The sequence below is a fragment of the Camellia sinensis genome, chromosome 3 (assembly GCF_055761805.1).
Source record: "Camellia sinensis isolate YWXY chromosome 3, ASM5576180v1, whole genome shotgun sequence".
In the NCBI taxonomy this organism is placed as follows: domain Eukaryota; kingdom Viridiplantae; phylum Streptophyta; class Magnoliopsida; order Ericales; family Theaceae; genus Camellia; species Camellia sinensis.
The window spans coordinates 151,222,598-151,294,686 of NC_138963.1; the positions used below are offsets into that span (position 1 = coordinate 151,222,598).

Here is a 72,089-nt window from a genome sequence, read left to right on the forward strand (position 1 = left end):
AATTTGTTTTCTTCATAAATTTATTTATTTAATTTCACAATTTTGAACAACAGGTTTAAGTTATAACCTGACCCTATCTTCACTCAAAATATAATAACAAACAACAAGTGGCTCAAGATTAATAGGGATAAGACTAAGGATTGGCTTGGTGAATGAGGCTTCCTAACTAGGCATGATGTTTGGGTTTGAGACTTATTGTTGTGCTAGGCAATTTCCCTTCCATAGAGTTGTAAACTTAGTAATTCAAAAGTCATACTTCAGAGATGGTGATGGTGATATAATGCAACAACTGATCTTTTATTAGATAAAAAATTAAAAAATGAAAATAAAAAAATAAGAGGGTTGATCAATGTGTAATAACTTTTCTAAGCCTTGACTATAGAAGTCTGAAAAGAAAGGTCTAGACAAGCTCGGCAACATAAGTTATAAAAACAAGGGGGATGCACAAGCAATTTTTTAAGACAGGTTTGAGTTATAACTTGACCCTATCCTCGCTAAAACATAATAACAAACAACTACTAGCTTAAGGCATAAGACCAAGTTGGTCTGGTAAATAGGGTTTCCTTACTAGGCATGATGTTTGGGTTCGAGACTTATTGTTGTATTATATAATTTCCCTTCAATACTGTTGTAAAATCAATAATGCAAAAGTCATACTTCAAAGATGGTGATGGTGATTTTTTTTTTTTTTTTTTATCAGCAAAAAGAAAGAAAACTTTATTGATAAGGAGAAGTTACATTAATAGGGAGAAAGAAAGAGAGAGAGGGTAAGTGCAAAGAGTATCATAAAAAAAAACAAGGCAATCTCAACTAGTTTTGGCAGTGAAATACAACAATTGATCTTCTGTTAGATAAAATGTTCAAAAACAATTTTTAAAAAAAAAATAAAAGATAAGAGGGTTGATCAATGTGTATCAACTTCTCTAAGCCTTGATTACAGGAGCCAGAGAAGAGAGGTGGACAAGCTCAACAACACAATTTACACACAAGCGGGATGCATCAATTTGAGTTATAACCTGACCCTATCCTCATTAAAATATAATAACAAAAAGCTAGTGGCTCAAGATTAATGGGGATAAGATTAACTCTGTTTGGATGGAAGGATTTTGTGAGAAAAGAAAAGAAATTATGAAAATAAGAAACCCTTTCACTTGTTTGAATAGTTAAGTAAGTGATAAATAATAAGAAATTGTGAGAGATTGTGAGAAAATGATTCTCACCAAACTTATATTTTGTTTCTCACCAAAAATGGCGAGATTTGGTAAGAAATGACTTGCATTTAATGAAAATTTTCTAAAATATCGAAATTAACCTTATGAAAAAACATAACTTACTAATATGAAAGGTTATTTTGATAAAATAAAATACAACTTTTTCCTTTCTTTTCTCACATTTTACTCTATTCAAACAAGATAAATGAGAAACTATATTATCTTTTCTTTTAAGAAACCATAATCATTTCTTTTCTTATCTCATCTATGTGAGAAATCACAATTATTTATTTTCTCATCTCCTCTCTCAATCCAAATGTATGTAAGGGTTGACATAGCAAATGAGGCTTCCTTATTAGGCATAATATCTGGGTTCGAGACTGGCCATTGTGCTATACACGGTTTCGCTTCCTAGTGATGTAAAATGAAATTATTCGAACTCGACTTGTTAAAATTTAATTGAAATTGGCTTGTTCAAACATAAACAAATCAAACTTGAACAATATATTATTTAGATCGCTTATAGTCCTACCTGTCACCTATTCCCCTCTTACCGCTTGAAAAATAAAATAAAAAAATAAAATTTGACGGGCTTAAGTTTTGGAATCTTATAAGGTTTAAGCTACCATATATTTTTTTTTTAAAGGATGCACCAAATAAGCTTTAACTAAGGGGTTGCTTGAAAAGACTTACCGTAGTATATTTTTTTTTATCTTTTTTATATTTTTAGGGCACGTCACATCTCTATTTTTTACATATATTTTCGTAAAAAATCAAAAAGTATACTTATTTAGCACTTCTCAAACAACCTCTTAATATATTTTAGCAGAAAACAACAACTGAAAATTATGTTCCAAATCTACCAATGCCCTAAAATGTGTGGAAAACAAGTTCATTATTGTTATTATTATTATAAATATTTTGGTTTTTGGTAAGTCTCAATTTTATTTTTTTACACATTTTTTTGTAAAAAATAAAAAAAATTAAAAAAATCATTGAAAAATTAATTTCCAAACGAGCTCTAAATTTCGACATGATAATCACTATGGAAAAGCAGTTTCGAGTATAATGCAATAAGTACTTAAAAATAGAACTATATTTGTTTTTTTTTTCTACACTTTAATTTGCAAAATTGCCCTTGAAATTTTCAACTTTAAAAATTAAGTATTTATCGATTTTAGCACTGAAAGTTATTTTAATACTTTCCAATTTTATCAAACAGTACTTAAGAGTACATTTAACAAGTCTATTTAAATCTCTGAATTAAAAATTAGAACCTTTTTAAAAATTCATTTCAATTTTAAAATATGATTGCTTGCTTACCTATTATCAAACGTATGCAACGTTCCGAAATTTTCTCAAAGTATTTATAGTCAAGCAATCTGTGGGTTATCAAACTACCCATCCTTTTTACAGCCCACCAAACATGATCAACCATTTCATGCATTAGTTTTCTCTTCAATTTTTTTTATTTTTCATTTATACAATACCAAAAAAAAAAAAAAAAAGAAGAAGAAGAAGATGAAGATAATCTATGAATACTTCTCTACCTAAAACCTTAATTTATGGAATTAGTTTACACAAAAAGAATCCAAAATCATCCTCATCGGATCTAGCTAGTCAAGGATCAACTAAACTAATATTTTCCCAAATTTTATAAATACATATTTTCTTTATTTTTTTTTATCAGTAAAAGTCAGTTGTTAGTAGGAAGATTTGAACTCATGACCTCCCCTTAGGACTAAGCTTGTAGGAGAATTATGGTAGCTAACTCGGTTAGGCCTAGTTGGTTTATTTTCTTTAATTTCTTGCGAGACATGATCTTTAACCTCATGTATATCTATGTTAATACTTTCTTACATAATTAATTGCCCAGATTAATATAATTATCATGATATTTGTAAATAATATCCTACTGATCAAAAAAAACCTAGTAAGTCAACAAATCTTTTAGAGCAACCCCTTTTGTATCCATTTATATAAAATTGTCAATTAATCTATGTGGTTTGGCAAGGTTCAATGTTCCAGCATTGCTAATTTGTCTTATTCTTGTGCTAAAAAAATTGATGCACTATCTTCTTGACATCATTAGTTTCCTTTTTGTATTACATTAGGATCTAATTAGGCGTTAAACATCGGTCATTTTGTTACATAAATGCCTACATGCATGTATAGATATCATAAATTATGGTTTGATGGCTGCTTGGTTAAATTGTGTAGTACAAGTTACATAATATTTAATTAACATTGTTAATTTGGCAAAAATTAAGATTTTTAATTAATCTTTTTTTTCCAAGGTCAAACATCTGAGATGGTGATAGCGGTATTAGGTAACTTTTAATCCTTAAATTATAGATCCATAACCACTATGCTCTTTGCTTTTGTGCATATTAGATTGCATTCATTTTGCATTTAAAAATAATTAAATAATAAAAAATATGTATGCTAGAACTTGAAGAAAACTTGTCTCATTGGTAGCATAGAACAAAAAATTCATTTGAATTATTGATCAAAGAAGGGGTAGATGTTTTCTAAGGTTACCTATTTCATGCAGTAAACAAGCTATTTTGTAACTTTGTTCATAGATTAAAAATAAAAAAAGAAAACCAAAGAAAGAGGAAATGAATTGAGATGGAATGAAAAAATGGAATGTCTAATATAGATGGCCTAATTAAAAAATGGATAAATTACACTGGCTTCCAGTGAGATTTGAAAAAAATACAACATGACTTATAGTTTTGATATAATTACACTAACTTTTATTTTAGTAAAGTTAGCATGACCAAAACTAACGTAAATAGTATAAAAACACAAAGATAAATAAGATAAAATACATATTTTAATATAAAAGAGACGATGATGGCATTTTTTCATCCATATGACTAACGAATTTATGATAAAAATAGGGTCAAGTGTTATATAAATTAAAATTTTATGGGAGCCTAATGTAATTTTATCAAACTTATAGAACAAACTATATTTTCTCCAAACCCTAATGGATGTCAGGGCAATTTATCCTTAAAAGGGTAATTATTTCAATTAGAAAAGTTAAAGAAATTGTTACATCTTTTACTTCTATCAAGAAAACGGAATTATTGAAAAATCAAAATAACATATATGTCAGTGTTTCACTTTATTTTATTTTATTTTTTCCCCATCATCATGCGCATGTACATGCATTTATCTATCTTTTGATTAAATAATTTAATTATAAATTTAAATAAATTTGTATATACATATTCATCCAAAGGTTTAATTTTGCACCTCATCTCCCCTTTTAGTTTCCTTCTCAAGACTCATTTTGTTTCTTTTTTTCCTTGTTTTTTGTGTTTTACTTAGAATTTAATATGTTCATCCATCTTCTATATATTAGGTTGGTTTTCCCAAGTCAAGTAATTTCCTCCAAATGGGTTTTTTATGATGGGTTCTTTCAACAAAAACAAAAACAAATATGAAGCATGCAGTTAAACTGTTTAATAATTGAGTCATTGCTGTCAATTTCTATGATAAATTATATATATTCATCAAAATTATAAGAAAAAAAAGGTCAAATGATGATTTATTTAAAGTTTATTGTATATATCTTTTACGTATTAAGATAGGGACATGGATTTACGATCACTTTCGCATCAACATTATGAATGATCCTACAATTGTCCATTTGCCATAAACTTGTTTCTTCTCAAGCAGCCTTGACCTTGTCAGTTTATGGGTGACATAGTTGATGATGCATGGAGTCTTGATTTATAAGTTGGGAAAGTTCACTGTCACTATTAAACAAAACACCACATTAGTAGACTTTGAAATAGTTTAAATTAATTTCTTTTGCATCTATATTTGGAACAAACACACCACATTAGTAGACTTTGAAATAGTTCAAATTAGTTTCTTTTGCATCTACATTTGGGCTTTTACAGCCCCCACATATGTCAACCATTCTTTTGAAGCATGGGCCCTCTCTCCCTAGGGCGTTTGGGAACAGCTACATACACCACCTATTTTTCTTTTTCTTTTTTTGTCTTAGTAAATTTTTTTTAAATTATGTTAAAAAAATTTACTTTTCTAATTTGTCTTCTTATGTAGTTAGATTTAAAAAGAAAAAATATATATTTAAAAAAAATCAAATAAGGCAAAAAAATCCACTATTTTTAACTTCTTTTTGTTTTTGTTTTCTTTTTTTGAATTTTTTTAAGAAAAAATTCACTATGTTTCCATTTTTTTGAATTTTTTTTTTCCAAAAAGTGATTTGAAAACTCTATTTTGAAAAAAAATCTTTGTTTGGTTTTTAAAAAAATACATCATTGCAATTTCAAGTTTCTCTCCAATTTAAGGAGAGAGACAATTTAAAAAAAAAATTATCACATCAAAAAATATTATCATCTTAGTTTTATATATATATATATATATATATGTGTTATATATGTATGAAAACATAATTTGGTATGTACTCATTTATGGGTACATATCCTATCATTAACTATGTGAGTTTATTATAAAATTTTCACTCATTTCAACTACAGAAAACGTAAAAAATTTCCAAATTGGCAATAAAAAATTTCTTTCGTAGAATTAAATTTTCATAAATGTTATGCAGGAAATTTATTGACAAATTCACATTAAAAACAAATCATAATTTTTGGAAATTTATTTACAAATTTGCGGAAAACGTAATTTGTTTACAAATTTATTTACAAAGTCGTAAATTTATGTTTAAATTTACTTATAAAATTGTAGATTTATGTTTAAATTTACGATTTACAAAATTTTATGCATAACATTTACGAAAATTTAATTTTATGAAAGAAATTTTTAATGCCAATTTGAAAAAAAAAAAAAATTACGTTTCCTTTAGTTGAAATGAATGGAAATTTTATGATAAAATCACACATTTAATTATAGGATATGTACCCATAAATAACTACATACCAAATTATGTTTTCATACATATATAGCATGTACATATATATATATATATATATAAGATGAGAGTATTTTTTCATGTGAATTTTTTTTTTAAATTGTCTCTCTTTAAATTGGAGGGAAACTTCAATTTAAAAAGTCCTCAACATATATATATATATATATATATATTCAAAATTGTCTCTCTTCTTAAAATCCTCAACATATCATTTTGAAAAGTAAACTCATTTCGGAATAACCAAACAAATACTCTAAAATTTTCAAAAAATTGGGTTTGAAAAACAGTGTGCTTGGTTTGAGTTTTCTGGATTGAGTTTTTTGAAAACTGAATTTTTTGGTTTTCGTATTTTTTTGTTTTTAGTGAATATTTTTTAAATTTTAAATATTTCTTTTACTTTTTTAGATGCACATTACTTAGATGTATCTAAAAAGTAAAAAATTTGTGAAAAAAATATTTTAAAAAATTAACAAATACATAAAAATATAAAAAAATGTACTGAATTCTTGTATTTTTGGTATTTAGTGAATTTTTAAAAGATTTTTTTTACATTTTAGTTGTATTTATGTTAGAGCATCTCCAACGGTTCATCAAACTTTTCACCAAATCTGAGTAAAAAAATCACCATTTTTCCCAATTTGGTACCAGATGCTCCAACGGTTCACCTTTCACCAAATCTGTTCCGGGACAACCGGTTGGTCGACCGGCTGGTCGACCGGTGAGCGGAATTTTTTTTTTTTTTTTTTTTTGAATTGTTTGAACCAGAAATGTTGAACTGTTTGAACTCTTTCCGAGACAACCGGTTGGTCGACCGACCGGTCGACCGGTAAGCCAAAAAAAATTTTTTTTTTTTTTTTTTGAATTGTTTGAACCAGGAATGTTGAACTATTTGAACTTTTTCATGGACAACCGGTTGGTCAACCGGCTTGTCGATCGGTTCGTCTCCCCCAACGGTCATGTACAGTGTTTTGGTGAAATGCGAAGCCTGTTCTCAGTTTGATGAATCGTTTGGTGAAATCTCATTTTGATATCGATTTGGTGCAACCGTTGGAGCACCAAACAGTAACTTTTTCATCAAAATTTAAATTTGATATCAAGTTTGGTGAACCGTTGGAGATGGTCTTAGATGTGTCTAAAAAGTAAAAAAAATTACTTAAAATATTAAAAAAATTCAGTAAAAACAAAAAAATACGAAAAATAAGAAAGTAGAATTTTCTGAAAAGTGTTTTTTGAAAAGTGGAAACAAGCAAGATAGTATTTTGGAGAATTGGTAAAAAATTGGCTTTTTTACTTTTTTTAACTTATTTTGTCTTTTTGTGGATAAGTTATGTGAGAGGTGATGTGACCCAAAATTGGTAACTTTTTGCCAGCTTCCCAAAAGATAGTGATTATTTTTCGATTCATCTCATCAAGCTATATTAAGAAATCTACAAATTTATGCAAATTTAAAAAAAAAAAAAAATCACTAAAAACGAAAATAAAAACACATAAATAAAAAATCACTAAATAAACAAATCCCAAACACCCACGACTACATCCATTTACCATCTGAGAAGCCTAGGTAATGAAGTCAAGTGATGCTAAATACACTCAAAAAAAAAAAAAAAAAATCACTTTGTAGTTTTCAGTACATAAAAAGGTGAATATGGAGAGAATTTTTGTCAAAGTGTATTTTAGAAGCACTCGTATATCTCTCCTTCCATTAAGATGGTATTTAGATTATCGACTTTGGTAAAGATTTAAAAAACAAAAAACAAAAACAAAACAAAATTTAAATGAAATATAACTACATTTCACACTCATTTTTCTTTTCCTTTTCCATTTTCGAACCTCTACCCAAATTTATAATCCAAATATAACCTAAATACACTCTCAAAAACTATCCTTTCACACTCCACTAAATTCTTCAAAAACACTTTTACGTTTAGAGTCTTGCTTTTCAAAGGCTCAGAATACCAGATTTCACATGTCTACCAAGAAATCAAAGAGAATGTTCTGATCAATTATTCATTCAAACTTGCGAGTCCATTCAAGTCTGTGATACAAACCTATTGAATAAATACATTTTCATAATTTGAAGCTCACCCACCTTGGGGCACTGTTACAAACACAACATAATACTCGCCACATCTACAATTCATTTTTTTTTTTTTTTTTGCTGATATTCACAGTTTCAAATCCTCAAAATTGTGCTCTCTTGCATTACATGCACAACTGTCTATCCCATTTCACCGAGTAAAAAACTAACAAAAAAATCACCAATTTGGCAAAAGAATTCAAGGTCCCAACAGATGCTGTGTGTTTCTGTGCAGTCATCTACATTTTTAGTTTTTTTTTTTTTTTCCAGCATCAACAGTCATCTCTGCCCATCTTGAAAATCAATGTGACCTTTTACCAACATCATTTCCACAAGTACAATAGGGGTGGGTTGGCTGCTACAACGTCCCAATTATGGAGTAAAGTAAGATGGATTTCGCAGCCCTATTGTGTGGATATGATATATCTGCCTGGCCTTCCGATTGCCAACTCTACCCTATTAGATGGAACACCTTCAACTATGCACCAATAGGTCTTGGTGTAGCTTTGACACTGATACTGCTTTGGTGGGTTTTGGATGCCACGGATTATTCAAGTGACCTGTAAGGAACACCAATACACAACGGAAATATTTAGCAACATTATTGGATTAGAAAATGAAAGTGGTCATATGGGATAGTTTCTATGTCATGCTGGTAACTGATTGACAGCTTTCTCTTATACTATGCGATGGTAACCGAGTATCAGCTCAGATCCAAACAAAATAAATGGGCTCAGATGCAAATGATAATAATAATAAAGATCTAGCTCGATATTCATAAATCATTACCCACCTGTATGTATATGAGAATTTTGATTTCAACATCTACAGTGATTTTTATCAAATCAAAAAGACTTTAATTTCAAAACGGCATCATGACTCATGATTTGATCAAAAAACAAGGAAAAATTCTATATGGGAACAGGGTAAACAAGATAAAAAAAGTTTCAAAATGGCATCCAATTGATAAAAATGGTTGCAAGTTTGACAAAATTCATCAAAAAAATTAAAATACCCTTGTGGGGGGAAGAGTAGAGATAGTGTAGGACAACTATCCATTGGATCGAAGAAACAACAATTGCTCCATTTGATGAATTGATACATAAACTAACATCTAGTACATAAGCCACTTAGTTAAATAAATTATTCAGAGGTCCTACACAAACAGCATCAGCTTATGACTTCTTTATTATTTTACAAGTCTGAGCCAGAATGTTTAGTATAACTTCTGCTTACGTCTTATGAGACAAAAATAACTTCACATGTGGTTTGAGATTGGCCTTTTTTTTTTCTAGTAAAAAAAATTCCTAAATTTTTTTAAAAAGCTTTACATTGATAGACAGACCAAAATAGTTAAAAATAAATAAACATTAGTCACTCTAAAAAAACAAAACCTAGCTGAGAGTCCATTTCTCACTTATTTTTCAGCACTGGATATAATATTTCTTTTTTTGGGTTTTTGTTGAAGTGGTTCTTTCTTGAATTTTGATCAATTCTATCTGTTTGTTGGTTTTCCAAGTCGAAAGTACCAGATGGATGCCTCTGTTTTAGCTATGTTTGTATGAATTTTATGCCCTATTGCAAGCTGATCTTTGCTGTGCATATAGAAGTTCTTGATGTTATTGGAACAATTTATCGTGTGAAAATTGATTTTGACAGGTTGTATATAACTGAAAATCTTACATTGATGATAACTTGTTGAATGATCCCACTGAATAAAATTCTTGACTATGCCCCTCAGACCAATGGACTGCATCAAATAAAAGACCAGATCAACCTGGACTAGAAAAAAGCCAAATTAATGCATGTATTTGAGATTCTTTAGTATCAATCAATAGCTTACCATGCAAGTTAGAAATTTCAATCTGAAACAAATAAGATGATTAGAAACAAACAAAAAAGATAATACATACCTCTAGCAAAGACAACGATTCTACTTCTATGATACATAAAGTTCTTGGGACTCCATGGGAGATGACCAATACCGCAAGAGTGATTCTACAGTTAGCCTTCGAGTTGCACTGAGCATAGAAATGAAGAATCGACAACCATCAATTTTGTATTCTTCAAGTGGATTCCTGTGCCCGAAACTTCTGACATTTACCTACATAAACACATTCCAAATAAGCCTTTTCCCACACACACACACACAAAATAAAAATAAAATAAAATAACTTAAAAGAGTTGAATCCACAAAATTATGAACTATACCGCCGAACTGAGCCTGTTCATGTTGACAAGATGATCCCTCCAGAAACAATCTAGAGTTTTCACAAGAACTGCCCTCTGCATTCCACAAGAAACACAAAAAGTGAAAAATAATTTTTTTAAGTCAGTAAAATGATCACGAGTCAATTTTGGAGACCGAAAGTGTCTGTGAAAGATATTCATGTGCAAGAAGAGTTGGGGAATAAAAGAATTGATTTAAAATTCTCATCTTCAAAGATAACAATGCTATTCACTTAGATGAGAGAGGCCCCAAGTGGTGATGTAAATTCACCAAATACATATATATTATATCAATGGTTTTTAGGTCTAACAATTACAATAATTGAAATTTTATTATTTTCAGGTAGACCTAGAGGTATCCTGCGTGTGTTCACGGATGGTTAGGTCATACTAACAAGCAATGCCCAATCTGATCCCTATTTATCAAAAAAAGAAAAAGTAAAGAATCTGATCCATCACCTAGAGAATGCATAGGAAGGATGTTACCTCTATTTCCTTCATATATGCATCATCATACCCAGATTCTTGTACAACATCCAAATATGAAGCAATTATAAAATCTCCAAGGTACTTGCGGAGAAGAATAACAGTTGGTCGGTACTTTCCATCTCTGCATTAATTGGTCCCAAAATTATAAGTTGCCGCATAAAAATTAAAAGCCAAATGAATTTCTTCATTATATCCTAATATACAACACCAAGGAATTAAGAATGCACTCACTTAGCTGAATCATCTGAGCATACGGCAAGCCAACGTTTCAATGAGGAGCTCTTCCTACGTATTCCTCTGAAGGCATTTGGAGGTGAGGGCAAGTTTGGAAGGTGAAAATCGTTAATACTTACAGAACTTAACTCATGAAGCTGTGTGAGGGATTCCCGTAAAGCTACCTCTGTAATCGCCACAAATGATTCTGTAGAAGATCCATTCCTTGATGATTTATATAGATCATCTAACTCAAACAATATGCAAGATTACAGAACAAAATGACAATTTACAAGCTCACCATTCAATATCTTCCCTGAAATTCCATTGAACTCCTTCAAGAGCTTTCCCAAATTCCACTTGCTTGGATGCTATAAGACAAATAAAGTGATTCATAATCAGAAAAACGTAGACATCCATATACCATACTCTAGGCGGAAATTTCTACCTACCTTCAGTGGATCAACATTTCCAAAAATGATTTCATCTACAACAGCTTGCATGTACCTATAATTAATCTGTTAGTACATTCAAGATAATGACAGTGCTCATAATGATGTACAACAATGATTATGCCATCCAATTGAAATATGACATGGAAAATGGAACGTAGCTGTCAAAAAATGAAACGACTTGAATGTATGTATGACTATAGGGGAAAAGAAGAAGAGTACAGACATAAACTTAGTCCTGTAGTTCGAATGAAGTCACACCTTGTTTCCTGCAATTTTAATATCAACAATTTTAACCTCACTTTTAGGCGATTTTAAATGTGGTCCTTCCATCTGGACTCTGGATCCGGTAGGAATCCTGACAGAAAATGACCATGTACATGGCATGCCCCTTTTTTAGAAGAGCAAAATTGTCATTTTTACCCTATTCCTCCATTTAAGCCTGTTTCTCTCACCTTATTCATCAGTTCCTATAACATCCTAGGTGTCACCATTGCATGAAGAAATATGAAATTTTTAAAAGCATGCTTTGTTAATTCTTTGAGACATGTTATAGAAACACTTGCTTCTTTGAATAATTTATATTTCATGCTCACTTGACATGCATTATACAAAGACTTAGAAACATGAGACAGCAAGTTTTCTTTTATGCAATGCTATGTATGTATGTATCGCTTCTATTGAAGTAAAATATTGAAGCTTGGGTAACCAGCTTAAGGAATGATAGAATATCACCCCCTATTTATAAATGAAGATTTAGAGTTTACAAGAAATGCAATTACAAGATGATCCCTGAGTGCATAAAATGATTACAGACAGACCCTAGTGAACCTTTCAGCTAATATAATATGCTAACACTTAATATAATATGCTAACACTCCCCCTCAAGCTGGTGCGAAGATATCTCTCATGCCCAGCTTGCCTAATATGTCATGAAATGGTTTATTCCCAATCCCCTTGGTGAGAATGTCAGCAAGTTGTTCACCAGACTGGACAAATGGAATACAAATGATACCACTAGTGAGTTTCTCCTTAATGAAGTGGCGATCAATCTCAACATGTTTTGTCCTGTCATGTTGAACTGGATTGTGAGCGATGTTGATGGCGGCCTTATTATCACAGTATAACCGCATGGAGTCCGTCTGATCAATACCTAGATCACGCAACAATAATTTGATCCATAAAAGTTCACACACACCTTGTGCCATAGCTCCAAACTCAGCTTCTGCGCTTGACCTGGCAACCACATTCTGTTTCTTACTCCTCCAAGTAACTAGGTTGCCGCCAACAAATGTGCAATACCCTGAAGTTGATCTCCTATCAGTTACTGACCCAGCCCAGTCAGCATCTGTATAGGCTTCTACACGAAGATGATCATACTTTGAAAAATACAGACCCTTATCAGGAGCAGACTTCAAATACCTCAAGATTCTCATGACAGCCTCAAGGTGAATCTGATGAGGAGCATGCATAAACTGACTAACTATACTGACAGCAACAGCAATATCAGGACGGGAGTGAGATAGGTAAATGAGCTTACCCACTAATCGTTGATAGCTCCCCTTATCCACAACTTCTCCTCCTTCATCATCCCCTAATTTCTGATTGGGTTCCAGGGGGGTGGCACATGCCTTGCAGCCAAGCATCCCAGTTTCCTTCAACAGGTCAAGCACATATTTTCTCTGTGAGATAAATATCCCATCCTTAGAGCGAGCAACTTCAATTCCCAGAAAATACTTCAAGCTGCCCAAGTCTTTGATTTCAAACTCTTTAGCTAAATATTTCTTCAACAGAGGTATTTCCCCACTATCATTGCCTGTAAGAACTATGTCATCTACATAAACAATAAGTGCTGTAGTCTTACCGTGTGAGGAATGTTTCACAAACAATGTGTGATCTGCCTGACTTTGTTTGAATCCATATTTAAACATAGCCTGAGTGAATCTCTCAAACCAAGCCCTTGGAGACTGTTTGAGACCATATAATGACTTCCGAAGTTTGCATACTTTGCCTTCTGTTTGATGATCCTCAAAACCCGGAGGAATGTCCATATATACTTCTTCTTCGAGGTCACCATGGAGAAAAGCATTCTTGGCATCAAACTGATAAAGCGGCCAATCTAGATTAGCTGCTAGAGAGAGAAGTATTCTGACTGAATTCATTTTAGCCACGGGTGCGAAGGTCTCCTGATAATCAATGCCATATGTCTGAGTAAACCCTTTTGCCACAAGTCTTGCCTTGTAACGCTCAATAGACCCATCTGCTTTGTGTTTCACAGTATATACCCATTTACATCCCACAGGTCGTTTGCCCGGAGGTAACTCAGTCAATTCCCAAGTGCCATTCTTCCTAAGTGCTTTCATTTCCTCAATCATGGCTAGTTTCCATTCAGAGGTAGCAAGAGCATCCTGAAAATGGTTAGGAATGCTAACAGAGGAAATATTGGACACAAACGCTCTATATGAGGATGACAAATGAGAGTATGATACAAACTGTGAGATAGGATGTTGAGTACAAGATCTCACACCCTTCCTCTTGGCAATAGGAACATCAAGATCAATGGACTCGAGAAATTCAAAATTACCTCGACTCTCATCAGAAGCAGGAGATGGCAGTGGGGTAGAAGAAACGGTCCCGTGTATCCAGTTAACTTGTTTTCTGTCTATGTCCCGGACATAAACATGCCCGTCCGTATTCTTGGTGACAGTGGGTTCTATAGTTCCAGTAGAAGAGAACGGTTCAAGAACAACTGGTTCCACCATAGGAAGCACAGTAGTAGAGGGTGGTGCAAGAACAACTCGTTCCACCATAGGAGGCACAGGACTCACTTCACACCAAGGCTCCCCCGGAAATGAGGACGGTGACACCGGAGAGGACAAGAAATAGGACTGGGATTCAAAGAAAGTGACATCCATGGACAAAAACCACTTACAAGAAGAAGGGTGGTAACATTTATACCCCTTTTGAGTAGGAGAGTAACCAAGGAAAACACACTTGAGTGAGCGAGGGTCCAACTTACCACAAGAGGGAGAGTGATTATGGACAAAACAGACACAACCAAATATTTTGGGAGGAATAGAAAACAAGGACGGAGAACCGAGAAGGACGTGAAGCGGAGCCTGTTTGTCCAAGACCTGGGTAGGGAGACGATTAATAAGATGGGCAGCGGTGAGAACAGCGTCGCCCCAATAGAGCCGAGGTACATTCATAGAAAAACACATGCACCGAGCCATGTCAAGAAGGTGCCGATTCTTGCGTTCGGCCACCCCATTTTGTTGAGGGGTATTGGTGCAAGAGGTCTGATGGATAATGCCATGAGTAGAGAAATATTGTCCTAACCCAGAATCTATGTATTCCCCGCCATTATCAGAACGAAATATTTTGATAGTGGCCCCAAACTGAGTACAAATCATCTTATGAAAAGTGCGAAACACAGAGAAAACCTCACTCTTATCTTTCATGAGATACACCCAAGTAGCACGAGAAAAATCATCAATAAAGGTAACAAACCAGCGATAACCTTTCACAGACAGAACACGAGAGGGACTCCAAACATCAGAATGTATTAATGAAAAAGGAACGAAGCTTTTATTCAAACTGGGAGCAAAAGAAGTTCTATGTTGTTTTCCAAGTTGACAAGACTCACAAAGAAAGTCAGACACATGATGATTTGCGAAACTAGAAGGAAATAAATGCTTAAGTAAATGAAATGAGGGATGCCCAAGACGCCGATGCCACAGCCATAAATCAGCGGGGGTAGTAGAAGACGTGGTGGAAGAATAAGCAAGTTTGTCCGGTTGATCTAGGAAGTAGAGACCATTTTCTGCACTACCACTGCCAATCGTCCTCCCCGTGACAAGGTCCTGAAAAAGACAATGATCAGGAAAAAACGTCACACTACAATTCAAATCTTGGGTAAGACGACTTAAGGATAACAGATTAACAGAAAACTTGGGAACATGGAGAACAGAAGATAGATGTATGGTAGGAGTGACTTGGACTAAACCTTTTCCAGAAATGGAAGAAACAGTACCATCGGCAATCCTAACTTTGTCCTGACCTGAAGAGGGCTTATAGACAGAGAAAAGATCAGAGGAGCCAGACATATGATCTGAGGCACCAGAATCAATAATCCAAGGCAAGGATGTATGACACAGGAAAGCACAAGGAGAAGATGCTAAGTTACTTGAGCGGGCAAAGGACGAGGAAGCGGTACTGAGAGCAGTAGAAGATCGGCGGTCCAACAATTGGCGCAAAGCATCCTCCAGCTCAGTATCAGAAGTTTGGGTAACAGAAGTAGAATTAGAATCAAGGGTATCAACGGCACTAGACTGATAAGCCCGGGAATAGGAACCACGTCCTCTAGATTGGCCTGACCGACCTCCTCGAGAACCAGACAGATCACCTCGACCCCCGGATGGAGTCCCATGAAGCTTCCAACACGTCTCACGAGTATGCCGCGGCTTCTTGCAATAATCACAGAATACAGACTCCTTATTAGCAGACGGAGGAGGCAGGCTGAGGCCATCTCGAGGAGTAGACAGTAATGCGGAACGGTCAGTAGAGACAGGGGACATCATGGCAGACCGGCGACTCTCCTCATTTTGTACATAGGCAAATGCCTCCTGAAGTGAAGGAAGAGTATCCATACTCAGAACTCGACCCCTAACTGGATCATACTCCACATTTAGGCCGGCCAAAAATTTAAAGACCCGTTCCCGTGCGATGAACTTTTTGTACCCGATAGAATCAGTAGGGCAAACGGGCTTATAGTCTTCCAGGTGGTCAAGGCGTTTCCAGCCGTTGGTGAGGAAAGTGAAGTACTGAAGAACAGTTTGCTCCCCCTAAAGTGAGCTCTCAATAGAGCGGCGCAACTCAAATGCCTGTGAAAAATTTTCTTTGCGGGAATAGGTAACAGCCACAGCCTCTCAAACGTCCTGGGCGGTCTCCATAGACAAGTAGCCCTCACCAAGTTCTGGAACCATCGAATGGATAAGCCAACTCATAATCAAAGAGTTAGTAATCTCCCATTGGTCATAACCTGAGTCAGTGGTACTAGGTGCCTGTATCCTACCATCAACATATCCCATCTTCCCTCTGCTCTTCAAAAACAAAGTTAAACTTTGAGACCATGCTAGGTAGTTTTGACCATTAAATAGAGAGGTGGTGATTTTCAGACTAGGGTTGGGGTTCTCAGTCATGGTAGTAGGTAGAATGGGACTCTCACTCTTTGGTGTTTGAGAAGAAGGGGACACACTAGTGGAATCTGTCATGGATACAATACTACCGAACCCGCAACAAAACTAGTGACAATCACAAACCCGGAAGGTGGTAGTGAGATAACAGGCACAATGACTACTATAATGACATAACAAAAAATTAAGAAATCATTTTTATATATATATATATATATTGATTTATTTATATATACATGTATTTATATATATAAATATATATAGCAGGTTATATTTATATATATATCAGCATATATATATATATATTTATATATATCAGGTTATATAGATACCAGAGTGACGAAGACGAGAGAGATGAGGACGGCGAGGGCGATGACGGCTGGAGGAGATCGACGGGCTGAGGCGAAGCAGACGAGCCGACGAAGCAGACGAGCTGAGGGACGAAGACGAAGCAGACGAAGACGATACAGACGAAGACGAAGACGACAGAGGACGGCTGGAGGAGATCAACCCAGCAGATGATCCAACTAGGTACGTTTTGAACCCTAACCCTAGAGATGTAGCTCTGATACCATGAAGCTTGGGTAACCAGCTTAAGGAATGATAGAATATCACCCCCTATTTATAAATGAAGATTTAGGGTTTACAAGAAATGCAATTACAAGATGATCCCTGAGTGCTATCCCTGAGTGCATAAAATGATTACAGACAGACCCTAGTGAACCTTTCGGCTAATATAATATGCTAACACTTAATATAATATGCTAACAAATATATGTCATATAAATACTTCACTAGGATAAATACCAGTATGCCAATCACACTTTTTCCGAAAGAACTCACAATGCAAGCAGATTTACTACCTGGAGAGTAATAAACTTTCATGCATAAATAGAAAACAAAGGAGCATCCATCAGTATGATAATGCATGCATACAAAGTAAATGCATCATACTTGATTGATCTACTTGAATAGGAAGCACAAATTAAATCACAAGGTAGGAAGGGACTCACTGGAATATGTGTTGTGAACAACTTTCGGAATCACCTGTTAAAATTAATTGCCTAAGGTCATAAACATGTTTTCTTTGCACCTGTCAGAAGAAAAACCAAAATTTACTCTCTTAGAACAATTTAAACCTATGAAACAATTTTAGATCTAAAGAGACATTCATTTTGCTAATCAGTTAATATAATATTTAGATGAAATTGACGATGAAATTGACAATGAATATGGAATTTGAAATTTTAATTTTAGAAGATTCATTTAAATTTGAATACGCATACTTCTAAATTGCAACAATCTCTCCTCATCCAAGTAGCGAAGCGTGTTCTTTTAAATGATTCTCCATCAAAACCTTTAAATTCGATGAATCTTTAAGGTTCACAAACAAGGTTAATTCATTAGACATGAATTAGGTGGATGTTTATGGAAAAGACAGTTCAAAGTAAGTAGTGGCTATGGTGCTGGAGGGTAGACATCTAGGGAAGTAAATAGTTCCTATGCAGTGGTTCCATGGAAGGGCAAAAGAAAAGTATGTCAAGTTTTCCCAATAATATGAGATTCAGGATTGCTGACTAGAGACAAATTAGATTTGGGCATGATGTGAATGGGTATTATCCGTGCACCATGACTTTTCCAGATTTGTGTGTCACTGGCAAGAACAAGAATGCTTGGGTGGCTGACTATTTGAGGAGTTAGGGAGCTACTTTTTTGTACGGGCAATACATGATTGAAATTTGGGATAATGGATGAGTTTTTTGAAGCTCTGTACAGGGTGGACGTGGCTCATAGAGGAGAATAGGATGATGTGAAAAAAAATAATAAGAGATTTTATATCATATTTTCCCACAATACTGTAGGAGTGTGTGTGGACAAATCTTTCCATTGGAAGATTATTCGGAAGGTGGGCGCTACATCTAATGTGACATTTTTCGTTTGGACAACAATGTAAGAACTCTATATAAATAAATAAAAAAACAACGCCCAATTAGTACACATTAATGTGTGCTTGGGAGGGGAAAGATTGGGTATAGATCTAACCTTTGGCATAGTACATAAAGCAGTTGCCCTGTGACTTGAACCCATAATCTCAAGGTCACCCCTAATGTAAGGACTCTATACTCACCATTAATAATATGGGGGAAAAGGGCAGATATTACCAAATTGGTGTTGTATGTGTCAAAGAGCTGAGTCGTCCATGGATGGTGGATCCCTTTTCAATTCATTGTGAGGTAGCAGGGGAGCTATGGAGTAATCTATTTTCTATTTTTGGAGTCTGTTGTGTTATGTCATCATCAGTTCAATTGATGCTTAAATTTTAGGCAAGAGGGTGCAGAATGCAAGGGCTTAAGGAAAGTATGGATGATATCTCCTATTAAGTGTTATGTGGTGGATTTAGAGGGCATAATAGCAGCAGAACTTTGACGATGTTGCTTTGCCAATACATAGATTGAAGACTGTTTTGACGCAGACTTCCAATTTTTGGCCATCAAGGAAGTTTCATAGTAATCATCTTTTATTTTGATCAATTTTATAGAACAGCTTGTGCTTTGCATACTTTCAATGTATAGAAATTGTGCCCTTTTTTACACTTTCCGTGAATAATATATCTACTTAGAAAAAAATAAACAAGTTGTACTAAGCACTACAAATACGGTGTTTTTATTTTCAAGTACATACCTCCAGCACTTCATCGAACTCTACCAGGCTCTTCCTTATGCCAAAAAAGTATTTCTCAGCATTAATTTGCAGAGCCAAAAGCTGAAAGTTTTGTCATGTTTCAAGTTTGAAGTAAGATCACTTACAATCCAAAACAAATAAAAATAACAATATTATTGAGTTAAAAAGAAAAAAGAAAGAAAGAATACCTGCTTAACAATTGCATCACCTTCAATTGGTATATCCTTGTCATTTGTGATCTTCGATATAAGTTTCACGGCCCATTCGGTGTCAAAATTAAACTTCTGAAACATCTCATCTTGCAAGCTGTTAAATAATAAATAATTTAATTAGCCAAACCTCTAATCCCTGCATTAGCTAAGGATAGGAAAAATATGTGCAGAAGAAAAATTATAGTATACTCATCTGATATTCATTTAAAAGTATAAAATACTTTCTAAACTTATCCACAATTAAAATTATTCTTTATTTCGAATAAGTATTAGAGAGTTTCTAGATACCAAACCAAACCAAGCCTTAAGTCCCATCAAATGGGTCGGCTACATAAATCCTTCTTCTCCACACAGCCCTATCAAAGGTCATTTCGTTAGTCAAATTAAGTAGATCCATATCTCTATTTACAACGCTAGCCAACGTTAATGTAAGCCTACCCCGTCCCCTAACACTCCCATCTACCATTACAACATCGCATCTCTCACTACTGTTTCTGTTGGTCTCCGTTGTATGTGACCAAACCATCTTAATCGATTCTCTCTTAACTTATCTTCTTTCGGTGCTACTCTTACCCATTCTCAAATACACTCATTCCTAATTCTGTCTTGTCTAGTCTTGCCACACATCAGCATTCTCATCTCAGCCACACTCATCTTATCTACATGTTGTTTCTTGATTGCCCAACACTCCGTCTCATATAACATCGCTGGTCTAATAGTCGTTCTATAGAACTTACCTTTTAGTCTAGTGGGTATTTGTTTATCGCACGTTATCCCAGACGCACTTCTCCACTTACACCATCCCGCTTGAATCCTATGGGCCACATCTGCATCAATCTCCTCCACTGTTGTGATAATTGACCCTAAATAACGAAAATGTTCACTCTTAGCCCGTTTCTGGTTCTCAATCTTCACTTCTTCTCTACTTTCATTATTACTGTTACTAAATTTACACTCTATGTACTCTGTCTTAGTTCTACTTATCCGAAATCCTTTAAATTCAAGAGCTTTTCTCCAAATCTCCAACTTTGTGTTAATTCCTTCTTTAGTCTCATCTACTAGCACAATATCGTCTACAAAAAGCATACACCATAACACGTCATCCTGAATATTTCTCGTCAACTCATCCATAACTAAGGCAAAAAGATAAAGACTTAAGGTAGATCCTTAGTATAACCCTACAGTGATAGGAAATTCATTTGTCTCTCGAACAGGCGATCTAATAGTGGTCACCACCCCTTCATACATGTCCCTAATCACATCAATATAACCTTTTATCACCCCTTTCTTCTCTAACACCCACCATATTATATCCCGGAACACTCTATCATATGCTTTCTCAAGATTGATAAACACCATATGAATGTCTCTTTTCTTTTCTCTATACTTTTCTATTACTCTCCTCAAAAGATAAATCGCCTCCATTGTTAACCTGCTAGGCATAAACCCAAATTGATTCTCTGACACCTCTGTTTATATCTCGCAATTGGCATTCCATCACCCTCTCCCACACTTTCATTATATGACACATTTACTTGATTCCTCTATAGTTGTTGCAATTCTGGACATCTCCTTTAATCTTATAGATTGGCACTAAAATACTCTACCTCCACTCATCCGGCATGTTCCTAGTCAAAAAAATTTTACTAAACCACCTAGTCAACCAAGCAGCCCCCTTTTTATCCAAACACTTCCAAGCTTCAATAGGGATATCATCAGGTCCTAAAGCCTTATTTGATTACATCTTCTTAAGTGCAATCTCCACTTCAAAGTTCTTAATCCTGCGATAGAACCTATAGTCTTGGTTTATCGTATTACTAGCTATTTCTTCCCCTATTTCTATACTTCCATGTTCCTCATTTAATAGTTTCTCAAAATAGTTCTTCCATCTTTCCTTAATCTCATCATCCTTCACCAATACCTTAGAATCCTCACTCTTGATGCACTTAACTTGATTAAAATCTCTTATTTTCTTCTCCCGTATCTTAGCAAGTTTGTGTACCCTCTTCTCTCCCTCCTTACTATCTAGTCTAGTGTATAGGTCATCATAAGTTTTCAACTTAGCCTTTCTCACTACTTTTTTGACCTCCTTATTAGCCAATCTGTAACTCTTAAGGTTTTCCTCAGTTCTATCCTTCTGCCACTTTTTAAAGCACTCTTTTTTTGCCTTAAATATCGCTTGAAGCTCTTCCCTCCACCACCAAGTTTCCCGAGAGCTGGGTCCTGTCCCTTTCGACTCTCCAAGCACTTCCCTTGAGATTCTCCTCATACAATTGGTCATCGAGTTCCACATAGTGTTAGCATCATCTTCTAAGTCTCAAGTATCTTCTTTATCCCTTTTTAGGTCCCACCATCCTTCCTACCTTGGTATTGCTCTCTAAAACATAAATCTAGTACCAAAATCCTATGTTGAGAGGCCAAGCTCTCTCCAGGAATCACCTTACAATCATTGCATTTTAGGCGGTCCACTTTTCTCATTAAGAAGTAATCTATTTGGTTCTTAACTGACCCACTCTTAAAGGTTATCAAATGCTCCTCCCTCTTCTTATACATAGTATTGGCCACCACCAGGCCAGAAGCCAACGCAAAATCCAAGATATACTCTCCAGCCTCATTTCTGTCACCAAAATCGTATCCACCATGCACCCTTTCATAACCTAGTTTATCTATGCCTACATGGCAATTAAAATCTCCACCTATAACCAGGTTTTCTCCTACGGGTATCTCCTATAAGATCTCATCCATTTGCTCCCAAAAATTCCTCTTAGTCTGATCATCTAATCCTACTTGAGGGGCATATGCACTAATAACGTTCACTATATGCCCTCCAATAACTAGTTTAACTAACATAATCCTATCCCCTTTCCTAATAACCACCCCTACATTCTCCACAAGACCCTTGGCAATTATGATTCCTACCCCATTCCTGCGTCTATCCTTACCACTATAATACAGTTTAAAACCGGTATCCTCAATTTCCCTAACTTTCTCACCCGTCCACTTAGTTTCCTGTACGCAAGCTATACTAACTCTCCTCCTAATCATAACATCTACCAATTACATCGTCTTACCAATTAAAGTTCCTATATTCCAAGTGGCTACCCTAAACCTGTAGTCTTAGACTAACTTCTTTACCCGCGCTCGTCCAGAAAAATGCGGGAACCTTTGCCTGCTTTTCACCGCACCCAGGCATCGATGCGGCACCCCTTGCTCACTTTTCGAAACACCCAGAGGCAAGGGCAGCGCATCACTTAAGGGGAACGACCTAGCATTTAAATATCAACCTGTCTCGAAATTGAGATGTAACATTTCTTGTGTAGCATTGGGGTGTAATTATTAGAATAAATGCAAGATTAATTTCCAATTCTTTGCATACTCCTTAAAGAATAAAAATTAGCAAATAGTAAGAGTTTAGCAAGTCAAATTTGGTCCAAGTTCGTGTCCACTTAACATAACCGTAATCTTTTTTATGTGAATACGCTACAAATTTGTTTGCGTTAATGGCAATGCATGAATCAATTCATACCTCACCATAAACCGTGTTGATCCTGGATCCCCTTGCCTGCCTGCTCTACCACGGAGCTTTGAAAAAGCATAACTTTGAAATTAGAAATATGTCTAAAATGGAGAAACATGACCAAGACACAAAACAAATCATCTACTAAGAAGCATGAAAAGTTAAGCTTCAGATCACCAAGATACTTCAGTAGTTTGCATTAATGGCAATGCATTAACAGATGAGCATACAAGCCTTGAAGAGAGTGTTAAATATTATTTTAAAGGCACAAAAAAATGGAATTCCCATTATGTTACTAAACCTTGCAAATCCTTCTATGAGATCAAATTCAGAAGATACACATCCAAAGTAAACCACATTAGACTCGAAGAATTTCATATCCAAAAATTGGGCAAGGAAAGTCAAAACATTGGGAAATAACCTCAGGAGGAAAACTCCATAAAGGCCTCAACAGAAATGGAAAAAAGATAACTAGGGTGTAAGTTCCAAAAATGGACTTCTGAAAGACGCAAAGGATTTTTTTTCCAAATCCAGTAAGCGACATTTAAATACAGCTAGATGTCTAACATTCAGCCTACATCTCAAAACAAATTATAAGCTAGATTAAATTGCGCTTGCTAAAAAAGAATGGCAGCTCCAAAATGGCTGAATTCAAATGAAATGTATTGTGATGATGATGATGGTGATGATGAAGCATTCACAGAAATGCGTGAACAGTTTTTCTGTCTTGAAAAAGTTCTTAGTCAAGCAAGGACCACATCAACAAATTTACAATGTAATACCAAAACACTTGCTGTAGAAATAAAGAGCATTCTATGGCACAATAACAATGAAATATATATGCATCACAAAATTAATAATCACAACAAAGCAATTAGACAGCATGGATGCTTAAAGACTTCACAAATTCAAAAATTTCAGTTGTTCAAAAATCAAGATACAGAATTAAGCCAGTAACTTGCATACTATTAAATCAAGCATTTGTTCCTTCTTAATTGTCAGTGTAGTTAAGTTACTCACTTGGTTATCTATTCTCCGGGACTCATGCAATGATGTCCCAATCACATGAAGGCCCCCAAGCCTTTTCACTTCCAACCCTTCACTAAAACAGTGTTTTTCACAATCTTTTAGAACTGAGAGATAAGCCAGCCCTATCGAAGGACCAAGTGGGTAACTCTCAGACTGTTCATTAACAAGCTTCTCAAGCTCTTGCAACTCTGTTGACTGACCCATCTCCACAGACTCTGAAATAATCGATTTTGCTTCCTGATATGTCCAGCTCTTACCCTCACTTTTGCATACATATTTAGCTACATAATTTGTTTGAAATGAAGTTCTCATTAAATAAATAAATAAAAAAAACTAAAGAAAATTTTAAATAAATAAACAGAACAAAGGGACATGTAAAACAAAAATGATTTCAAGAATAGATCGTATTGGAAACTTTTTATTAACAGATGACTTCAAGAGTGTGATTACTGACCCATCAGTGCCATCTTAGCTAGCAAACCTAGTGATGATGGTCCCACCTTTATCTTTGATAACACCTGCGCCGAGAGATTGGTAAGGAAACTGAAAATATCTCTTTAGCAGCAAAGAGTGACCACAGGTGAGAGTCACCTTTTGTGAAATTGGCTCACCATCAACTTCAAAATCTGGAGCTTCTTTGGTCAAAAATGAAAGCAGACTGTCCTCAATAATTTCCTTTGCAAGCATCTTAGAAAAGGATAAAAGGCCATGTATGTATTAGAAGCAAATAACTATTTAACTTCTCATCATTGAAGGAATATTACAAACATGGAAATGTAAAATTATAGGAAAAATGTGAATATTTTGGATAAAACAACACATGATGCAATACGCCCAAAATTGCCTTAATGCACAAATATACCCCATTTTCTCATTGGAGGATGGACTATGGCATGAAGATAAGATTGTTCATAACATTAATCCACCAACCTTTGGGTTTCCTCCCAGGATAATGTCCGTGCCCCTGCCAGCCATATTTGTGGAAATGGTGATGGCATATTTTCGCCCTGCTTGGGCAACAGTTTCAGCCTCCCTAGCAGCATACTGAGGAGGAAATAACAAGAGCAAAATGATTTAAAAAAATACAGAAACATTTACCATATACCAACCAAACAGTTCTAACCGAAATGATAAACTATGCATCCAAATAAGGTTCTTTGCAAGATGATGTGTAACAAACCTTGGGTCGAGCATTGAGAACATTGTGAGGGACTTTCTGTTCTCTCAGCAGAGAAGACAAATATTCAGAATTTTCAACACTGCATCAAGAAAAAAGAGAGTATCGTACTTATAAATCTGATTGCTTTTGGTCATTCTGAAAATGCAATAAATAAAAATTATTAAATCGCCTGTGTATAGTCAAATGAATGAAATATGGAGATTGATGAACAACTCAAATTATAAGCTACAGATAAGCATCCTACAGTAGCTTAATAAGCTATAGGCTAATGTCCAAGCACAGAAATCCAGCAATATGATAAGTACAACATGAAAGTCTTTCTTCACATAATTATGTAACAATATATCTTATTATTGGCAACGTAATGCCTACTTGTACTTTAGAATTAAGACAGTACTTTCTTAAACTAGGAGAGGGAATCCCAAAACTAATCATGTTTAATGTATAAAGAGAAATGCTTGTATTATTGATTGATTTATATTGTTGAATAATTGAATGCTACAATGATTCTTATATATAGAAGAGTAGGTGGTAGTAGGTGGTAGATGGAGTAGGTAAAGTGGAGGTGGTAGGTGGAGTAGGTGAAGTGGAGGTGGTAGTGGTGTAGTGGGTTTAGTGGAGTAGGTGAGGTGGTAGTGGTGTAGTGGGTTAGGTTTAGTGGAGTAGGTGAGGTGGTAGTGGTGTAGTGGGTTAGGTTTAGTGGGTGAAGTAGGTGATAGGTTTTAACAGCCCCCCGCAAACTCAAGGGGGATAGGAACTAACCAACTTGAGTTTGGAGAGAGTAACAAAACAAGAAAATACATAAAAAATAAAAGAGGATAGGAGACACTGTATGGTCGTGTCAGACCGTTGTAGAAGACCGATGTAGAAGACACTGGCTCGTGTCGGACCGATGTAGAAGACAGTTTATGGGGTCATGTCGGACCGTTGTAGAAGACAGTTTACGGAGTCTTGCTGGACCCTTATAGAAACTAACCGGAATCAATGTCGGGACAGTTTACAGAGTCTTGTCGGACCCATAAAGGAGCTAACCGGAATCAATGTAGGGACAGTTTACAGAGTCTTGTCGGACCCATGAAGGAGCTAACCGGAATCAATGTCGGGACAGTTTACAGAGTCTTGTCGGACCCATGAAGGAGCTAATCGGAATCAATGTCGGGACAGTTTACAGAGTCTTGTCGGACCCTTAAAAATCGCACCCTCAAAAGGTGTGCCCAATTTTTCAAAAAAGGCGTGCCCAATCCATAAAAAGGCGTGCCATCAAAAGTTGCGCCCTCAAAAGGCGCGCCCACTTCATCAAAAGTCGTGCCCGACAGAAAGCGTCGAGCCATCAAAAGGTGAGCCGGAGACGCGGCGAGGCACGTGAGCGACAGAGCGGCGTGTCGGCCGCGTCGTCAGTGTCAATATAAACCAATGCGGAGGCGGAGGAAACCAAACCAGACTGAAACCTCTGAACTGGTCATTCTGAAACAATCTGTAAATACTCTGTATCCAACCCTTCTCGGAAACACTCAGCAACCCAAAAAACATGGCCTCATCTTCCCGTGGTCTGCTCACTCTCTTTCCCGACCTCAACGAGTCAACAGGAGAGATAACAGGTGCGGTGGCCCGTGAACCTCAACCAAACACCTCTGGTTTTGCTCCGTTGAACTTTCCGATGCGGTCGGTGGAGCAAAAAATGGCAGTGCAATCGGATGTGGCAGCCAATCAGTATACATTGAAGTCATGTGTGGAAACCATGACTGCGGTTACAAACTTGTCGAACCGACTGCAGAGTAGGGCAAATGAGGTGCAGCAGTTAAACGCCCAACTGGCTCTGCTCCAACGCATGTATAAGGATGCGCGAGCAGAGATAAGTGTGCTAAAGGCGGAAAACAAGGAGCTGAAGCGGAAGGCCACCGTTATGTTCCGATTTGGAGGGCCGCCATATGCTGCAGTGGAGGAGCAGGTAAGAGTGATCATGCCCAGTGGAGTGGGAAACACGGAGGCAACACCGGCAAGGGCCGCCCAGGACGGAGGCAAGAAGAAAAGACCGGCGGCAGAGTAGAGAAGAAAAAAACCCGCCTGTGGATGTGGTTGTTTGGGTTTTTTTTTTTTTTTTTTTTTTTTTTTTGTGGTGTAAAATGGTGATCGGGGTTGATCCCGAGATGAATAAAATATGGTTTGGTGTGCAAAACTATATGGTATGAATGGAATTTGAAAAAGATTAAAAATAATGTGAAAGAAAAATAAAGAAAGAAATAATAAAAATATATTTGAAATCAAAATGAAAGAGGGGGGAAATAAGGAAAGTGGTTTGGAGAAAATAAATAAAAATAATGGATTTTGAAATCAAACGGAGGAAAGAGAGGGGACAAGCCCATGTGAGGGAAAGAGGGGTTTAAAGAAAGTGAGGGAGTGGGTGGATTAAAAAAAAGGATTGTGGGTTTGAAAGTGGAAAGATGAGAGAGAGAGAGCTGTGTTGGGTGACATTACTGCAATTGCTTGGGCTACAGCATTGATCTCTGAGCTGTCCCATTTCAAGAAGGATAAGAATGTTGAGAAGCCTAACAAGGCTGAAAGTACAATCACCTGCAGCTTATGGATGACTTCCTGATTCAGATTTCCACTCTAAAGAACAGCCTGAGTTGGATTCGTTGGCAAAGCAGGTGCCTTCTAATCTGGAATTGTCTGTAATGGATCCACAATCTGATGCTGATTCACTATCCTTGACAAAGCTTCGATCAAGAATCTCTACATTGTTTGAGTGTATGTCTAAGGAGCCTAACATGGAAAAGATTTTGGATGACACCAGACTTGTTGTGCAGGAAACACATGATCGTCTGCATCAGCACTCCATGGGTTGTGTTTTGGAGGAAAGTCACAGTTCTGATGCCACATGTGATAGACAGGCTTGTCCTGAGGGGTCTGAAGAACCGGCAGCGAAGGAAATCTCTATGTCCAAAGATTGTAAGCCAGATGGAGCAACAGTACATACCATTAGCGAAGATTCCCCACTGGGCTCCAGTGAGAGTTCCGATCATGACAATACGGATGGGTAAAGAGATTTTGGGTTTGCGTCGGCGAGGTGGTGAAGAAGAGTGAAGGTATGTGTAGAAAATGCTAGTGGACTAGGTTGAGGTCCGGCGGGCGGCCAAGGCGAAGTTGCCGCCCGCCGGTGAAGCAAAAATACTAGGTTCTAAACCTGCTCTGATACCATGTAGAAATTTAATGTATAAAGAGAAATGCTTGTATTATTGATTGATTTATATTGTTGAATAATTGAATGCTACAATGATTCTTATATATAGAAGAGTAGGTGGTAGTAGGTGGTAGATGGAGTAGGTAAAGTGGAGGTAGTAGGTGGAGTAGGTGAAGTGGAGGTGGTAGTGGTGTAGTGGGTTTAGTGGAGTAGGTGAGGTGGTAGTGGTGTAGTGGGTTAGGTTTAGTGGAGTAGGTGAGGTGGTAGTGGTGTAGTGGGTTAGGTTTAGTGGGTGAAGTAGGTGATAGGTTTTAACAGGTCTCTTACAAATTAACCAACTTGTAACAGAGGGGAGAGCTAGTCCAAATTGTTGAGGTGAAGGATTGTATGAAGTAATTGCTTGACTTGTTGGAGAACCTTTATCCGTATTTATCAAAATTAGCATGGCAACAAATTACAAACTCCAACCCAGAAAGAACAAAGTTGCTTAATACTAATTTGCATGCACCAGTTTTAGAACATGAGTTATGTAGAACTTAGTCCAAACTATTCAGAAATACCATGATACTAGTCTAAGAGAAGTCATACAAATTAACAATCATTGCATGGAAAAAGTGTTGCTTAGTCAGGATGATGCAACCTTCGGGATTGATACACATCCCTTCCAATTAATGACAGCTAATGCATCCACAAATAAAGAGACAAGTTGACCTGACGAAACCAAGAAACAGAGACACAAAATGGGGGCTTGGAGATCCTTCTACCCTCTTTCTGAACTTAAAAGAGCCATTTATGGTATCGTACTTCCAGATGCGGAATGAACAATTATTACTTCAACAAAGCATTAGTTTTCTTACTTCCCCACAAAGGCTAGAAACTAAATCGACTAGGTAGCGGATCCTTTAGCTGTGACTCATACCAAAACGTTTGTGCCCTTTCTCCTTTCCAACTTTTGAATTTTGTCCCTCTGATCTGATTGTAAAATGGACAGAGCTATAAAGACAGCTGCTTAGTAGGCATTTTCCCATCTGCTGATAATGTGAGACATGTACAGAATATTCTGTGTGATTGTGTAATTAAACAATACAAGTGAAAATGGCATGCTATATTAAAAACTATAAAAGGAAGTGGACTTGCAGAAACACGTCCAAACTAATATAAAATACAAAAAACAACAACGCCCAATTAGTACACATTAATGTGTGTTTGGGAGGGAAAAAATTGGGTACACTTCCAAACTGATATAAAATACAAAATATAAAAAATTGAACATATACATAAACACTCACTTTCTCTGAAATGTTGGAAATGACGATAAGGCAGCTGATCAAACCAATCATGAAACCCAGTGAAGGTCATGAGGCAAGTAGTCAAATTTAAAAGAGACAGGCAGAAAAATTACCTAGTGGTACCAACTAAAACAGGACGACCTTGTCTAAACATACTCTCAACTTCTTCACGAACATGTTCCCATTTACCTCGTGCAGTCTAAGTCAGCACAGAACCAAAAGTACGTGTCAGATCAAAAGAAGAACAAATACTATAGGAAGGTAGAAATATTAATTATAATGGCCTTCAAATACTGCTCTTCTGCCGCAAAAGCTTGGATAGGTAAATCCTTGCGAATATTTGGCAGATTTGTTGGCACTTCAATAACTGGAATCTGGAACATTTTCAAGAACTCTTTCTCCTGCAACAATGAGATGGGAACATTTTTGCAAACTAATTGTGTTAGAAAGTGATCATTTAGCAAAAATATTCTTTAAAATATTTAAACACCATCTCAGAATCCACAAAGAAGTCCATACTTCAGTTTTTGCAGTCCCAGTCATCCCTGACAGCTTCGGATAGAGCTTAAATAGTGATTGATATGTGATTTGTGCCACAACAACTGAATCAGCCTAACAAGTGTAAGGATATAGCTTTGAGTACAATAAGCAAGAAAGTTTTGATGTAAAAGAAAAACTCTGTAAAGATTGAAACCTCAAGAGATACCTCAATTTTGACACCTTCTTTGGCCTCTACAGCTTGATGAATCCCCTCAGACCATCTCCTTTTCTCTTCAACTCTCCCTGTCAACTGCAGAAATGTTTTGGGGTCATTATTTTATAAAATTATTCATTTTTTTCATTTTTGATATACCCATAGTTGTTTTTTTTTTTATCACAAATTGAAATCTAAGTTCATTAAACCTGCAAAACAAGGTTATACCAGCCTCTTTGTTAATGTAAATGTAAATTTACCATCACCTACCACACACTTACCATCACCTACCACACACTCACCTACTACACTCACCTACCACCACCATCCACTACACCTACATCTATATAAGGAACCATTTGTAATAGATAGAGATGAATCAAAACATCAATAAATAATATACATCAATTTATTTTACATGGTATCAGAGTAAGGTTAAAGATCTTGGTGTTCTTCGCCTTCCGGCGGGCGGCAACCTTGCCTTGACCGCCTGTCGGATCTCAACCAATTCAAACCTCAACCTAGTCCGCTAAGATTTTTTTTTTTACACATACCTCGCCAAAGCAAAGCCTCCGTGCCCTCCGCAAGAAGAACACTCACATCGCCACCCTCTCCGAGCTCGCCGCCGTCATCTCGCTAATCGCCTCCGTCATCTACCTCCTCGGCTTCTTCGGCATCAACTTCGTCCCGTCCCTCCTTTCTCAGCACCTACAATAAGCAGAGGAGGATCTCAGAGGGTTTGGTCATGGCTTCGAAGCGAATCTTGGAAGAGCTCAAGGATCTCCAGACAGATCCTCCTACCTCTTGCAGCGCAGGCCCAGTTGCTGAAGACATGTTTCATTGGCAAGCAACAATTATGGGTCCTCCAGACCGTCCTTATGCTGGCGGAGTTTTTCTAGTTACTATTCATTTCCCTCCGGACTATCCATTTAAGCCACCTAAGGTTGCATTCAGGGCAAAGGTTTTTCACCCTAACATCCACAGCAATGGCAGCATTTGTCTTGATATTTTGCAGGAACAGTGGAGCCCTGCACTTACCATTTCCAAGGTGTACATGCACTCAACCCATCCACCGCCCCAATTGTTTTTTTTTTTTTTTTATTATAAAGCTTGATTCCTTGTTCCCCACTTTCGTTCTTTTATATATATATATATATCTCTTTTTTATTATCTTCTATTCAAAACACTATTTTGAATCCACCACTATATATCTGTTTTTTTTTTTGCATCCCCCGCCCACTCACTCTCTCTCCTCACTTTTATATATATATATATATCTTTTTTATTATCTTCTCTTCAAAAAAAAAAAAAAAAACAAAAAAACAAAAAAACAAAAAAACAAAAAAAAAAAAAACAAAACAACACCACAAAATAACACCAACCACATTCCACAACCTTGTCATTTTATTCATATCAGGGGATCAACCCCGATCACACTTTTACATACAAAAAAAAAAAAAAAAAAAAAAAACAAACAAACAACCACATTCACAGGTGGGATTTTTCTTCTCTACTCTGCCGCCGGTCTTTTCTTCTTGCCTCCGTCTCGGGCGGCCCTTGCCGGTGTTGCCTCCGTGTTTCCCACTCCACTGGGCATGATCACTACTCCCTGCTCCTCCACTGCAGCATATGGCGGCCCTCCAAATCGGAACATTACGGTGGCCTTCCGCTTCAGCTCCTTGTTTTCTGCCTTTAGCACGCTTATCTCTGCTCGCGCATCCTTATACATGCGTTGGAACAGAGCCAGCTGGGAGTTTAACTGCTGCACCTCATTTGCCCTACTCTGCAGCCGGTTCGACAAGTTTGTAACCGCAGTCATGGTTTCCACACATGACTTCAAAGTATACTGATTAGCCTCCACATCCGACTGCACTGCCATTTTTTGCTCCACAGACCGCATCGGAAAGTTCAATGGAGCAAACCCTGGGGTGCTTGGTTGAGGTTCACAGGCCACCGCACCAGTTCTCTCTCCTGTGGACTCGTTGAGATCGGGAAAGAGAGTGAGCAGCCCACGGGAAGACGAGGCCATTTTCTGCGCAACAGAGTGTTACAGACTATCTCTCTCAGCAAAACGAAGAATTTTTCAGAGGTTTCTCTCAGTTTTAGCAGACGACCTCTCTTTCTCAGCAAAACGAAGAATTTTTCAGAGGTTTCTCTCAGTTTTTCCGTCTCAGTTTCTGCCTCCTCCGCTTCAGTTTATAAAGACGATGACACAGAGGCAGCCACGCGCATCGCGCGCCTCTTGACGCCAGACGACAAACGGGCGCGCCAGCCAAGGCACTCACGTGCCTCGCCATCATATCTGGCATGCCTTTTGATGGCACGCCTTTTGATGGCACACCTTTTGAGGGCACGACTTTTGAGGGCTCGATATCTACATCCATGTATATTTTTTGGGCAGCCTATATACACACTCATACAGTGTCTTCTACACCGGTCAGCTTTATCAATCCCTTTGTTTCAACCTCAAATAGGTTTCTATCTTCACACCTATTTGAGTTTGAGGGGGGGTTATACACACCACAACCTGCTACAACGGTCCGACATGACCCCATAAACTGTCCCGACATTGATTCCGGTCAGCTGCTACATCGGTCCGACATGACCCCGTAAACTGTCTGCTACAACGGTCCGACATGACTCCGTAAACTGTCTTCTACACCGGTCCGACATGACCCCGTAAACTGTCCTGCTACATCGGTCCGACATGACCCCGTAAACTGTCTTCTACATCGGTCCGACATGACCCCATAAACTGTCTTCTACATCGGTCTGACACGACCACACAGTGTCTGCTACAAACGGTCCGACATGACCCCGTAAACTGTCTGCTACAATGGTCCGATATGACCCCGTAAACTGTCTTCTACATCGGTCCGACATGACCCCATAAACTGTCTTCTACATCGGTCTGACACGACCACACAGTGTCTGCTACAAACGGTCTGACATGACCCCGTAAACTGTCTGCTACAACGGTCCGACATGACCCTATAAACTGTCTGCTACATCGGTTTGACACGATCATACCGTGTCTCCTATCCTGTTTTATTTATCAGTTTATTTTTCTGTTTTGTGACTCTCTCCAAACTCAAGTTGGCTAGTACCTATCCTCCTTGAGTTTGAAGGGGGCTGTTAATGTAAATGTAAATTTACCATCACCTACCACACACTTACCATCACCTACCACACACTCACCTACTACACTCACCTACCACCACCATCCACTACACCTACATCTATATAAGGAACCATTTGTAATAGATAGAGATGAATCAAAACATCAATAAATAATATACATCAATTTATTTTACACTCTTCATCAGCATCAACATCATTGTAAATTTTTTACCAAGCTTATTTTAATTGCTTGTTCAAGCAAAAATGTTCCTATATTTGACAAGAAATAATAAACTAAAACATAGTACTTTAGATAGCAAGTGTGTTTAAGCAAGGATTGAGGATCCTGCAACAAACTAAACCTCAACTTGCAAAATATACCTAAAAATTACTTAAATTTATATGATGTGCCAACAATGTTCACGTACCAATTCCAGTTGAACACCACCTAGCTCAAGCTCGGCTTATTATCGAAACAAACTTCCGAGTTGCAATCGAAATTGACTCAACTAAATTAATGAACAAGCTTAAGCAAGCTTCAACCCAGCAAAACTCAAGCTGCTCGCAAGCAGCTCAGTTCCTTTAACAGCCCTAACTGGAGATTGTTCCTAATCACTAAGGTCGAAGGCTTAAGGCACCGCATACACCAACCTCAGCCAGCATGGCCCAAAAACCCACAGAACAAGATTAAGAGTATAGAATAGAGGGTGACGCAGGTGGAGACAAATGAGTGTCTGAATAGATGACATGCCACCACATGAGACTAAAATGGCGGCACAAGGGTGTGAAATGGAGACATCCTGATGTTAATGCGGCATGCCACATGGAGAGTGGGACCCATGTAGTCAAAGGATGTTTCAACCATCTTTGACCAGTTGATTTATTGCCAGCCAACTAGAGTAAAATAATTTCCCTGCATAATTAATATAACTTCCATGTAAAAGTAGTGGTCTGGTGATCAAGTCCGCAATCTAGAATGTAAGCTCCTTTGGACAGCAATAAAACACCAGCCTTTCTGATACTATTTGTTTCTTTATCCAACTCTCTGACCATGATTTTGATATTATATTTGAGCTGCAATTATGATCCACAAGGAAAGATTCTAGTCATAGAAGGGGCAGAATTTATATACGGACTCACGGGAGTCTCTAAGTGCTCAGGCATTGAATCAATATTAGATTGGATGGGAAATTGGCTTTTTTTTTATAGAAAAAGTGCAAAAAGAAATTCTTTTTTTTCAAAAAACCCCTAGTCAGGTAAAGAATATAATAGATTGCCTCCCAACTGTTTCAAAGAGACAATAGCGAGACCGTATAAATTAGATCAAATGGGAAATAGAGGTATGGAATAGATAGTGATCTACCTTTTTCTGCATTCACTCACACTGAATTTCCCACGCCCTTCAAAATATCCACTATTGAAGAGAATCCACAAAAATGAAATCCATTACTCCCTTTCTTTAATAGCTTGATATACATTGTTGGACCCATTTCCTAGCAGCTTAGGCATTTGAGAAAATTGTTAACTTAATATAGTATCAAAGCTCTGGTTAAGAGAGGTCTTGGGTTCAAGTCTCTCCATTAGTATTTTGTATTATGTCCCCATTTGGTTTCTTCTTCTCTGTTTAGTTGATTGTTTCTCTTTTTGTTTGGTTCTTTGTTTGTCTCTCCATGTGCAAGACGGGGTTGCACATGAGGGAGGGTGTTAGGTAGCTTGATATACATTGTCGGTCCCATATCCTAACACTTTAGGTTTTTGAGAAAATTGGTAACGAAACACCTTTTACACATTGAAACTAAGATTCCCTTTTGAGTAACCAATCGTATTAGTCATGATTGAAACCTGACTAGGCAAAAACCCATAGGGCAAAGACTATCCTTTTCCAATACCATTCCTCCATTACCATGAAATAATCAATGACATAGAGGGTACAGCTATGAGAGCTTCACAATCTGGTAGGAAGATTGCTTTGTTCAAATTAACTGAACTCCCAAAGATGATGATCAAGGCTTTGAAATCTCAGAGGGATAGGGGTTCTTTGGGCAGTCTAAGAGGGGATTCGAGTATATGTAGTTTTGAAGCCTGCTGAATAGGGAACAGTTTCATAGAGATGAGGATGTCTGGTTTGAGAGGAAAGGGCATGATAAGCATAGCAGAGTCTGATTTTGAAGAAAGATAGGCTGGTTTTCCAAGGGTGTTGAGGGATTTTGATCTGGGTGAGTAGCCAAGAAAGAAGAGTTAAAGAGTCAAATGATATTGTTTCTGCAAGAGGTGAAAATATAGCAGTGGCCAAACGCAACGGTGGATCCATAAATTTTGCAATGAGGGGGCCAATATATATTTATATAGATTTTAAAGGGGCCAAAGTAAAATTACATAAATTTTGAGGTGGTCTTCACCTCTGCTAAGAGTGTGGTGGCTTATTTGGGTCGATGTTTAGTGGGTCGTCTGGGCAACACTTCCTTCTAACTTTCTTCATATTAACAAAACATACTTTGTTTAAACAGAAAATATTAGCCATTGTCAAGTATATGCTACTCTGACAATGTTTTGCAGAATGGAAAGTAAAATCACACATGAATATACAGATGCAAATACAAAGCAATAAAGTAATACATGATTAAAGCAATAGGGAAGTGATAACAATATAAAATGCACATAATACCTCATTGATAATGAGAGCCTTCCCATTTCTAACAATATATTGGACATCCCGCCGATAGAACTCTTTAGCCTTCAAAGCATTCATAACAAATCTGCAATATTTCAATGCCAACTACAAAGTTGAAAATTTGAAGAAGGAAGAATAGTGTCTAAAAACTATATTGACTTAATCCACTTAACCTGTCTATGGATGGTCAACCGAACAAATTAAGTTTAAGAGTAGTTTGAGATAGCCCAAACGATAGAGACAAAAACAATAATGAGGAGGAGGAGGAGGAGGAGTTTTAAGTAACACAGCCCACCTCAACATTTCCAATTTCCTGTATTTTCATAATCGTAGTGCCCCTAGTAATTCTCGTTTTTTTTAGTTACCTTCTTAATAGAAGGAACATTATATATATATATATGAAAGAAAACTGCAGCATAAATGTTGACCAGCTTCATCACTTCTGTCACCAGACTCACCACTAAAAATAGTATTGCTAAATGACAACAATAGCAGGGAAAGCCATATTCACCTAGCCCAAGGATCATTTTCATCCCACAGATCATGTGTTTCTAGAGCCATCTCAGCCAGTGCAATCCCTTCTTCAGTCAACTCCACTGAATTATCCTTGAGCTCCACAGTGTAATGCTGTTAACATAATTGACAAATTAAAGCAGATTAGTCTCATTACATAAAATAATGTTTAACAGAATAACTGTGCAATAGATTACAGAACAGTTGAAACAACAGAATGAAGAAAATTGCACTCACAAGGTTCCGTACAAGCAGCTCAGCAACTTTTGCAGCAACTGGATATCGTGCAGCATCTTTACTTGCCTTTTATATGGTAGGAAAAGTCACAATAGCATCCAAACAGATATCACTAGTAGTTCAAAAAAATTGCAAATTACCTCGCCACTTATCAATAGAGGATTTCTCCCTTCATCAATGAGGACTGAATCAACTTCATCAACTATTGCAAAATTAAATGGCTTGGGCCTGTTGTTTGCCACACTAGTTAGTTCAAATAAACAACTACATGGACAAACTCCACAGGGTTCAGAATAGTTCAATGTAAGACTAAATACAAAATTCGCAAAAGATTTGAATATTTACCATCTCATCACAAGTTGTTCGCTGCTTCCAGAAAGATTATCTCGGAGATAATCAAAACCTAGTTCCTTAGGCAATTAACACAACAGAAAGAAACAAAACAGGAGATGCAGTGTTGATGAGTTAACAACAACCACACAAGTGAATGTCAACAAAGCTGCCAAGCAAGTATCACCTATGAAGCATGGACACCTCTCCGGAGGTCGTGTACAGGAGTCAGACACGTGTTGGACATGGACACATGCTGAAAAAGCTCAGGACACGTGTCGGACACGTAGGGACACTTTGTACACGCTTTGGACACGTTGGAACACGCTAAGGACATGCAAGTGACATGCTAGGGACACACTAAGTGCTATTTTTTTTCAAAAAAAAACTATAATTTTTAATTTTTTTTTTTAAAACTAAAATAGCATACTGAGATAAATTTGCTAAAATTAAATATTTGACATAAAATACATATTAAATATTTAAAAATATACATACGATAAAAATATAAAGATATATGTTTTGAACGTGCCCCCAACGTGTTGTGTCCTGCATTTTTTGAAAATTTACATGTCCATGTGTCCATGTCGTGTCACGTGGTGTCCGTGCTTCTTAAAGTATCACAAATCCAATTGCAAATACTAGCATCAAAAAATCAACCAGGGGGGAATTACAACATGACATTGAATCCGACTTACCGAATTATTGGTGTAAGTAATATCGCATTTGTAGTTAAATCTCCTTTCTTCAGCTTTCATCCCCCTCTAAAAGTTGAAAGAGTCAAAGATTGAGGATATAAAAAAGATGCAATACTAAATTTGTTTAATTAGTAATGACACTACGTGAAGTCAGCCTCAGGACCTCATGTCCCAGAATTACATCATTAGAAAGAAAGTTCTAATCTAGGGTTGTCAATGGATCAGATCCAGATCCGGTTTTGACCTGATTTGGTATGATTTTGTGGCAAATCACCTGATTTGGTATGATTTTGTGGCAAATCATGATCCATCCTTTGAAATGTAAATCCAATTATAATCTGATTGAACTCAATTCTATGAAGATTTGATCCAACAAATATGCTATTTTGATTTTTTTTAAACATTATACAAGTAACATTGAAATATGTATCAAGACCAAAGTTTTAAAAGGCATTACTAAGGCTTGCCTCAATGCTTGCCTCGCCTCAAGGCTAAGGTAAAATGCATCAAGGCCTTGATTTTTAGGATTTACTCCCCAAAGGCTTACGCATAACAGCTTGAGACACACGCCTTAGGTGCGCCTTGTATGCCTTTTACACATAAGCATATGAGAAGTATGCATATGAAGAGGTTACCTTAGGCTTTTATTAAACTTAGTAGGTGTTTGGGAAATTGCTATTTTAATATGCTATTTTAGTAGGTTAAAATTTTTGTGTTTGGGAAGATGATTGGATTTTTTTGTAGTTGGATGTAATGTTTGTGAGAAAAAAAGTGAAATGATTATGGGTTTGATGTGACATTTTATCTAAATAGCTATTTTAGCCTATTTTGTCTTTTTGTGAATTTTAGCCTAAATTAGGCTAAAATCTCACTTCCCAAACACCCCTTTAATTTAGTAGATTGTTTAAACATAAAAAAGCAAAAAATAAAAAGAACTCCATTTTGCAACTGTATTCTAAAAAATAAAAAAAATAAAAAAAGTAAATGACCAATCAAGAAAAAACACAATTAATTCTCAAGTGAGAAGCTCGATTACTAAAACTAAATTTCAATTTTTGCATTGAAATATTTAACGACTTAAGGAGAAAAGTGTTTACACTTTTACATTTATTTATTTTTACTATTTTAAAATATTTAAATTATTCACTAAATATTAAAATTTAAAATTCAAAATGTTTACGCCTCACCTCATGAGGGGTAAAATGCCTCGAGTTACGCATTTGACTTTAAAAACTTTGATCAAGACCTTAATTTCAATAGGGCAAAATTCATTTTATTCCCTGCGATTTGAGGCTAGAGCACTTTACCTCCTTATGATTCAAATATAGCAAGAAAGCCCCCCATGTGGTTTGGACCAAAGTGCAATTATTAACACCGTTAACTATATATGTGAAATGACTGTAATACCTTCAAATTCTATACCTTTTTTGTTATTTTCTTTCTCTCATCTCTCATACACATAATTTATAATGTCTAATGTCTAACATTAATTCAATTAAATCACAATTACTTATAAATTCTTAATTATTTATTGTAATTCTTAACTTTTTTTATCTAATTTTAATTTAATTATGTTTCAAAACTCAATTAATCTTAAATTCTTAATTATTTACTATAATTCCTAACATGTTAATCTAATTTTAATTTAATTATATTTTAAATTAATTCTTAATTATTATTTATTATATATTTTTATTTAATTATATTTTATATTTTAGATCAATCCTTAATTATATTATATTTAATTTAATTAACATTTTAATCTAATTTAAGGTTTGGAGAACATAAGGGTAAAATTGTCTTTTTGTGTATTAATTTTACTTTAGTTTTCAGAAAACCAAATTCATTCTCAAAAATAGTATGTGTGATACACCTTCCGTTAGTTTGGACGGAAAACAATGACACTTTGAACCATAAAAGGTAAAGTGCTCCAGTCCCAAACCACGAGAGATAAAATGAATTTAACCCATTTCAATATTTGTCTCAGATTGGATCGAAGTCAGATTTGCAGATACTTCATTAGAAAACCAAACTTGGTCATAATTATATAGGATCAATTGAATTCGGATTCAAAATCCAATGTCAGTATATGCATATATGTGTTGCTATATGTGTTTCTAATCCAACCTGTTGACAACCCTATTCTAGTCCAACAAAAGCACCCAGAGGCAGGAGGGGGAGGGAGAACATAATTTGCAATTTTCAGTTAAGACCCACAGAAAATTACTTGGATAAGACCCACGGAAAGACCTAGGAAACGATGAACACGACCCATCCACTCAGCATCTCGTTGAGCTAGGTAATCATTAACAGTTACCACTGTAAAGGAAAAAAATAAATCAGCAAACACAATCGCTGGATTAAACAATAAATGGCATCCTTCGTTACAACATGCCTCAAAGTAATACATGATAAACAAAACATCTTTACATCAAAAGGGAAAACCCGTGAATGGGCTAAGTGGACAAAAAACAAGGCAAAACACAATTCAAACACCAAAGAGTAAAGAAAAAATCAACAATGGATCAACAATTCGCACTTCCAAGAAACATGTTACATGTTAAAACATATGAAACATGTTACAAGGTTAAAAAATAAATAATAAAACAAAAAACTTGAGATCTAATGATAAAAGAAAAATAATGTCGATTTATAGTTACTAATTCCTCCTTTAGACTTTGGGAATTAATATTATGTTACATTTTTTTATTATATTTGAGCGAAATATTCATATATGTGGGACATAACAAATATATAAAACTATATATTTTGCATATGTAACCCACATATCATGTCTTGCATTTTTTTAGAATTGTCATTGTTGTAATAGTCATATGTTATTATGTTATTATTTTATTAGTTGAGGGTACTATGGTCATATTGTAATATGACCATAGTATGGTACTATTACTGCTGGAGTAGGGTTAGAGAGGATACTATGGTCATATTGTAATATTGCTGCTGGAGTAGGGTTGATTTTCACAAGTCTAAACCAATTAATCAATCCATCTTCTCTTCTCTCTCTTCCTCTCTAACCCTAACCCTAATATTCAACTTGTGCATTCTAACTTGGTATCAGAGCAGAGTTACTGCCTTCTTGAGTGTTCATCAGAATCTAGAGATCATTGCGAGGTGACAGCAATGTGCTGATGTCATCATTCATACGATGACATCAGCGTGACATCATCATCCGTACAGACAAGTTGGGCTCTCAAGGATAGATTCTTCCTTCTAAGTTCAATGGTGATTTTTGTGGAATTTTTTGGAGCCATTTGATGTAAGTTTTGTATTTTTGAATGATTTTCGAATATTTTTTGTGAAAAATCGAAAATGCTGTTTCTACTCTACTTGTGCGAGTTCTACCTAGTGGGCTCATCTCTATAGGGGCTGAAAATCATCAAGGGGGTCTTCCTTGAGGTTTGTTTTGAGATTTGGTACTGTTTTGTTGGATTTTTGGTACTTTTTTGCCTCCTTCCCTATTCGGCATCTCTGGGTTTGGTCACAGACTTCTCTGTTTGGTGTTTTCTACTGTTATTTGGCTGCTTTGGCTGTGTTATTTGGCTGTTTTCTGCTGGTTTGGTCACTAACTTCTCTTACTTTAGCTGTGTTGCTATCATAGGTTTTATCTCTTATTTTGGCTGTGTTCCTGTTCCATTTTTTTTTTTTTTTTTTTTGGGCTGCTGTGTGTTTTCCATGGCAAAAACCAAACCTCCTGTGGTTAAAGATGATGAGTTGCCTAGAGTCTATTACTACCAAGAAACTTAATGGCTTAAATTATCTGGCTTGGGCTCATGCCGTTAAAATCTTTTTGCGGGGGTAAGAAAAAATCCCGTTTTCTTACTGAACTTCCTCCTGCTATTGATGGGATGGCTCTGGCATAGTGAGGAGGACTCTTGTGTTATGGGATGACTAGTGTGGAATTTTGTGGAACTTCCTCCTGCTATTGTGGAATTTTGTGTAGTGAGGACTCTTGTGTTATGGGATGGCTCTGGCATAGCTTGGAACCTCATGTTGCTACTACTGTGGAATTTTGGGACACCTCGAAGGAAATTTGGGACTCCCTTGTTAAGTCATTTTCAAATCAAAGTAGTGTCTCCTGGGTCTATGAGTTATATGAGCAAATTTTTGCTACTCGATAATCTGGCCGTTCTCTTTCGGATTATTACAGTGGCCTTAAGAATTTGTGAGATCAGTTATTACAACATAGACCTTTTACTACTGATTTAGCATAACAAAAGCGGAATTGGGAGGAGTTTATGATGGCCTCTTTACTTGTGGGCTTAGATTCTGATTTACAGGATTTCAAAGATCAGATCCTTGCTAGTGAGACGTTACCTTCCGTTGCTAATGCCCAAAGTTCTGAAAAGCGGTTGCGGTCGCCGTAACAGTGGCGGTGACGCATTTGCGGTTGCGGGGTGTAAAGGTCGTAGTGTAACGGTTGCAGTAACCGGAACCATCAAAAACTTACCGATACACATATTTTTTTTCCATGATCATATTTATTAGGTTTAAAATAATTATTGATCAATTTTTGTAAATTTTTAAGTATGATCCAATATATTTCGTATTTTTAAATCACCATAAACTGAGTTTGTTACATTTTATTTTAATAATTAATGACTTTATATTGTACAAAAAATCAATCACTAACCATAATATATAAGATAAACAATGACAAAAGTAAGAGAATAAATAAGAGCCTAAATATATATATATATATATATATTTTACCCAAGCCAAATAGATAATGACCACACTTATTATTATTATTATTATTATTATTATTATTATCAAACAATATATAGGTAGACACACACAAACAAAATGGTTGAGTGATAGCAGCTGAATAGAATAACATAGGTCTTACAACTTCAACAAATCAATAACATGTTTTTCATCTTCCCTCTTTTCTCTCTCTATCTCTGGCTCCTCCATCTTCTCTCTTCTCTCTATCCCTCTTCCCCTTATTTTTAGCTTTTTTTTTTTGTGTTTTTTCGAAAGAAGCAATTCGGAACTATTACGTAACGGTGCGTAACAGGCCGTTACGGCACCGTTACAACCGCTATGGCAGCCGTTACGGCCGACACACCTGTGAATCTCAATCAAACTGCAAAAGCTGTCGTAACGGGTGGCGGTAACCACCACAATCGTTACGTAACGGTGTTACCTAACGGTTGCGGCCGCTTTTTAAAACCTTGCTAATGCCTATTCTCGGCCATTGCACTATTCTTTGGGACAGGGTTCGCCTTCATCTGGTTCCGCTTCTCAAACTTTAGCCTCTTCTACTTTGATCTCTAGTAGTGGCGACTGTGGGTCCCGTGGAAGTTTTCAGGGCCACTCTAGTCATGGTGGCTCGCATCCTAGTTTTCGTGGTTTTCGCGGTGGTCGTTCTTCTCATGGTTCTCATCGTGGTGGTGGGCATGGACATGGTTCTGCATCCCGTGGTGATCGGAAGTGTACTCAGTGTGGTTCCTTGGGTCATTTTGAGTGTTGGCGAAAGTATGGTAAACCTTATCATATAAATCAGGTTATGAATGCTCCATCCTCTCAGTCAACACATTTTCCCTCTGGCACATTTGCTTTCCCAGTTGATTCTCATGACGCACTCACTACTCAAATTAGCGAGCTTACTGAACTAGTCCAGTCTCTTCGTACTGCTATCCCTTCATCCTCCACAGCTACAATGGTTGGTTCAGGTAATCTTGCCTATGTGGCTCAATCTCCACAACCTTTGCTCATAGACTCTAATGCTAGTTCCTATATCTCCGATAATTCATCTCTTTTCCATACTCTTCATCTTGTTACACATAATATTATACTGGCTGATGGATCCTCCCGACCTATTAGTGGCAAAGGTATTCTTCAACCCACTCCATCCCTCTCCTTAACCTCTAGTCTTTATGTTCCTACTTTTCATTTAATTTACTTTCTACTAGTCAATTGACTGAAGCTCTTCACTATTCCATAACATTTTCTCCCATTTCGTGTGTTTTGCAGGACCCCCAGACCAAGAGATGATTGGTTTAGGGCGTGAGAAGGATGGCTTATATTTTTCGGACACTGATAACCCATCTTGTTCTACTTCTATTGTTTTGAGTGCTACCATGTCTCCTCTGCAATGGCATTTTCACTTGGGTCATCCGTCTTTAACCAAGCTTAAGGTAGCCATTCCTGGCTTGAGTCATGTGTCTAAACTTGAGTGTGATGTTTGTCAACTTGGCAAGCACCACCGTAGTTCCTTTCCTAGTCGTAGTGTTAGTCGTGTGTCCGCGTCTTTTGATGTAATCCATACAGACATATGGGGTCCATCTCGGACTCCCACTGTTAATGACTTTCTTTATTTTGTTATTTTTGTAAATGATTACTCTCGGATGACTTGGTTATTTTTACCAAAGCAGCGGTCTAAATTACCCCAAATAATTTCTAAGTTTGATAATAAAATCTTTACTCAGTTTGGGAAATGTATTAAAATATTCCGATCTGATAATGTCTTAGAATATATGCAGTCTACTATAGATCTTTTTGTGCTAATTGCGGTATTATTCATCAGACTAGTTATGTTCAAACATCACCCCAAAATGGTGTTGCTGAGCAGAAACACCATCATTTGTTAGATGTTGCTCGCACATTGTTGTTTAACATGGACGTTCCCAAACAGTTTTGGGGTGATGCTGTGCTCACTGCTTGCTCTCTTATTAACTGCATGCCCTCGGTTGTGTTACAAGACCAGTCTCCCTTCTCTCAGTTATACCCTGATTGTTCCCCGTTTCCTCTTTCTCCTCGCATTTTTGGTTGTGTGGCTTTTGTCCATGTCCTTGATCCGGGCCTGGATAAGTTATCTCCTCATGCTCGTATGTGTTTTTAGGTTATTCTCGTACTCAAAAAAGTTACCGGTGTTATCACCCTAAGTCGCGTCAATTCTTTATCAGTGCTAATGTAACCTCTTTTGAGTCCACCCCGTTTTTTTCTTCATATGGTCAACAGTTGTCAATCGATCTTATATCTTGTCGTAAGGGGGAGCCAACTTCTTCCACGCCTTCTCTTCCAATGCCTTATGTCTCCTCATCCTCTATTTCACCCTCCACCAGTGTAGATCCCCCTTCTTCACCTCCATCACCTCTCCAAGTTTATCAGCGGCCCCAAAATCCTCGTCTTATTTCTTATGGTCCGAACAGTTCATCTTCTTTGTCAGAGGCTCATGGCCCTCCTACCATTCTGGACTCTGATAATCTTCCCATTGCTTTGCACCGAAGTAAACGTGCTTGCACCCAACATCCCTTTGCCCATTTTGTTTCTTATGATCGTCTTTTCACTAGTCTTCACTCTTATGCTTGTAGCTTATCTTGTGTTTCCGTTCCATCTTCCTATGAGCAGGCTATGTCCATGTCGGATTGGAAGCATGCTATGGATGAGGAAATGAGTGATCTTCATCAGAATCAGACTTGGGAACTTACTCCATTGCCTTATGGGAAACCTAGTGTTGGTTGTCGTTAGATTTATATTGTCAAGTATCTTCCTGATGGTACTGTTGAGCGGCTTAAGGCCCACTTAGTGGCCAAAGGCTACACACAAACTTATGATGTTGATTATCTGGAGACTTTCTCCCCTGTGGCTCGCCTTAACTCTGTTCGGATTCTCCTCTCTGTTGCCATTAGTCAGTCTTGGCCTTGATATCAACTTGATATAAAGAATGCCTTTCTTCATAGCGATCTCCAAGAGTAGGTCTATATGGATCAACCACCTGGCTATGTTGTTCCCGGAAGTGAGCATATGGTATGTCAATTGCGGAAGGCCTTGTATGGTCTCAAGCAATCTCCACGTGCTTGGTTTGATCGCTTCAATGCAGTTGTGCTTTCATATGGGTTCCACCGTTCCACTTCTGATCATTCGGTTTTTGTTCACCACTTGTATACTGGGAGTACTGTTCTCATTTTCTATGTGGATGACATCATCATTTCTGGTAGTGACTCCCCCAGTATTGCTAATTTAAAATGCTCTTTAGGTCAGCACTTTCACACCAAGGACTTGGGTCATCTTCACTATTTTCTTGGGATGGAGGTTGCTCGGTCTTCTCGGGGGTTGTTTCTTTCGCAACACAAGTATGTGCTTGATCTTCTCCCTGAGACTAGCCTCTTAGGTACTCATCTGAGTGATACTCCCATGGTCTCCTGTGTTAAATTGGATGGTGATACTGGGGACTTATTTCCTGATATTGGCCGTTATTGTCGTTTAGTTAGGAAATTGATTTATCTCACTGTCACTCGTCCTGATATTACATATGCTGTCAGTGTGGTTAGTCAGTTTATGCATACTTCTCGTAACCCTCATTTTGAGCTGTTTGTCGTGTCTTGCGTTATCTAAAGAGTGCCCCAAGTCGTGGTCTACTTTATCGTCCTTCCTTGTCTATCACTGGTTGTAGTGATGCTGATTAGGCTGACAGTCAAACTAATCGATGTTCTGCCACGGACTATTGCACCTTCGTTGGCAGTAATCTTGTTGCTTGGCGTAGCAAGAAGCATACAGTTGTTGCTTGTTCGAGTGCCGAGGCTGAGTACCGTGCCATGGCCCATACCGCTTCTGAGATATTGTGAGTTCAATCTCTTCTACAAAATTTTGATATTCTTGTTCCCACTCCTATGAGTATGTGTTTTGATAATCAGACTGCTATCTTTATTGCCAATAATCCAGTATTTCATGAACGTACGAAGCATATTGAAATTGATTGTTATTTTATTCGTGACCTCTTACTGAGAAAGCAACTTGTGACTCTTTTTGTTCGTTCTAAAGATCAATTGGGTGATATCCTCACCAAACCCTTGGCTCGGTCTTCCTTTCATCACTTATCTACCAAGCTAGGCATGTTTAATCTCTATGCTCCAGCTTGAGGGGGAGTGTTAGAATAGTTATATGTTATTATGTTATTATTTTATTAGTTCAGGGTATTATGGTCATATTTTAATATGTCTTCATAGAAATATATACTGTTGGAGTAGGGTTGATTTTCACAACTCTAAACCAATTAGTCAAACCATCTTCTCCTCTCTCCCTTCCTCTCTAACCCTAACCCTAATATTTAACTTGTGCATTCTAACTGTCATGTTAGTGTATTTGTGTCGGGTTGTGTGTCCATGCTTCCTAGGTTGCTACAAAGGCCTTCTTTTCAGTCTTCGATTTTGTGTAATTTGCGTGACCCTCCAGCTGCCGCTGTAATATAAATTATTTACTTATGACATATATGCATTATTTTATATACATATGATTATAAGAAAAGTGTACAGCGTTAGTTTGACCCAATCTTTTTTTTTTTTTTTTTTGTGATTTGCAACTCATCCATTTATTCCCATACTTCATGGCTTCAATTCAAACCAAATTTAAAGATTAATCTGATTATCTTATGTGTACTGCTTTCTAAGGAATCATGCTGATTGATGAATAAATTGCTGAACTATATTTACCTACAAGTGAATCCAAATTTCGTGTTCTATGAAAAACTTGAGGAAGCATTTTGGTTTAAAATGTTAAGAGGACAACAAGCAGTTGGAAGGAATGATGTCTTTCCCATTTTTATCACTTTGCTCTTGTTTTTTCTGGCAGATTCATAAGCAGAACTAGGTGTTTACTGTTCTTTCCACCATGTTTTCCAGGAAATAAAGGTAGATGGATTGTTAACTTATGACTATTATCCACTTAAGAGGATTCACAATACAATGGATGCAGGCTACTGAAAAAGGTTCCAGTGCCATCAAATAGGCTTGTACGCCAAGATTGTCTGAAGTCACAACCAACTTAAACATGAGTTCTCCATTAGAAACTGACTACCAGTTAAACAGGCTTAAATAGGTAAGTTAAGAACATAATCTTAATTACTGAATTTTAACTTCTGATAATTTCTGAAGAAAAAACAAAACAAAACAAAACAACACAGCACAAAACAAAAAACCCAAATTGTAATATAATTATTACAATTAAGCTTCCAAAACAAAACAATAATACAATGTTAGCAATAACCACATCAGGAGAACTTACCATGAACACCCTCCCCAGTGAGGGCATTAAGATATGCAGCTAATGTTGAAACCAGTGTTTTTCCCTCACCCGTCTTCATTTCAGCAATTGACCCATCATGAAGCACCGCCCCACCAATGATCTATCACTCAAATTTGCATGATATTTCAGACACAATTTCTAGGTTTAGTAAATTAAAGACAATTAACAACAGAGATAGAGAACATGAGAGAGAGACCTGGACATCAAAATGACGCATTCCAAGCTTCCTTCTCGCAGCTTCTCGAACAACAGCAAATGCCTCTGACAATCAAAAAAAAAGAATCAAATTTTAAATATTTTGTTTAAAATAATTGAACATTGATGACGGAAGCATAAGAGGTGATAGTTCTTCAAACCAGCTTGAATGTCTGCAACTGTCTCTCCATGTTTCAACCGGTGTCGAAACTCAATTGTTTTTGTAGTCAACTAGAAACCAAAAACCCAACAAAAAAGAAAAAACATTAACAAACAATCCACAAACAAAACCACCATAACTATTCATACAACCAATTCAACAAACCCACAAACCTGTTCATCAGACAGTCCCTGAATATGCGGTTCCAAGGCATTAACAGAGTTCACGAGTCGATAATAATCCCTAACAACCCAATAATTCAAGCTACTAAAATCACTCCAAACTTTCGTGACCCGACCCAAATCTTCCTGAAACAAAGCAAACACGCCAGTGAAGTGAAAAAAAAAAAAACCATTTGAGCATATCAACAAACAGTTGATGGGCGTGCGGAAAGACTAGTTGTTTATACCTTAAGAGAGGAAAGGATGGGTGTGGAAGCGAAACGAGGACGTCGAGACGGAGAGGAAGAGAAGGAGTGAGGTAGAGAAGAGAAGGGTGTGGTGTAGAGGAACGTTGTGCGAGGCGGAAGAAGGTGGTGTCTTGGGGAAGGAAAGAAGGAGGTACTGAGGTTTAGGAAAGCGGCCATTGTTGGGTGCGTTTGTGTAGTGTAGGTGTTATTGTGAGTGAACTTGAATTGAGCTGGTTTTGTTCGGACAACCATGGAAGATTAACGGCCCTATGAAACGTCTCGTTTTTTCGCTGTGTGTTTCTTATACCATCTCCGGTTGTTTGGAACCACCTGGTAACCCCCTTTTTTTTTTTTTCTTTTTTTCTTTTTTTTTTTTAAAAAGTCGACAAAGTAATGAAAAAAAAATTGATTTAGCATCCCTCTTTAATTTTTAGTAATGAAAGAAATTTACAATAAATTTTTTTTGATAACCTAAGGCCCTTCACCCACACCCATATATAACACTCACTCTCTCATTCTCTCTTCTCGTACCAAACCTCTCACTCTCTTAGAACTTGATCGAAAAATTCATCTCCCTCAACTGAAAACCCTATATAAATCCTCAAATTTTAGATCATGAGATCAAATATTTATCGAATTATCTTTCAAACCCACCAAGAACAAATATATATATATATATATACAAACCTGAGCAGCAACAGCTAAATTTACAACAGTAATTGGGTCCCAAAAGCACTAAATTCACCAGAATTGGCAGCGAATTGAGGTTAGAAGAAGAAGAAGAAGAAGAAAATGATAACAGAAGCAGCAATGGTGATAGGAAGAACCATCACATAACGCCGCTGTCATCGGTGGTGTCGGACTGTGTAAAGCGGTGGTTCCAAGAGGCCAAAGGCAACGACTTCTCTGGTGAGTTTGTTGAAGAATCACCAACACCATCAATGTGGGATATGGAGATATGGCCCAAGTGGACAGCACCGATTCCATCGACAGCGCAGCTTAGGAATCAAATTGAATTTTCTCTCGACTGTGTGAATTTTCTCTGGATGTGGGAACTATGTGAATTTTCTCTGGTTGTATGAATTTTGTCTTGCTATATGAATTTTCTCTAGCTGCTGTATGAATTTTCTTTGGCTATATGAATTTTCTTAAGATTGTGTGAATTTTCTCTGGTTGTATGAATTTTCTCTAATTATATGAATTTTCTCTAGATGTGGAAACTGTGTGAATTTTCTCTGACTGTATGAATTTTCTCTGGCTATGATCACTGTGTGAATTTTCTCTAGTTTTGGTCACTGTTTGTAATTTTATGAATTTTCTCTGGTTGTGGTCACTATATGAATTTTCTCTAATCATGGTCACTGTGTGAATTTCTCAAACACTATGGGATTGTGATGTGTCTAGAGAACTTTCAATGAAAATGCCTAGAGAAATTCTAAACATAAACACACAAACACACTCAGAGAAATTCTAAAGGATTCTGATGTGTCCAGAAAAATTCCAAACATGAACACACAAATACACAGTGAAATTTCTCTTGTTTTGAAATTTCTCTTGTTTCAAAATTTCTCTAGATTGAAATTTCTTTAGAAACATGTTAAGGGACCCCAACTATTATGCAAATGTTACATGTCTTTTATCATATAAAATATTAATACTAGAGACCTTAAAAAAAATTCTCCTAGAATAATGTGACGAGTTATAATGATATTTTTGACTTTTTAATTAAAATTAAAAGTTACTAAACAAGACTTTATACATAAATAAGTTACAAAATAAATTTGACTTTAATGAAAAAAAGTTAAATAAATATATTTTTTTTTTTTTATAATAAAACCCTACAATGATGATTTTAAAATATGACTTAAAAAATGCAGTAAAAGTTTGATGTACAAAATTTTTTAATGGACAAACAAGGTTAAGAACAAAATTAAATAAGCTACCATGTCATGTTTTTAGTCTACAAAAATTGAATTTAAAAATTAGACTATGTTATATTAATTTTAAAAAATTAAGTAAAACTCAATTTACACTTCATTTGGGATTTTTTTTTTTTTTGTGTGACTTTTTTATTTTTTTAGTTAAGATATGAAATAAAATTTTTGAAATATTTGGGAATGATTTTTTATTTTTCACAAAAAAAAATGTGTAAAAAATAAAAATAATGAGAAGGAATATTTCATTTTTATATATTTTTTTACTTTTTTGACTAATTAAAGGCATCGTTCGTAACATGAATATTCTATTTAACGAGTCTTAAAAAGTGAATGATTCAAATCATCGAAATCGGTCCTGTGGGGAAGTATTTTGAGAATGACGCCACGTGGCCAAGGTGCCTCAAGATGTCGGTCGAGGTGCCATATGGGTGAGTCATGTTTGTCGAGGTGATGGCTTCGTTGCCAAGATTCGGTGCAGTAATGTCGGAATCCAAGATATTCGGATAGAGGACAAGAGTCCTAAATGACATCAAGCTACCTATTTGGATAAAGGTGGGAGTCTTAAGGAAGTTCGTCTTAATCTGAATGGTGTGAATTGTGATAGATGTTATCCTTGTAAAGGATAGAGTCCTATGAAATGAGACTTTTAGGGGAAGTTGGACATTGATCATTATAAAAGTGAGACACCCCTGTGGCTCTTTTATTTGATATGCTTTTGATTGTGAATTGTGTACTTGTGTTGATATCTTTAAGAGATAAGTTGACTGATTTGATTGTCGAAGTGCTCCCGAGTGGACGAGCCACCGCGGTATTTCTTATCTTCTTGTGCACAAGTGCTGACTTAATCTATTCTGCTACGTGCTCTCTATCTAAGATTCATGTCTAGTTGTGTGGTCGGAAATTAACACTCACAATTTGACACCGTCTGTGGGAACTTAGTTAGAATAGATGGCCATCATCGTGCCAGATCAAAGTGTCGGCGACGACGAGTTCAGCAAAGATAGAGAATGCATCGACATTAACGAAATAAAGACCCTTTTAGAAGGAATGAATGCAAAGACAAAGAGGCATGAACGCTCCAGAGGAGATGAAGACGACCTTCAAGTAGAAAAGGCATCGACCTAGGTGAAGCAGATCCAAGATGGAAGAGCATAGCCTAGGTAAAGCAAATCCTACATGGAAGAGCATGGCCTAAGTGGAGCAGATCTAAGATACAAAAGCTTAGACTAAATGAGCACATCCCAGATCCAGAAGACAAGATCTCGACTTAGATGAATAGGTCTGAGAATACAAGAGCTTAGCCTAAGTGAGCAAATCTCAAATCCAAGAAGACAAGATCTTAACTTAGATGAGTAGGTCCAAGAAGACAAGAGTTCAATCTAAGTGAGTAGATCCCAAATCCTAGAAGACAAGATCTCGGCCTAGATGAGTAGGTCCGAGAAGACAAGAGCTTAGCCTAAGTGACATCCGAGATCCCAGAAGACAAGATCTCGGCCTAGATGAATAGGTCTGAGAATACAAGAGCTCAGCCTAAGTGAGCAGATCCCAGATCCTAGAAGACAAGATCTCGACCTAGATGAGTAGGTCTAAGAGGACAAGAGCTCAATCTAAGTGAGTAGATCCCAGATCCTAGAAGACAAGATCTCGACCTAGATAACTAGGTCCGAGAAGACAAGAGTTCAGCCTAAGTGAGCAGATCCCAAAAGACAAGATCTTGGCCTAGATGAGTAGGTCTGAGAAGACAAGAGTTCAGCCTAAGTGAGTAGATCCCAAATCCCAAAAGACAAGATCTCGGTCTAGATGAGTAGGTCTGAGAAGACAATAACTCAACCTAAGTGAGCAGATTCCAGATTCTAAAAGGCAAGATCTCGGCCTAAATGAGTAGATTTGAGAAGATAAGAGCTCAACCTTTGTAGGGAGAGTCCAGATCTCAGAAGACAAGATCTCCACCTAGATGAATAGGTCCAAGAAGACTGGAGCTCGGACTAAGTGAGCAGATCTCAAATCCTAGAAGACAAGATGTCGACCTAGATTATTAGAACCGAGAAGACAAGAGCTCAGCTTAAATAAGCAGATCCCAGATCTAGAAGAAAAGATCTTGACATAGATGAGTAGGTCCGAGAAGAGAAGATCTTGACCTAGATGAGTAGGTCTAAGAAGACAAGAGTCCCACCTAGGTGAACAATTTTGAAAAGATCAGAACTTACGGGAGGCGAACAGAGTTGAGATAAAACAAAGCTTACTTGAGATTAGAAGATCTTGATGATAAGAGATTGTCGAGGCCTTGGAATGTGGCTTGACGAAATTTAGAGCTCGGCTATAATGATGTCAATAACCTCAGCCAAAGTTAATAATAAATCAAAGGGAAACTCATATGATCAAATTGAAGTCGGCCAGGTTCTGTCTGTCAACAAAAGGCTATCTGTACAGGAGATCTTGTACTAGACCTCTACTGCGATGTGTACATCTATCCCAAGTAAAGGACTTTTTGTACAAGATTCATGAAGGAGTATGTGGAAGCCATGCAAGGGGTAGATCACTTGCTCATAGAGCTATATCACAGGGATTCTAAATCACTTTCTTACTAGTATCGATTTTGTTTTTTACAAAATGTTGTTGAACTTTATGATTATGAGATAGGACTGAGAAAGTCTTAAGGCGATGTTCCATGGTAAACAAGGTGATTAACTTAGACTTTCCGTGATGGTAGAGTTGAACTAAGTATAAGGCGATATTTCAATGTAAAACAAGGCGATTAACTTAGACTTGCCGTGATGGTAAAGTTGAACTAAGTACAAAGCGATGTTTCAATGTAAAACATGGCGATTAACTTAGACTTGCCATGATGGTAGAGTTGAACTGAGTATAAGGCGATGTTTTAATTTGAAACAAGGCGAAGACCAGCCATGATATGGCTAGTTTGTACGAAAAGCCGAGGTAGGTAGTACTCTCGGTACACTAAGGTCAAGCCTTAAGTGTTTAGTTTGGGCAAGCCAAACGTGATGACCTCGGTCATGGATGTCTAAGTTAGACTTAGGCAAGAATCATACGATGTTCCCATGGTGAACAAGGCGATTAACTTGCCATATTGGTAAAGTTGAACTAAGTATAAGACGATGTTTCAATGTGAAACAAGGCGAAACTAGCCACGTTTTGGCTGGTTTGTGCGAAAAGTCGAGGTAGCTAGTACTCTCAATATACTAAGGTCAAGCCTTAAGTGTTTAGTTTGGGCAAGCCAAACGTGATGACCTCAGCCATGGATGTTTAAGTCAGACTTAGACAAGATTCAAATGATGTATTCCTAATGTGAACCTAAGTTGTATTTACATTTACATTAGGAGGCAGAGAACAAATATGAGTTAATGAAGACTGAGTCAATAATTTGAAAGTGATACTTGGTGAAATTTTCAAAAAAAATAGTGAGATGAAGGTATTCAAGATAACACTTATACCCGAGATGACATAATCCGAGATGATGGTTTTATTCGAGATACTGACATGCTCTTTATATTGATATCGGATAGAGTCTTGGCCTTCTTGATAGGCCTTGGTGTCTACTCCTTGCTGGTTAGTGCCTCTACTAGTTACTTCTCAACTTCGATAGCTTTCTTTTCAACAACCTTAGCAATGACCTCGACTTTCCATGCCTCGACTTTGGCAGTAACTTGGTCCTTTTGCTTCATGTGTTTCTCTTCCGAGATATTAAGTTGCTGGAGACATGAGTATCTTGGATTGACTATAAGGAGATGAAGTGGGTTGCACAGTTAAGACATCAGGGATATTAGCAAGAAGGTCTTCTACGACAAGAGTTCGGCGAAACATGTTGTCATTGGTGACTTCAATGGTTACTCGCAGATAGGGCGATTGGAGAATTTTCAAGTTCTAAGGCAGAGAGCCTAGGACCTCGGTGTTTCCTGCTCCTAGTTCTAGCTGCAAGATTGTCGCTATGTCTTGCACTGCTATTGAGATGGTGGGTTGATTCGTAGAGCAACTGATGCAATGCTTGGCTGCTAGTCTAGTTCAGCTAGTAAAGTTTGAACCTTGGGCACGAATGGAGTATCCATACCAATGTATGCTTCAAGAACAACGATGATGGTTTGCAGAGGCCAAGGGAGAGAGAGAGTTTGGAGACACAAGGAAAATGGGAAAGTGAAATGGTTTTGTTGGAATGGAAAGAAGTGATAGATTTAATGATTCAAGTTTTTTGGGAGACATGTGATGGCTGATGACGTCTAATGGGGCGGCGTGTGTCAATTACGGGACATATTGGGAACCAATGAAGAGGTGACACGTCATGATGTTGGTATGACGGTTGAGACGATAGATTTTGAATCTTGATGTTCTTAAACTAGTGAGTTATGACCTCGGCTAGTAATTCGATCTCGATTGAGTTGATGATCCTAGTTGAGAAGTGCAATCTCGGTTGAGATGGCAATCTCGGTTGAGATAATTGATCTTGCTTGACATGATGAGATGTTGAATTTGGATGGGACAAAACTTGTTTGTTCTTCAACTAGCAAGTCATGATCTCTACTAGTAGTGCGATCTCTGTCGAGATGTTGGGCCTGGATGAGATAGAACATGATGGTTCTTGATTCTTGATTCATGACAAGTGCACACTTGAGTCCTTGTTTCTTGGCGCTGACGAGTCATGACCTCGGTCGAAGGAGTATTCTAGCATGTTGTTTTAGCCGACATGTTGGAAGATTAAAAGATATAGGTTCCATCACCTTAGGTTGCCGAGGTAATAGAACCTAGGGAGCAGTTTTGGGGAAGTATTTAGAAAATGACGCCACGTGGCCAAGATGTCTTCAAGATGTCGACCGAGGTGCCATATGTGTGAGTCATGTTTGCGGAGGTGATTACAGCGTTGCCAAGGTTCGGTGCGGTAATACCAGAATCCAAGATATTCAAATAGAAGACAAGTGTCCTAGATGACATCAAGCTACCTATTTAGATAGAGATAGGACTCTTAAGGAAGTTCATCTTAATCTGAATAGTGTGAGTTGTGATAGATGTTATTCTTGTAAAGGATAGAGTCCTATGAAGTGAGATTTCTAGAGGAAGTTGGACATTGATCATTATAAAAGTGAGGCGTCCCCGTGGGTCTAAGGTATGCTTTTATTTGATATGTTTTTGATTGTGAATTGTGTACTTGTGTTGATATCTTTGAAAGATAAGTTGACTGATTTGATCGTCACAGTGCCTCCGAGTGGACGAGGCGCCGTGATATTTCTTGTCTTCATGTGCACAGGTGCTGGCTTAATCTATTCTGCTACGTGCTCTCCAACTAAGATCCCTTTTTGGTTGTGTGATTGAAAATCAACACCTGCAGGTCCAAAATGGGCTTACCAAAACCAAACACTCTCTTAAATTAAGATGACAACTCAAATGAAGCCAAATCAAAAGAAAATTCACCATAAGAACTTACGTCCACTTTTCAAAAATAAAACAAAACAAGATTTTAAGATTTTTTTTGAAATAAAATTTTAACTAGATAGGTCTTTAAATAATTTATAACATTTATGGATTTATATTTTATTTTTCTAATATTTTCAATGACTAAATAGATTTGAAATACTTTAGGAATTAAATAGATTCAATTGATAGTTTAGGGAATAAATAGATTTTGATTTATATACTTTATAGATTTAATAGACTCGATCGATAGTTTAGGAACTAAGTAGACAATTTGACGATAGTTTAGAGGTATAAAGTGTAATAAATACTACAATATAAAAGTTCAATATATTTTTGTATTTTGTTATATTTAAAGAATTTTTTTTGTACAAATTTTATAATTTTTAACTATATCATGATTAAGTGGATCTAAAAAGTTAAAACAATTGATTAAAATATTTTTAAAAATACAAAAATAGGAATAAAACTTATAAAACTATTTTTTGAAAATTCCAAACCAAATAAAGTATGTTTGGGATTTTTTTTAATATTTTTTTAATGAAAATATGTGTAAAAAGTAGAATGAATGGAAATGAGCCTTTGACTTTTTAATATTTAATAATTTTTTGACTTTTAAGTTAAAATGTTGTATTAATTCCCAAACATTAAAGAGTTTGGAGAAAAGTAGTATACAACTCCAATTAAGACTATGTTTGAGAAGTGACTAAATTAGTGAAAAAAATTAAAAAGTCATTATCAGTTTAATAATTGTCCTTGTAAGTGGTGTTTGATAAAACTAAAAACTAAAACTTAAAAATTGCATATTGTAGATTGAATGTTGAATTTTTTAAACTATTTAATCAAAATTTAACTGTTGAACTAAAACAAATTGTTTGATAAGTATAATATTAATTTTTTAAAATTTATATACTTTCAATTTTATATTGTGTCAGTTATTATTGGTGACAATGGTTGTGACGCCCCAAATTTTTTTTTCCAAAACATCATAGAAATTAAATAACAAATAAACTTATTAAATAAAAATTTAACACCTTAATCGGAATACTTCAATTCTCACACAACCAAAACTTTAAACAACACAAAAAAATATTAAAAGTCCAAATACAACATTAAACAACATTATAGCATCCTTAATCATTAATACATAAGATAGTAAAATTTTATTTTGCTAAAGTCATGACTTCAAGTTAGTTAAGGCTCTATATTAGCATCAGTTTCAATTTCAGCTTTCGTTCCTTTTTCGTCAAAATCTGGCATAAACCGCCAGGGCAACAAAAATATATGCCATGAGTTTTGCAACACTGTAAGAAAACATAACAAACCAACCGTTCTTTTTAAGAAAAAATAATCAGATTAAAAATCATGACAACTAAGAGAAAATAACGAAACTAATAGCATGACAATACAATAACCATTAAATCAATTTTAACAATTTTAATATGTTAATCATGTTGTTTGATTTTGATGATGTTATGGGATAAATTGTAATTTTTTACTATACATATTTTATATTATTTGACACAAACTATTATCTGTTTAAAATATATATTGTATGACAAAAATATTTTGAAAATTTTACTATTCACGTTTTGAAAAACTAGGTTGATCACTATTCATCTTTTGACAAATTTGATGGGTTATTTTCTTTTGACAAAATTGATATACTCACATTGGGTGGTAGGTTATTTTTTTTAAAAAAAAAAAATGAATTTAAAATCTCGTCAACAACTACAATGATTATAAAAGAGGTATATATTTTCATATCTATTATAAATGTTTTTTTAAATATACTTAAAGAGATTTTATTGTGCAATTAATTTTTTTATTGTAAAATTAAATATTTTATTAGAAAAATTACTTTGCAATTACTATACAACTTTTGATTATTCGTTGTTTCAAAGGGAAAATTAAACACTATTCATTTGTTGAAAAGTTGTATATACAATAGTGATCACTTACATGTTTTATAAGCCACATGCTTGGCACCTGACATAGAAAAGAAAAATGAAATGTTTACAGTATGCTTTATGCAAATTTTGAATATAAAGAAGAATGGTTCTATGCTCCACATGCCCGAACTACTAAGTCAAAAAGGAGGAGCGTGCCCACGTGATCCATGACGTTAGCAAGGAGCGTCCTACCTCCAACAAGTATATTTTTGTGTATAAATAGAAATGTTTTGTGTAAAGTAAAATCAAGAACTTGAAGAGAAAATTCTATGTGCTTCAAAATTGTGATTATATTGTTCACTCTACTATTTCACTTTCAAATCTAAGTAGTATCTTTGTTCTTACATTTTTATATCTACTCCTAGAGAGAATTATTGTAAAAGAGGGTTGAAATACCTCTTATCCTTATTATTTTGTGAAGGAATTTTGTAAAAGTGAGGCATTTATTGTTGAGTGAAGCTCAGTAGATAAAAGTAAGACCTGTGCAAAATCCGCAAGCTTGGTGAAGCCTTGGTGGTGTATTGATTCATTTTGATAGTGAAGAAATTCTCAAAGAAGTTCCTTGGAGAGTGGACGTAGGCCCGGTGTGCCGAACCACTATAAATCTCGGTGTTTGATTTTCTCTCTCTATCTTCTCTTACTTTTATATTGATAATTATTATTCTCTTTTTTATTTGTTAAAATTCTAAATATTATGTTTATTATTTTTTAATAACCCAATTCACCCCCATCTTGGGTTGTTTACCTGGGATAACAATTAGTATTAGAGTCAGGACTCTGGTTTTTGTGACTTAACCGTCTTAGAGTAGATTATGGCAACTCCTAGCTATTCTTTACCTGAGGGGCAAGCATCTAATAGACCATCATTGTTTAGTAATACCAATTTCAGCTACTGAAAAACTAGGATGACCGTACACATACAATCTAACGATTATGAGTGCTGGAAAATTATTTATAATGGTCCAAAAATTCCCACAAAAATCATAGATGACCAAAAGATACCAAAACCTGAAGATGAGTGGACTGAATCTGATATGAGAATGGCTCAAGTCAATGTTAGAGCCACAAATATGTTGTATTGCGCCTTAAATGCCAACGAGTTCAATAGAATTTCTACATGTAAGATTGCAAAAGAAATTTGGGATAAATTCATAGTGACTCATGAAGGAATGGACCAGGTTAAAGAGTCTAAAGTCAGCTTGCTAGTCCATAATTATGAGCTTTTTAAAATGAAATCTAATGAAATCATTACTCAAATGTTTACTCGTTTTACTGATATTATAAATAGTTTAACATCTCTTGGTAAAATATATTCTAATACTGAAATTGTAAAAAAAAAAAGTGCTCAGGTTATTACTTAAGAGTTGGGAGACAAAAGTCATTGTTATCACAGAAGCCAAGGACTTATCAAAGCTAAGTCTAGACAAATTAATGGGATCTCTTCTTACACATGAGCTCATCATGAAAGAAATGGATGAAGAAGAAGACAACAAGAAAAAGAAGGGAATAGCTTTCAAAACCACTACTACTTGCGAAGAGGAGGATGAAGAAAATTTAGAATTTGATGATGAAGAAATGATCTTCTTAACAAAAAGGTTCCAAAAATTTATGAAAAAGAATCAAGGAAGAAGAACATTTTTCAAAAGAAATTTTACACAAGGAGAAAATAATAAGAAAACTAAAATCACTTGTTATGAGTGTAACAAGCCTGGTCATATCAAGGCCGATTGTTTGAAAATCAAGAAACAATACCAGAAAGACAAAAGAAGAGCCATGATTGCTGCATGGGGAGATAGTAATGAAAGTGAGTCAAAAAATGATGACAACAACAATGAAGTTGCTAACCTATGCCTAATGGCTTTTGGAAATGATGATGAGGCAAATAATGAGTCTTATTCTTTTGATGAATTACAATCTGCATTTGAAGAATTGCATGATGAATTTCGAAAACTTGGCATTAAAAATATTGTACTTAAAAAATTTCTTTCAAATTCAACAAAAGAAAATGAATCTTTATCTAATAAAATTGAAGAGTTACAAAAAGATTTTTTAAAGATAAAAGAAGAAAATGAAATTTTGAAATCAAAAGAATCTTCTATTTTAAAATAGGAACTAATTGGTTTAAAAATTGAAAATGATTCTTTAAAACAAGAGAAAATTACTTTGAATGAAAATATAGAAGATTTGAAAAATTCTCTTTCAAGATTTACTCAAAGAAAAGACACTTTAGATAAAATTCTTAAAAATCAAAATCGTACATTTAGAAGAGCTGGAATTGGGTATAAACCTTTTTCAAAAGGAAAACCTTTCAAAAATGATTTTATTTATGCATATTCTATACACTCACATCTCACGTGTCATTTTTGTAGTAAAAAAGTTCATATTTCACCATCATATCCTGTTAAAAGAAATTTTTTTGCTAAAATAAAAAAGATGTGGGTTCCTAAAGATATTTCAACTTTGTCAAATTCTAACTTTTACGGACCCAAGAAAATATGGGTACCAATAGAAAATCAAATTTTTGTAGGTATGTTTCGAGACGAAATTCAGTAACGATAGATGGTATCTCAACAGTGCATGCTCAAGGCACATGACCGGAAATAAAGCTATGTTCGCCACACTTCAATCAAAGGATGGCGGATATGTAACATTTGGCGACAATAGTAAAGGAAAGATCATTGGTGTAGATAGTATTGGTAAAAATTCTTCTCCTATTATAGAAAATGTTTTACTTGTTGAAGGTTTAAAACATAATTTGCTTAGCATTAGTCAATTATGTGATAAAGGTAATAGAGCTATTTTTTAGAAAACTCATTGTACAATTGAGAACACTAAAGATAATAAAATTCTGTTTGTAGGACATAGAGATAATAATGTATATGCGTTTGATTTGCATAACTTGTCTTCTCATTTTGATGTTAAATGTTTATCTGCAATAAATGAAACTGGTTGCTTATGGCATAGAAGATTAGGACATGCTCATTTAGATTAATTTTTAAAACTTTCAAAAAATGAGTTAGTCATTAGTTTGCCTAAAATTGATTTTAAAAAAGACAAACTTTGTGATGCATGCTAACTTAGAAAACAAACTAGAATTTCTTTTAAATTCAAAAATATCGTTTCAACTACTAGACCGCTTCAACTTTTACATATTGATTTATTTGGACCATCTAGAACATTAAGTTTATGAGGAAAATCATATGCTCTTGTTTGTGTTGATGATTATACTAGATATACATGAGTATTATTTTTAGCACACAAAAATGAAGCTTTTTATAATTTCTCAAAACTATGTAAAAGAATTCAAAATGAAAAAAGTCTTAATATTTGTAGTATTAGAAGTGATCATGGTAGAGAATTTGAAAATGATGATTTTATTATGTTTTGTGATGACTTGGACTAGATCATAATTTATCATCCCCTAGAACTCCTCAACAAAACGGTGTGTGTGATGACTTGTGCACATTTTTGCTTTACTCTCATGAGGTTATGTTAGAATTATCATTGTGAAGATGTCGGGTAAGTTGGCATCGAAAATTCTCTTCTTAAAATATTTTTCTGTTGTAGTTGTTTCAATTATGAGTTTCCACTCGTTTCTGAGGGTGCGGGGTCGGCACCGGAGGGTCGGGAAAGAAGCTGAGGTTTTTCCGGGCTGGAGGGCCAAGGCCGCACGTGCGGGGGCCTTGGGCTGCACATGTGGGATGGGAGCCGCACGTGCGGGAAGCTGGGAGAGGTGTTGTGTGCACACTACCTAAAAAGCAGGTGCATGAATGGAGGTGCAGGGGAGACCGCACGTGCGGGGGTGGTGGTCGCACGTGCGGGAGACCGAAGGCACCGCACGTGCGGCTAAGCACGTTTTCTGTCTTAGTTTTCATGCTTTACAGCTTTATTTGGCTCTTTTGACCCTTTTTCACTTCATTTGATGAATGTCTCTCTCTCTCTATACAATATTTCTCTCATTTTCTCTCATCTCTCTCTACCCAAACTTTCCAAAACCTTTTATTTTGTTTTGATCCCAAGAATCCATTGGGATTTTGGAACTAGTTCCTTATATCAAATTGATGAGCATGTCAAGGGCTTCATTTTGACTGGTGGAGATCGTATTTCGACCAGGTCGATTTTGGGCTCCTTCTCCTCTTCTCTCTTGAGGTAGGGATTTCTTTGATTCTTTTCAACACCTCTACTATAGATAGACATGTGGTAGGTTATTATTGCATAAAAACCATGCAGTTTGGGTTTATTTTTGAAAATCATAATAAAGGATATAAGATTGGGGTGTTGAGATGGAAAGTTCATGAGAGGGGTTAATGTTGGGTTAAACTTGGGGTGTGATGCAATATATTCATGATTGGAGAGGTAAAGCTCTAAATTTTGTAGTAATGCCTAATAGATAAAAAGGGGTTAAAATTGTAGAATATTTATGTTATGAGTTTAAGAAATGTGATGAATGACTTGTTAATTAATTTATGATTAAAATGGGTTTCATGATTTGAACATTAATTTGTGTTGGATTGACTAGGTTTAAACACAACAAATTGATGAATTGCTAATTGATGAGAAGGAAATTTTCATGGGATTAGAATACGATTGGATTACATTACCGTTAAATAGAAATTTGGGTAAATTATAACTTTGTTGACCACGATTAGTATCCCTTATTTAAAATGAAAGAAATTGTGTTGGTTATGTTTTTGGTAAAGTGAAATAAATGGATTGAGGCAAAAGGTGGAGAATATCAATGTGAAGGAATAAGTATTTGATTTTGAAACGGAAGACTGAAATATTAATGTTGTGTGAGTTTCGATTCACTTGAGATTAAATCACAAATTTATTTTATTTTATTATTGTGTAATTGGACCCAAGGTTTCATGAGAAGTGGTTAATGGCATTATATGTTTAATACTTACTGTTAGGGGTTTTGTCCCTGGTCATCGATAGAGGATAACATTATGAATGTTGAAATGATTATGTGTTTGTAGTACACTTATGTTATCTATAAATGTGGTTTGAAGTGATGGTTGGAAAATGTGTAATGCGCTGAGAATCAGAGGTACCATTACCTTCCAGCTAGTGCCTGGAGAATTGGCTGCGCTGAGAATCAGAGGTACCATTCCCTTCCAGCTAACGCCTGGAGAAATGGAGCAGAGATACCATTCCCTTCCAGCTAGTGTCTGGTAAATTGGCACGTTATTGTGGAGAGATGCATCATTTGGCTTACCGTGCTTCAGGCAGGTAGAGCAGGGGTTATTTATTTTGTGTTCGGTTTGATTGCGTGTGTCTTGCATTAAGATGAGTATGATTTTGTAAGGTTGAATTGTCTATATGTTGAGAAGATATGTTCATGTATATTTGGTCGTGCTAGAGAGTTGTTGTGGGGGTTCCCTACCATGAATTATTTTGTCAAGGGGCCTCGTTAAATTTTGAGCTAAGGGTTGAAAATGTAATGAACGTGTGGAGATGGATCTTGTCGTATATTGAGTATAATTAATGTGATGAAAGTCGGATTGGTTTAACATGTTTTTAAAAGAAATAAAATAGCTATTATGTAGTGTTTTGTCACAAATGGAAAATATGGTTATCGAGTAATACTTGTTTAAATGGGAAATGGGTAAGGAAAGCGAAACTTGGTATTGTTGTATAACTGGATGTTTTTGAGAAGAGTATTATGTAAGTACACTCTGGCTAAAAAACGTCATATTATTTATATGGTATGAGATTAGCATTCATGATCATAACTATCTGTAAGTTGTTATTGTTGAGGATCATGTTGAGATCCCTATTGGACTATATGTTCATCCCACGTTGCTAATCTTTTTCAAGTAAACATGGAGAGGTCTTTTCAAGGTCATGGATCTTTTTATCTGTTGGCCACGGGGCCTTTATTTTGTAGGCGGAATGCCATATATGTAAAAAAGGTTGAGCCCTTTTATCTATTCCTTTTAAAATGTAAGCATGCGGGCGATTTATTTAATTACAATTCATGTTGCATTCATTTTATGTCCGTATGAGAGAACCCTTATTGTTGTATTTCTTGTCATTATTATGAGCTTCAGTATGCTAACTTTGAAATTGAATCCATTGTTAAATGGCTTTGGTAATAAATTCTGAGTAATAAAAAGTGGGACGTGACAGTGTGATTAAAAGAAAAAATAGAACTCTTGAAGAAATGGCCCATACTATGTTTTGTGAGAATAATTTACCTTGATATTTTTGGGCTGAAGCCGTTTACACTGTATGTTATGTTGTAAACCGTGCCATGATTAGACTTATTCTTAAGAAAACCCCTTATAAACTTTGGAAAGGTAGAAAACCTAATATTAGCCACTTGCGTGCTTTTGGTTGTAAATGCTTTGTATTAAATAACAATAAAGATAATTTAGGAAAATTTGATGATAAATCGGATGAAGTTGTATTTCTTGGTTATTCGAATTCTAGTAAAGCTTATAGAATTTTCAATAAAAGAATTTTATTTGTTGAAGAATCTATACATGTTGCTTTTGATGAATCTAATACCGTTGTTTCCAAAAATATTGTAAGTGATGATATTGCAGAAACAAATCTAAGAATGGAGAGCATTTACATAACAAATGAAGAAAATCCATCTCCTGAACAAAAAGAAGAAATCACAATGAAAAATCTTCAAGAGGAATATGCTCGTCCAGAAAACGAATCAAATTTACCAAAGGAATGGAAGTATTAGAAATGCTTGTAGGAGATACATCGGAAGGTATAAAAACTCATTTCTCTATTAGAAATGCTTTTAGTAATTTAGCATTTGTTTCACAAATTGAACCAAAATCATTTTTAGAAGCTGAAAATGATGAAAATTGGATTTTAGCAATGCAAAAAGAATTAAATCAATTTGAAAAAAATGAAGTTTGGTTTTCAACCCCTTGACCTAAGGATCATCCCTGTAATTGGTACAAAATGGGTTTTTCAATCGGAGTTGTTACTAGAAATAAAGCTAGATTGGTAGCCCAATGTTATTATCAAGAAGAGGGTATGATTTTGATGAAACTTTTACACTGGTTATTAGACTTGAAGCTATTAGAATGTTACTTGTTTTTGCATGTTTTAAAGATTTTAAATTATATCAAATGAATGTTAAAAGTGCTTTTTTTAATGGGTACATTCTGGAGAAAGTTTATATTGAGCAACCTCCCAGTTTTGAAAATCATAAATACCCGGACCATGTTTTCAAACTCTCAAAAGCTTTATATGGTTTAAAACAAGCACCTAGAGCATAGTATGAAAGATTAAGTAATTTTCTACTTGACAAAGGTTTTTCTTGAGAAAAAATAGATACAACTCTTTTTATAAAAACAAAAAAGGAGGACATACTAATTGTTCAAATTTATATTGATAATATTATTTTCGGTACTACTAATGAAAATTTGTCAAAGAATTTGCTAAAGATATGCAGGGTGAATTTGAAATGAGTATGATGGGGGAGTTAAATTACTTCATTGGTCTACAAATTAAACAAACAAATGATGGGATCCATTTAAATCAAACGAAATATATCAAGGATCTACTAAAAAGTTTTGAAATAGAATCCTCAAAGCTTGCAGCAACTCCAATGAGCACATCAATAAAAATCGACAAAGATGAGTAAGGTAAACCCGTCGATAAGAAAAAATATCGAAGTATGATTGGTTCCTTACTCTATCTTATTGGAAGTAGACTTGATATAATGTTTAGTGTTTGTATGTGTGCACGTTTTCAATCCGCACTTAAAGAGTCACATATCACCGTAATCAAACGTATTTTTAGATATCTTGTTGGCACTCCAAATTTGGGATTATGGTATCCTAAGGGAAGTATCTTTGAAATTTTTGGTTACTCGGATGCCAACTTTGCGGAATGTAGACTTGACCGAAAAAGCACTAGTGGTACTTGTCATTTTCTTGGACACTCTCTTACTTCTTGGTTTTGCAAAAAAACAAAACTCAGTGGCTCTGTCAACTACTGAAGCAGAATACATTTCAGCCGCTGGGTGTTGTGCACAATTACTTTGGATGAAACAACAACTTCAAGAATTTGGACTTCACTATGATCATATTCCTGTAAAATATGACAACACAAGTGCCATTAACTAAACACATTGAAATAAGGCATCATTTTCTAAAAGATCATATACTCAAATGTGACATTGAACTCGAATTTGTGTCTACAAATCGTCAATTAGCTGACATATTTACTAAGCTTCATAATGAAGAACAATTTTGTTATATTAGAACTGAACTTGGTATATTAAATACTCTTATATAATAATTGTATACAAAAATAAATAAATAAATAATTAATTAAAATTAAATTTTAAAAAATCAAACAAAAACATTTTTTTAATATAAATCATTTCTCTCTCATTCTTCGTTTTGGCCTCACTCTCGCTCTCCGTATCTCTCTCTGTTTTCCTATCTCTCTCTCTCTCTCTTACTCGCTCTCGCTCCCTCTCATCATCCAACTCTGACTCCATCACCACCATCATCCATCACTTTCATCACTACCATCATCCACCTAAATCTCTCACCGATCTACCAAGATCCATCACTGCTCTACACAAAACCATGATCACCGATCTTCGACATCATTTCTGATTCATCAAGATCAATTACCGATCCATCACGATCCATTGTTGATCCACTAAGATCCATTATCAATCTACAAACATTCATCCCCGATCTTCTCCATTCTTTCTGATCATCAACATCATCGTCGATCAGCATGTTAAAATTATTTTTGCAATGTGTGATATTTTTTATATGGCTGTATGTGCTCTAAAATCTCTTGTATTTAATAACAATTGCTTTTACCTGGTATGATTTTTTTTTTATTTGTATTTTCTCCTTTTATGCTAGTGCACTCAATGTAGTTGTTTATGGCCGGATCTTAATGGTCCTTGGTATTATAAATAGGTAGTTTGTTTCTTACAATTTGTGTTATTTTTAGTGCATTAATTTAGGGAGAGACTCATATTATGTAATATTTTGAGATTAAAACAATTACAAAAAAAAAAAATCTTAAGAGGGCGTTTATATATTCTATGCATAATTTAGAAGTATATATAGTTATCAACTAATTTTTTTTCCTCCTTATCTGCATCAAAATTTTTATTTTTTTTTATTTTTGAAAAGGCAAACAACTTTTTCAAAGAGAAATGCATGCAATTTTTTTTCAAAAGGAGAAATTATTGCTCGATTACATGTACGGTTTGAGAAGGCTTCACAGATTTTTTGCATTTCACTTCTCTGAACAACTTTTCATGAGCCTCTTTTGCATGCCTCTCTCTATTTTCGACTTCTGTGAGTCTTGACATTATAACCGTTGCATAATATTGCACCGCATTCTCTAACTGAGAAATTTTCCTCTCTAGATCTCTTTTCTCCTAATGCGTATTAGCTAGTTGTTGTTTTAACAAGCTCACCTCGTCTTTCAATTGCTGATTTTCTTGTACTCTTACTTGTAGTCGTCGAGTTATATTGGAAACTGCAGTCATCACCTGTATACTTAGAGTCATAGTGTTATTAATAGCATTAATATTATTTCGATTACCAAAAACACTAGGACTCTCATTTACAGGTATAGTGTGCGAAAGCATTATCGGAAACCTCTCATTTGCCTGAATTACAAGTACTTCATACATGTTAGAACCATTGATGGCCAAGGTAAGGAATGACATGATTACACAGAAAGTAAACAAATTTTTTTTTTTTCTCTCAGAACACTTGAAGATTTTGTATCTCTGCATATCATCCATATCACTTTTTATATACTCCACCGATTCAATAATCAATGCATATCTGCTCAAATCTCTTGTTTGTCAACATTTTAGGCGCTGCTGCACCATTTTTCTGGAGATAATACAAAATCCCAAAACTGATCACAAGAAGAAACAAGAACAAATATTATATTTTTGTCAAATTAGATTTTTTTTTTCAATATGTTTGTATGATTTTTTGTTTTTGGCACTGAAAATTTTCTATATCAATATTTTATTTTGATGATGTCCAAGGGGGAGAAAAATATGAATTTGGATGGCTAGCTATGCATGTTGTAATGTTGCAAAATTATCAAATATTTTGTTGATTTTAATTTTGTGTTAAATCCATACATATATTGTCATCATGAAAAATGGGGAGATTGTTAATCGTATTGTTTGATTTTGATGATGTTATGGGATAAATTGTAATTTTTTACTATACATATTTTATATTATTTGACACAAATTATTATCTGTTTAAAATATATATTATATGATAAAAATATTTTGAAAATTTTACTATTCACGTTTTGAAAAACTAGGTTGATCACTATTCATCTTTTGACAAATTTAATGGATTATTTTCTTTTGGCAAAATTGATATACTCACATTGGGTGGTAGGTTATTTTTTTAAAAAATGAATTTAAAATCTCATCAACAACTACAAAGATTATAAAAGAGATACATATTTTCATATCTATTATAAATGTTATTTTAAATATACCTAAAGAGATTTTATTGTGCAATTAATTTTTTTTATTGTGCAATTAAATATTTTATTAGAAAAATTATTATGCAATTACTATACAACTTTTGATTATTCGTTGTTTCGAATGGAAAATTAAACACTATTCATTTGTTGAAAAGTTGTATATACAATAGTGATCACTTATATGTTTTGTAAGCCACATGCTTGGCACCTGACATAGAAAAGAAAAAGGAAATGTTTACAATATGCTTCATACAAATTTTGAACATAAAGAAGAACGGTCTTATGCTTCACATGCCCGAACTACTAAATCAAAAAGGAAGAGCGTACCCACGTGATCCATGACGTCAACAAGGAGCGTTCTACCTCTAACGGGTATATTTTTGTGTATAAATAGAAGTGTTTTGTATAAAGAAAAATCAATAACTTGAAGAGAAAAAATTTTGTGTGCTTCAAAATTGTGATTATATTTTTCACTCTACTATTTCACTTTCAGATCTAAGTAGTATCTTTGTTCTTACATTTTCATATCTACTATTTGTAAGAGAATTATTGTAAAAGAGGGTTGAACTACTTCTTATCCTTATTTATTATTTTGTAAAGGAATTTTGTAAGAGTGAGACATTTATTGTTGAGTGATGCTCAATAGATAAAAGTAAGATCTTTGCAAATTCCACAAGCTTGGTGAAGCCTTGGTGGTGTATTGATTCATTTTGATAGTGAAGAAATTCTCAAGGAGGTTCTTTGGGGAGTGGACGTAGGCCTAACGTGCCGAACAACTATAAATCTCGGTGTTTGATTTTCTCTCCCTATCTCTTTTACTTTTATATTGATAATAATTGTTCTGTTTTTTATTTGTTAAAATTCTAAATATTGTGTTTATTAATTTTTAATATTGTATTAAAAATTAATAACCCAATTAACTCCCTCTTGGGTTGCCTACTTGGGATAACATAATATTTGAAGTGACACTCAAAATCTCACCAAGAGATTTTCTTACCAACCACTAATCTATGGCTACAATTAATTTGAAACCTCCCTGGTTAAATATTCAAGTACTACCAAGGATGCCCATACCCAGAGATATATATCCAAGCCGTGGCATCCATGGTCTGCCCTAAGGGAACAGTTGTCACACCCCAAACCCGCCCCTAGAAGTTTGGGCATGACCACTTCAGAAACGGACACTTAACCTGTTATATATAACATATGGGGCCTGAATGGAAGCGTAAATTCTATATAATAACAGGCAAGAAAAGAGCTACATCCATTGAGCGACCACTATCATGCCAGGATCACAAACAGATAGATAATAATATTACATACACATATACAACCCCACCCCTTGATTGGGCATATAACAAAAACAAAATTAGAATTTACAACATTTTATAGACAATCAGAATGTAAGCCAAAACTTCACAAAACGGGTAGACTTCACCCAAATGTTTGGACACATAGAGGCTGACCTCCAAACGCAGGACCTATGGAATCAGACAAAATACAGAGTGAGATAATCTCCGTGAATAATAGTACTTGAATAATCAAATGTTCAACTTGAATTATACTACAAAGCAGAGCGTATATAATATAAAAGACAGGTAGTTAATCCGATTCTATACTATTGTCAGAACAGCCTTAGGCCCCTTTTTAACTAAAATGACTTTAAGCCCTTAAACAGTGTGGCATTGAGCCCTTTACCAGAACGGCACTAGGCCCTTATCAGAATGGCATTACAGCTCTTAAAAAGTTGGCATTAAGCCCTTGAACATATGTGTATGAACCCAAGAGGTGTCTCACACGGATCCTAAAGGTGACTCACGTCGTAGCACTTAGTTCCGTGTAGCACTTTGTTTCATACTAGAATCATTAGGTCTTAAAGACCGATCAATTCATATCGTGTTATACCATAGCATAAACGGATCGGATAAATAGAAACATATTCATACATATTTTTCATTAAACTCGAATCAGAAATAGAAATCAGAGTTCATGCTTGATCATAACCCACCCGTACAAGACCGTCGGTGGCACCATCCGTACAAGACCGTCGATGGCAAAACATAATCCACCCGTACAAGACCGTCGGTGGTACCATCCGTACAAGACCGTCGGTGGTACCATCCGTACAAGACCGTCGGTGGTACCATCCGTACAAGACCGTCGATGGCAAAACAAAATCCACCCGTATAAGACCGTCGGTGGTAAAACATATCTTGTAGCATACTTGAACCATGGTATTATTACCCCCGGGTAAGGGCCATAAGACCACGGTATTATTACCACCGGGTAAGGGCCTTGTGCTAAGGATGACATGCATACTTTTACATATATGAATAATCATTCATTAAGTTATAACATAACTTATCAGAAAATGGAGCATTACTTGTTATATCATGTCATTATCGTGCGCTTAACAAAATAGAATAATTCATATTCTTATGTGGTCACATAATGATGTTAAACTTTTGCATTCATGTCGTAGATTCCGAATAACTTCAAATTCATATGTAACATAAGAAAGTAACTTCAGATTCATATGGATTCACATAACTTTCCAATTATTCTGAAGATGAACATAAATTCTCTTTATTCATTAAGAAATAACATGGTTCACTTGAGCCATTAATCAATAACATACACCTTTGTTTAATCGTTCATATATTTTAACATGGTTGACCCGCAATTAACAGAGTACTAATGGTAACCATGGTATCATTCACATGAGTTCATGCAGTTAACTTAAGTTTAACAGAACGTTCTTGACAATTGTTAACGAGAGGTAAGCACATTTTACCGATTGAATGATTCCAGAGATACCGGAATACTATAGTTTCACAATGCTCATATGTTCCATTTGTTTGTCATGAATCACCCTAGCTATCTTGCAAATAACAGAAAATTAGTATTCATTGTCAACAGAAAGTCAATACCATCCCACATAATCACCACATATGGGCCGCTCAATAATGTCTCTAGATTCGCCAATCAACATATTGTTAATTTAATTACTTGCAAGGGTCATAATTAACAATACTTGAACGTGCGACTATAGTACTACTACTCACAGCGTTCAGATGCTTGGTCCGCCCCTGCAGCTGACCCTACACAATACATAATAAACATAAAAATCGGGTCACATATACTTTAGTCCGTTCTTAACTCGTTTAATTCTCTTTATACCAAATTACACATCAATTCGCAATTAACATCATTAACTCAATACACTTCTCCATACACATCTCAACACAATCCAACATAATTCACGCTATTTAGCATGATTTAACTTACTACCACTAAATATAATTCAACATCCTTCAAGGTGAAGTCTTAAATTCTCATTTCATCATTTCATCCCAAG

At 35.8% G+C, this 72,089-nt stretch overlaps 2 protein-coding genes across 8 annotated transcripts; one reads left to right on the forward strand and one right to left on the reverse strand.

The window, feature by feature from the left end:
* Nucleotides 1–8,110: 8,110 nt before the first annotated feature.
* Nucleotides 8,111–49,370, reverse strand: LOC114275465 (protein translocase subunit SECA2, chloroplastic). Of its 7 annotated transcripts, none has more exons than XM_082921153.1 (34): nucleotides 48,949–49,370; nucleotides 48,713–48,847; nucleotides 48,541–48,610; nucleotides 48,381–48,445; nucleotides 48,164–48,284; nucleotides 40,365–40,456; nucleotides 38,138–38,203; nucleotides 37,455–37,519; nucleotides 37,250–37,337; nucleotides 37,110–37,175; nucleotides 36,871–36,986; nucleotides 36,354–36,444; nucleotides 30,581–30,664; nucleotides 30,394–30,486; nucleotides 30,180–30,275; nucleotides 29,988–30,073; nucleotides 25,405–25,483; nucleotides 25,155–25,268; nucleotides 24,816–24,911; nucleotides 24,679–24,742; nucleotides 24,216–24,505; nucleotides 23,205–23,260; nucleotides 19,655–19,772; nucleotides 19,467–19,547; nucleotides 17,798–17,877; nucleotides 11,590–11,644; nucleotides 11,439–11,508; nucleotides 11,323–11,345; nucleotides 11,156–11,221; nucleotides 10,922–11,045; nucleotides 10,418–10,492; nucleotides 10,120–10,310; nucleotides 9,890–9,983; nucleotides 8,111–8,766 (listed from the first exon to the last, which is right to left on the reverse strand). In XM_082921153.1, exons 1-29 carry the CDS (start codon nucleotides 49,198–49,200, stop codon nucleotides 11,210–11,212), a joined length of 2,724 nt encoding a protein of 907 aa, XP_082777279.1. In that variant the 5' UTR covers nucleotides 49,201–49,370; the 3' UTR covers nucleotides 8,111–8,766; nucleotides 9,890–9,983; nucleotides 10,120–10,310; nucleotides 10,418–10,492; nucleotides 10,922–11,045; nucleotides 11,156–11,209. The 7 variants fall into 7 exon arrangements, with proteins under 7 accessions (XP_082777279.1, XP_082777277.1, XP_082777276.1 ...); XM_082921151.1 differs by having other exon boundaries at nucleotides 9,890–9,956; nucleotides 11,323–11,362; XM_082921150.1 differs by having other exon boundaries at nucleotides 11,323–11,362.
* Nucleotides 49,371–59,160: 9,790 nt separating this feature from the next.
* LOC145821923 (uncharacterized) lies at nucleotides 59,161–64,955 on the forward strand. The gene is made up of 3 exons (XM_082918495.1): nucleotides 59,161–59,557; nucleotides 59,649–60,209; nucleotides 64,636–64,955. The coding sequence occupies exons 1-3, from the start codon at nucleotides 59,161–59,163 to the stop codon at nucleotides 64,953–64,955; spliced, it is 1,278 nt and encodes a 425-aa protein (XP_082774621.1).
* Nucleotides 64,956–72,089: the final 7,134 nt, after the last annotated feature.

Bases quoted from the DNA above. Each gene is read 5' to 3' on its own strand.
- LOC114275465 (XM_082921149.1), bottom strand. From the start codon at position 49,200: ATGGTTGTCCGAACAAAACCAGCTCAATTCAAGTTCACTCACAATAAC. The intron at 48,611-48,712 runs GTTTGTGGGTTT...TTTGGTTTCTAG, and splicing joins AGGGACTGTCTGATGAACAG to TTGACTACAAAAACAATTGA. The intron at 11,509-11,589 runs GTAGGTAGAAAT...TTTGTCTTATAG, and splicing joins GAAATGTTGATCCACTGAAG to CATCCAAGCAAGTGGAATTT.
- LOC145821923 (XM_082918495.1), top strand. From the start codon at position 59,161: ATGACCGTACACATACAATCTAACGATTATGAGTGCTGGAAAATTATT. The intron at 59,558-59,648 runs GTAAAATATATT...TTGTTATCACAG, and splicing joins AAATAGTTTAACATCTCTTG to AAGCCAAGGACTTATCAAAG. The intron at 60,210-64,635 runs GCATTAAAAATA...AAGATAATTTAG, and splicing joins TGATGAATTTCGAAAACTTG to GAAAATTTGATGATAAATCG.